Raw genomic sequence first — 72,089 nt, 5'->3', positions numbered from 1 at the left:
AGGAAATAAAGAGGGGTCTTCACTGTTGATTCCATAGACATTGCAAGGATAATATAGAACTACTACAAACAATTCTTCATCCATAAATTCCACAACTTAAGTAAAGTTGTTGAATTTCTTGAATGACACTGCCTACAAAAATCACTGAAAGAGAAACAGATAATCTAAAAAGCTTTAGACCTAATAAGCAATTGAAATAGTAGTGTAAAACTTTCCCAAAAGAAAACATTAGGCCAGTATAGTTTTATCGGTGACTTCTACAATACATTGACGAAATAATTAACAGCAATTATATATGACCTCTCAGAAAATAATGGATGTTTTGTTAGTAGCCAAACTAGACAAATATATTACAAAATCCTAAAGATCATTACCTCTCATGAGCATAGATGCAGAAATACTTAATACTTAGTATTAGCGAATTCAATCTGGCAATATTTAAAATGAATTTTAAAGACTATGACCAAGTGGGGTTCATTTTGGGAGTGCAAGGATATTTCATCATTTGTAAATACAGAAGTATAATTTATTACATTAATATAACTCTAAATGTTATAAAGTTAAAATACAAATAGTATAAAAATATAATTTATTATATTAACACTTAGAAAAACATGTGATCGTCTCAATAGTTGCAAAATAAGCAATGAAGAATATGCAATGCTTATGATAAAACACCACAAGAACCTGCACATCTTGCACATGTACCCCTGAACTTAAAGTTATAAAACAAACTAAAAAGCTAGAAATAGAATGGAAGTGCCTAACATCATAAAGGGCATAGGTAAACAAAGAAACTCTACAGCTAGCTTCATACTTAGTATCTGGAGATGAAATATTTTCTAAGATTAGAAACAATGCAAGGATATAATCTCACCATTGTTATTTAACACTGTACCAGAATTCCCAGCTATTGTGATAAAGGGAGAAAAAAAGGAAAAACCATACATATAAAAAAGGAAAAGAAGGAATAATTTATATTTATTTGCAGATGACACAGATGCCTACGTAGACAATTCCAAAAAAACTGCAAACAAGCACAGCAAACCATTTCTGGAACTAGTGAATGAGTTTAGCAAGATTACAGGATACAGTGCCAATGTCCAAAGTCAATTTTTTTCATATATATATTGTTCATTCTTGCCATGAAAAACTGGAATTTGAAAACAAAATCAACACAAAAACCCTATATAGCAGCAACAAAAATGGAAGTAGTTAGATATAAATTTAAGAAGTAAAATATGTACAGGATATATGTAGAGAGAAAACCAGGAAACACTGATTGAAGATATCATAGAAGATCTAACAAAATGGGGAGTTGAAGCAACTTTATGGATTGGATGACTCAATATTTTTTAAAAATGTCAGTTCTTTCCAATTTTATCTAAAAATTCAATGCAATCCTATTCTAAATAATAGTAAGACTTTTTTTGGAGATACCCAAAAATTGATTCTAAAATTATATGAAAAGGCACAGTTACTAAAACAGCCAAAACAATTCTGAAAATGAACAAACTGAGAAGACTCATCCTACTCAATTTACAGAGTGATAAAAGTAGAGTTAATAAGATAGTTTGAAAGGATATACACATGGCTCAATGTAACTGAGTTAGAGTTATCTTACGGTGGTGGTTAGTTTAGAATAATAGTTCAACTTATGCTAGAACCTTAATGAAGGCTTCTTTACAGGCCAACAGTGCTTAGTTAGGAATATATGGAAATGAAGAAAAGTAAGCAAACTCTGTTAGGCATGAAAAATAGTATTTTCTCTCTAAATCCTAATTGAAATTCACACAAAGTAGTAACAGTTTATAAAATATATATCATGAATCAAGTTGGACATTATGTTTGTAAATTCAGATACAAACAAAAATTATGAGAGGATAAACATGTAAATTGGTTAATTGGTTCAGAATAAAAATCACATAAATTACTAGGAGCTGGGATAGCAATATGCAGAATAATTCTTTCAATCCAAAAAAAATTTTGGTTAGTGAAATGAAGAAATAAATCACTCTATATTAAAGATTATAGAATATTTTTTCTCTGCTTTCAAGGAAAAAATAACAAGAATATATATCACATCCATGATAATAAAGATTCCCTCACATGGGATCATTTTTCAGAGACTGAAACTGTAATTGATTTTAAAAATTCCACCAGGCACACTAAGAGTGAAAACATAGGAAGAAGCAATTATGATGGATGGCTATGGATGTGCCTCCCATTAGATCTGTGTTTGAAATAACTGAGATAAAGGTGGACATTTCTCTCCCTTATTTGTTTAGTTTTATATGTTCATTTCACCTCTTGCTTGCACAGCATACACCAATTTGTATTCTCAAGTGGTAGCTTTGTGTCTAGGATTCAGTGTGAAAAGAATATACATTTTCTATTTTTTACAAATTGAAAGTGGCAGCATGTCATCTACCACACAAAGAAAAATTAAGGGTGAGTGATAGGGGCATGGTTGTGCCAATGACTTCGAACCAAACATCACTGGGAACACATCTGCAACTGAACAGGTTGGTTTAAGACACAGTGAAGTGAGGAGAAACACACAGCATGGGGAACTGTGGGATGTCTCAGTAAGATGTCAGGAAGTACTTATGTGGGCCTGAGTTAGGTGATCTTGGGAAGGGTTTAAGGAAGCAGGACTTTGCTATGGATTGGATGCTGTCAGGGAATTGAGGGTACTACTAGGACTGGATATTTCAATATACCTTTCCTAGAAGAAAAAAATATGACTAGACATAATACATGAACAACAGCTAGCATAGTCAGCATGGCCACTTTTGTGGTTTGGGCAACACAATAACAGAAAATTTTATCTTAATCCTCATTGTTCATAAGTCCAGATCCTTAGCATGGCTTTTGAACTATATTCACTTTGACATCTTTATTTGTTCAGCCTTTAATCTTTAGTGCCTGTCAAAATGGTCTTCTTACTACTTTTTTCCCAATTTTAAAATGTCATATTTCTTTTTTAAAATGTGAACTGCTTAACCCTTTCTCCCTCCATCCCTTCCTCCCTTCATTCTTTCCTTCTTTCCTTTTTACTCTTTTGTTTCTTCCTTCATAACCTTGATCCCTTCTTCTAGGTAGCTTTAGCATCTCAATGAGATCTCTCCCTGCATTGTATGCACAGCTAGTGTTATAAATTCTATTTTGAAAATTAATAAGATTTTGTGTAGTAACAGTTTCATAGCCTTGTTGATAAGGTATACATTTCTGGCATTGCCACTTACATTTTTGTGTTTGGTCTTTATATCCCCAACTAAATTTGCATTAGTGATTTTGAAAAAAAATCAAACATCGCAAGTATTTATGACCTTTGTCACATCATTTTTTTATTCCTTACAACACTAGCACTATATTTTATAGACTATAATACTTTGATAAATATTCATTAATTTGATTTGCTGGTATGTATGCTACAGTGAAACAACCTTATATCACTGTTCATAAAACCTCCTTATAATTGTTTTAAATGGTCTATTCCCAGGAATATTAGTGTTTTTATCAAATATTTCTGGCAAATTGGGCTGATGAATTTATTGAGCTAAGGTTGTAAATATTATACATTATTAGAAAATTAATAATTTTTTTTTTGAGACGGAGTCTTGCCCTGTCACCCAGGCTGGAGTGCAGTGGTGCGATCTCAGCTCACTGCAAGCTCCACCTCCCGAGTTCACACCATTCTCCTGCCTCAGCCTCCTGAGTAGCTGGGACTACAGGCACCTGCCACCATGCCCAGCTAATTTTTTGTATTTTTAGTAGAGATGGGGTTTCACCATGTTAGCCAGGATGGTCTCGATCTCTTGACCTTGTGATCCAGCCGCCTCGGCCTCCCAAAGTGCTGGGATTGCAGGTGTGAGCCACCACGCCTGGCCAATAATCTTAATTAATTATTTTGCATCGATTATACCTACCACAGCCAAGAAGAAAGCAATGAATTAGAAATATGTTATTCAGGCCGGGTGCTGTGGCTCACACCTGTAATCCCAGCAGTTTGAGAGGCCAAGGTGGGTAGTTCACGAGGTAAAGAGATCGAGACCATCCTGGCCAATATGGTGAAACCCATCTCTACTAAAAACACAAAAATTAGCTGGGTGTGGTGGTGCACTTCTATAGTCCCAGCTAATTGGGAGGCCTAGGCAGGAGAATCACTTGAACCTGGGAGGTGGAGGTGGCAGTGAGCTGAGATCACACCACTGCACTCCAGCCTGGCGACAGGGCAAGACTCCATCCAAAAAAAAAAAAAAAAGAGAGAGAGAGAAAGAAAAGAAAGAAAGAAAGAAGTCATTCATTTAGGAAATATATAGGGCCCTTAATATCAAGTAAGAGAGGTACAACTTGAACCAGCATTGAGGGTGAAGGCTTTGTCTCCTCTTGTAACGTTTCCTTGCAACTGGTAGGTTTTCAGACAGGACAGCTAGCATGGCATTCCTCTAGTCAGGGAGGACAGCTCACACGGCGTTGTAGTCTCCTGTTCACTTCCCAAGTCATGGCTCCCTGGGGAATGAGGAAGGTCGTAATCTGATGAGGCGTGTGCAAGAAGAAACTGAGCCTAGAGAACTCAGGTCCCACCCTCATAAATACTACTCATAGAGCATGTGTCCATCTCTATCCTTTTTTACTTTAAATTTAGTGTCAGCCCCAGGAGGCCCAGTGATGCTTGAGTAACTCTCTCTATTCTAGGTTCTTTTGATGCCTGTTTATCATTAATAAAAGAGGTACTCTGGTTTTTCAACTCCATTTCCCTTTTGAGTTATTCAAGATGCTTCAGATCTCAGATGCAGACAAGTAGTTGTTCTTTGACTCTCCTCATTCCCTAACAGAGAGCTTAAGCTAAAAGATAGCTCTAAGCTAAGAGCAATGAAATGTAGAGAAAAAAAGACTACTGGATTATCTTAAACATCTATATTTAGCATATTTTAAAACTGTGTATGTTTTGGAAACCTTCCTTGACAAGCTCAAGCTAATCCTCCAGGGTCCTGAGAAAAGGGGAAGAATGATATCGGGGCAGAGAGGGAAAGATGGTTTAATGTCATCAGAAGAGCCATAGGAACAGAGCGAAAAGAAAAAAATATGAAACTGATGACAAGGCTAAAGTATTAGAGAAATTTTAACTATTCATCTCTTTTTGTAGGAGCCCAACGATTGATTCTGAATATTCTAATTCAAATGTGTGTTTTATTTAAATGTGCAATTCTATTATCTTACATTGTATGTCATCAGAGAAAAATTAAGACTCAGTGTGCTACTGTTGCCTTTGGTTTAATGCTTGCTAAGTTTTAGTGTTGTATGTATTCATTCTTATGAGCCTTAAAATAACTGAATAATAACTGTCATAAGATGCATTTTTAATTTATTTTTAAGAAAATGCATTTTAAATACAGGAAACTAAAGCACAGAGCGATAAACGAATTCATTCGAGGTTGCACAAATATTAAGTAATGGAACAGGGAATTAAAGCCAGGCTGTTCGAACTCAGACACTATTCCCTTTATAGTGTTGATACATTATGCATCTATTTTCTATCAGACTATTTGTCTGTCTATCCATCTATTTATCATTTATCAGTCTGTATATTTTGTACAAGAGTAAAAAACAAGAAAATTCAGCAGTGTAATTCAAAGATTCACTTAAGCAACATGTATTTGAAATAAAGAAAAAAGAAAATGCTACAATAAGCAATAATGGCTTATGCAAATGTAACATGTATGTTTCTTATATAAGAAGTCCACCAGAAGGAAATTGTTTGCTTTGATTCAGTGGCTTAATGATGTAATAGCCAATATTTCTGTAATTCCTATATATATATATTTTTGACACAGAGTCTCTCCCCTGCTCTGTCGCCCAGGCTAGAGTGCAGTGGTGCGATCTTGGCTCACTGCAACCTCCACCTCCTGAGTTCAAGCGATTCTTGTGCCTCAGCCTCCTGAGTAGCTAATATAAAAATTAGCCAGGCGTGGAGGCACACACCACCACACCCAGCTAATTTTTGTATTTTTAGTAGAGATGGGGTTTCACCATGTTGGCCAGGCTGGTCTCAAACTCCTGACCTAAGGTAATCCACCCACTCCAGCCTCCCAAAGTGCTGGGATTACAGGCATGAGCCACCACGCCTGGCCTTATCTCTGTAATTTCAATAATCATCTCTGTATTTAAGCAGGAAGAAGGGTTCAGGAGGAAGTACCTTGACGGCTTCTTTTCCCCTTTCCTATCAAAAGCATTATCTCACATCAAATATCATGAGTAAAAACTGGATTACGTGGCCACCTTTAGCTGCAAAGGAGGCTGGGAAAAACAATACTTGACTTTTTCACTTTAGCATTGGGAGCTAAGTAGCATGAAATGTGTTGTTTAAGGCTTTAGAACAAGATCGTCTACACACTGAGTTTCTCCAGCTTTTGTTATCTGCCTAATAATTCATTCCATGCTTCACAAAACATTCAGACTTCTAGTTTTAGTTACATAAAATTTACCTGAATTTCACATGATTTTAAATAATAAGAATACTAATTTAAAAAATCATGTTTTGGGCCAGGCATGGTGGCTCACACCTGTAATCCCACCACTTTGGGAGGCCGAGGTGGGTGGATCATGAGGTCAGGAGTTCGAGACCAGCCTGGCCAAAATGGTGAAAACCCATCTCTACTAAAAATGTAAAAATTAGTCTGGAGTGGTGGTGGGTGCCTGCAGTCCCAGCTACTCAGGAGGCTGAGGCAGGAGAATCGCTTGAAACCGGAAGGCAGAGGTTGCAGTGAGCCGAGATTGTGCCACTGCACTCCAGCCTGGGCAACAAGAGCAAAACTCTGTCTCAAAAAAAAAAAACAACAAAAAAATCATGTTCTGACACATTCTTTTATGTTTTTCATGAGGATGTATGTATGTGTATATATATACACACACACACATAGTCAAATTATAGTCAAATTACATAGATTATGTTGCACCTTAATTTGATTTCTTTCATTTTCTTTTCTTGTTATTTCTACTACTGGATGTTCTTAGCTTATGATATTTAGTCTTCATCTTCAGACAGCTAGATTTTAGATAGCATGGGCTTGAGATAATGAAAACTTTGCTTGGTGAAGACTACTTTCAAATTTCTGTTAGACATTACTATGGCAAGGAGTAATCAGGATTTAAGGTTAGTTTGTTAAAGATTTCATGGAGGTATTGACGAATGAATATTTAGTAAATTCTTGCCTAACATTGGTTAACAATGAGCTAAGGTTTTGTAGAGACAATGATTCAAAGAAAAAGCTACCAAGTTACTGGAAGTGGTAGAAACTGTGAGTAGAACTGAGAATTCATAGAAGGCAGTAGAAGTTACAGAGGGCCACTGAACTTGACCATTCCTGGCCTAGCCCTACCTACTAGTAGCCCACTCTTGCATCCACCATAACTACATGCTCCATGAGTGAAAGACTTATGATATAAAGGGAAGACCTGCTGTATCCTTAGGCAACTGTCATCTCAGTTGTAGAAAACTTCTGGAAGAGAACTTATTATGAAAGAAATAGGGACATCAGTGTTTTCTGGAAAACAGTCGATTCCCCACCCTCCACACTCCCAGAATTCAACCAAGTATCATCATAGAACAAGGCTAACTCTCACTTACTCAAGTAGACAGGGCTTAAAAGCTTTAAGCTTTGTAATTTTGCTATAAATGTAGGATGGAAGGGTAAATTTAAAAATTTAATTAAAATTAATGAGACATTCACAAAAGTGCTGCTTTGTTTTTCTTTAGTTGTCTCTTGAATTATAATTAAATTTTAACGTCATAATTAGTATAAAATGTATGTAGCATTCAACTTAGAACTGAGGAAAGTATTTGAGATTTGCTGATTGTAATCAGGACATTCAAGCAAGAGAAGGCAATATAGATTCAAATTTTGGATTTGTTTGAGAAGCCTGGCTAATTTGGAGAATTTTGTGAATAGTTATATTATGAAAGTTATAATCATGATACGTAATCTAAAGTCAAGGATAATCATCCTTTATTACAGAAATATCAAACATGAGCTGAGTGATTTTAATGCTAACTGCTTTTCTTCCTTAGCATTTAACCTCGCATAAACACCTTTACAAATACATTTACAAATTTTCTCCAGAATTGAGGTACTCCCAGTGAAGAGTACAATTTGCACCCTGTTGTATTTTACATCTAGGCTAGCTGCTCAGATATTTCTTCTCAAGGTTGAAAGTATGATAGAATCTCTGGATGCTTCAATAAATTAGAAGAGAAAAATGTAACTAGAAAACTTTGGATATGGGTATACTTGGTCAGAAGACAAAAGTAATAGTAGACTCAGTTCAACTCATGTTTCTTTGTTGCTTTTAAACTTACTCATTTGAATTATGTTTTCCAATATTTTTACATCAGAAAAGAGTGTGTATGTGTATATATATATATATATAGTGTTTACAATGTAACAATACATATTGTATATAAACATATTTATAGTGTATGTTTATAATTAATATATATGTTGGTTTAAATATAAGTATAATTAATATATATGTTGGTTTTTTTTATTTCTTCCAAAAAAAAGGGATACATATGGAGAATGTGCAGGTTTGTTACATAGGTATACATGTGACATGGTGGTTTGCTGCACCTATTGACCCATTCTCTAAGTTTCCTCCCCTCACTGCTCACCCCCCAACAGGACCTGGTGTGTGTTGTTCCCCTTTCTGTGTCCATGTGTTCTCAATGTTCAGCTCTCACTTAAAAGTGAGAACACGTGGTGTTTGGTATTTTGTTCCTGTGTTAGTTTGCTGAGGATGATGGCTTCCAGCTTCATCCATGTGCCTGCAAAGGACATGATCTCATTCCTTCTTAGGACTGCATAGTATTCCGTAGTGTATATTTACTATATTTTCTTTATCCAGTCTATCACTGATGGGCATTTAGGTTGATTCCATGTCTTTGATCTTGTAAACAGTGCTTCAGTAAAATAGGTGTGCATGTGTCTTTATAGTAGAATACTTTATATTCGTTTGAGTATATATCCAGTAATGAGATTGCTGGGTCAAATGGTATTTCTGGTTCTAGATCTGTGAGGAATCACCATCCTGTATTCCACAATGGCTGAACTAATTTACATTTCCACCAACAGTGTAAAAGTGTTCCTATTTCTCCACAGCCTCACCAGCATCTATTGTTTCCTGACTTTTTGATAATCGCCTTTCTGACTGGCGTGAGATGATACCTCATTGTGGTTTTGATTTGCATTTCTCTGATGATTAGTGATGGTGAGCTTTTTTTCTTATGTTTGTTGGCTGCATAAATGACTTCTTTTTGGAGTGTCTGTTTATATCCTCTGCCCGCTTTTTGATGGGGCTGCTTTTTTCTTCTTGTAAATTTGTTTAAGTTCCTCGTAAATTCTGGACATTAGTAGACCTTTGTCAGATGGGTAGATTGCAAAAATTATCTCTTATTCTGAAGGTTGCCTGTTCACTCTGATGGTAGTTTCTTTTGCTGTGCAGAAGCTCTTTAGTTTGATTAGATCTCATTAGTCAATTTTGGCTTTTGTTGCAATTGCTTTTGGTGTTTTTGTCATGAAGTCTTTGCCCATTCCTATGTCCTGAATGGTATTGCCTAGGTTTTCTTTTGCAGTTTTTATGGTTTTTCATTTTACATTTAAGCCTTTAGTCCATCTTGATTTAATTTTTGTATAAGGTTTAAGGAAGATGTCCAGTTTTAATTCATTTTATGAAGCCAGTATCATCGTGATACAAAACCAGGAAGAGACACAACAAAAAAAGAAAAATTCAGGCCAATATCCCTGATGAACATCAATGCGGAAATCCTTAATAAAATACTGGGAAATTGAGAACAGCAGCACATCAAAAAACTTATCCAGCACGATCAAGTTGGCTTCAACCCTTGGGTGCAAGGCTGGTTCAACATATACAAATCAGTAAACGTAATTCATCACATAAACAGAAACAAAGACAAAAACTCATAATTATCTCAATAGATTCAGAAAAGGCCTTTGATAAAATTAAACATCCTTTCATGTTAAAAACTCTCAATAAACTAGGTATTGATGAAACATATCTCAAAATAATAAGAGCTATTTATGACAAATGCACAGCCAATATCATATTGAATGGGAAAAAGCTGAAAGCATTCCCTTTGAAAACCAGTACAAGACAAGGACCACCACTCCTATTCAACATAGTATTGGAAGTTCTGGCCAGGGCAATCAGGCAAGAGAAGGAAATAAAGCGTATTCAAATAGGAAGAGAGGAAGTAAAGTTGTCTCTGTTTGCAGATGACTTGATTTTATATTTAGAAAATGCCATCATCTCAGCCCCAAAACGTCAACTGATAAGCAACTTCAGCAAAGTCTCAGGATACGAAATCAGTGTGCAAAAATCACAAGCATTCCTTTATACCAATAATAGGCAAGCAGAGAGCCAAATCATGAATGAACTCCCATTCACAATCTCTACAAAGAGAATAAAATACCTGGAAATACAGGTAACAAGGCATGTGAAGGACTTCTTCAAGGAGAATTACAAACCACTGCTCAAGGAAATAAGAGAGGACACAAACAAATGGAAAAACATTCCATCCTCATGGATAGGAAGAATCAATATGAAAATGGCCATACTGTCCAAAGTAATTTATAGATTCGTTGCTACTCTCATCCAACTACCATTGACATTCTTCATAGAATTAGAAAAAACCTATTTTAAATTTCATATGGAATCAAATAAGACCCTGTATAGACAAGACAATCCTAAGCAAAAAGAACAAACCTGGAGGCATCATGCTACCTGGCTTCAAACTATACTACAAGGGAACAATAACCAAAACAGCATGGTACTGGTACCAAAACAGACATATAGACCAATGGAGCAGAACACAGACCTCAGAAATAACACTGTGCATCTACAACCATCTGATTTCAACAAACCTGACAAAAACAAGCAATGAGGAAAGGATCTCCTATTCTTTGTAAATGGTAATGGTGCTGGGAAAACTGGCTAGCCACATATATTAGTTTTAATTATAAACATATGGTGGATACTCATGAACTCTTCATTTATCCCAAGAACTAAAATATGATCAATGTTTGAATCAAGTATTGATTATTCTGTCCAGACAAGACCAAATCTATTAAATAAAAGAAATTCCAATAAGATTCAATAAAACAAACAAAAGAACACTGACTTTAAAAAGAATACAATAACATTAACAGAAAATAAAATCACATGCTTATCATTACCATTTTAAGGGCTAAATGCACCATTTTAGGTATATAATAAAGATGCATATTTTCTATAGAAATATTGATTTTTGTCCTTGACAATTCACACTTCATTGTTTGAAACATATATAATCTGCACTCTACTGCACTAATAACTACCTGTGAAGATGGAGTATAACAACTAGGCAAAAAGCAAATAAAATACAGAACAATTCATTATTATCAGTCCCTGGACAAGAATATCTCAGACTTAAACTTGCAAGAGATTCTTTTAGTAATAGTTTTTGTGTGTGTGGTTTCAGAGTTTATATATTTTCATCTGTGGGGTAAAGTGTAAGATTCATTTTCTATTTACTTTTGGTTGAGTTGTATTCTTTCCTTTTAAACAAATCAATTCTTCCTTAGATGTAGTATATTGATTTTCTGGCTCACCTATTGTCAGTGACCTATATTTCAGATGGTTGGTATCTTAAACCATTTGAAAACTGCGAAACATTTATCAATAGAGACAAAGCAAACAAATATATATATACACACACACACACACACACACACACACACACACACACATATATATAAATATTTAAAAAATCATTTCTTTTTGCTTAGGAGGCATTATTTTCTGATTGCCCCCATCGTGTTCTTTTCTAAGCCTGTTTACTTCAAGTTCTGGTATTGATTTCAGTCTTCATGAGCTGCTTACCCATATGCCTATGTGATCATCTTTGTTGGTTATTGCATCCCATAGCTCTCTGTGAATTTATTTCTAGAAATGTTTCTGATGGGTACCGATAACAGATGTGAAGTATGACACAAATGGCTTCAAAGTTGAAATGAATTCCTCTCAACATTTTTTTGGTATATTTTCTGTACTACCCATTTCTGTGTCTCATTTAATATAATTCATTTTATATCTTCCTCACTATCCCAATTAATCATAAACTTAGAGGTCATGTGCTTAGTTCTGTGTCACCTAAATTGTCTATACAGTCACAGATGTTTGAACACAAGTCAACACAAATTGATTGAATAAATTAATGTATTCTTTCCATATAATGAGGCTTGTTAAAGCGAAGATTTAGTGTTCTGCACTTTGGTGCCTGTCTATACACAATATTCTATTCATTGTGGTCAGTAAGTAGATAGCTATTGACTAAAATTGGGAAATTTTACTGTGATATGGTTTTATAAATAAGCAGTCATGTATGTCTTCATATGTCTTACAATTTTGAGAAGATCTTTCCTCCAATATTTTTTCCTTGCTTACTGTGATGGTTAATACTGAGTGTCAGCTTGATTGCTTTGAAGGATGCAAAGTATTAATCCTGGGTGTGTCTGTGAGGGTGTTGCCAAACGAGATTAACATTTGAGTCAGTGGGCTGGGGAAGGCAGACACACCCTTGATCTGGTGGGCACAATCAAATCAGCTGCTAGTGAATATAAAACAGGCAGAAAACCATGAAAAGGTGAGATTGGCCCACCCTCCCAGCCTACATCTTTCTCCTATGCTGGATGCTTCCTGCTCTAGAACATCAGACTCCACGTTCTTCAGTTTTGAGACTCAGGCTGGCTCTCCTTGCAGACAGCCTATTGTGGGACCTCATGATCATATAAATTAATGCTTAATAAACTCCCCTTTATAGATAGATAGAAATCTATCTATCTATCTATCTATCTATCTATCTATCTATCTATCTATCTCCTATTAGTTCTGTACCTCTAGGGAACCCTGACTAATACAGATTTTGGTATCAGGAGTGGTTCTAGAGGAACAGAATATGAAAAATGGAGTTCTTTCATTGATTTTAGGGTTTCTGGAGTTGGCTGCTTAATATGATTAGAGCCAAAAATGCTAAGAATTCTATTTCTAATAATATGGAGAACACTGATAGTCCTTGGCATGAAGATTTTAGAGACTTATACAAAATAAATGCAGTTGATACTCCTGATTCACCCCTCATGAGGGGCAAGCAGTTTAGTGACTCTATACATAATACCTTTGATCATATGTGGAGAACCAAGGAACATAATGAAGCTGGTTGGTTGCTCCCAAGTTCACTGGAGAGAGTGATGAAAGAAAATAATGAACTCAGGGATTCTGTCTCCCAGCTTCAAAAGCAGATACTAAGCCTCAAATCTGCTATTATTGCCCTAAGTCTTATCTCCTGTCGAGAAAGAGCAGAAATCATGGAAAAACAGACTCAAGCTCTTATGTGAGTGGCTGACCTGCAATGACAGGTGCATGCACAACCTCACCAGGTGTCTACTGTTAAAGTGAGGACATTGATTGGAAAAGAATGGGACCATGCAACTTGAAATGGGGACATCTGGGAGGACCCTGATGAAGCTGGGGACACTGAGTTTGTAAGCCCTGATGAATCTTTTTTGCCAGAAGGAACAGCTTCCCCATCCTCTGTAGTGGCAACATCCCCTCCTCCACCCATGCTGCCATTAACTATTCTGCATTTGTCTGAAGAGATAAACCCTGTGCTGCCTGAGGCAACAGTGATGACCTCTTCTGAAGCAGCTGCCAGGCAAAATAATGTTGATTCTCCTCAGGAGCCACCCCCAACACCCCTGTTGGCTTCTAGACCTAAAACTAGACTAACGTTCCGGCAGGTCCCTAGAGGTGAAGTTGAGAGTGTGACCCATGAGGAGGTGGGCTACGCTAGAAAAGAACTGCTTGACTTCTCTAATATATATAAACAGAAATCTGGAGAACAGGCATGGGAATGGATATTAAGGGTATGGGATAATGGTGGAAGGAACATAGAGTTGGATCAGGTCGAATTTATTGATTTGGGCCCACTAAGTATGGACTCTGCATTTAATGTTGCAGCTCGGGAAGTTAGAAAAAGTTCCAATAGCTTATTTGCTTGGTTATCTGAAATACGGATTAAAAGGTGGCCCACTGTGAGTGAGCTGGAAATGCCTGATTTCCCTTGATTTAATGTAGAGGAAGAGATCTAAAGGCTGAGGGAGATTGGGACGGTGAAGTGGATTAGTCACTTTAGACCTGCTCATCCCAGCTGGGAGGGTCCAGAAGAGATATCTTTGACCAATGCCTTGTGAAATAGATTTGTGAGGGCAGCACCTGCATCTTTGAAGAGCCCTGTAATTGCTCTTCTTTGTATGTCAGATCTAACAGTGGGAATCTCAGTCACAAAACTACAAAATTTAAATACAATGGGAATAATTGGATCCCCAGGTGGCAGGGGCCAAGTGGCAGCACTTAACCGTCAAAGGCAAGGTGGGCACAGCTACTACTGTAATGGCCAGCAGAGGGAAAGCTGCAATCAGAATAGTCTGACTCATGTAGAGCTCTGCCATTGGCTAATTAATAACGGTGTTCCTAGAAGTGAAATTGACAGGAAGCCTGCTGCATTCCTACTTAATTTATATAAGGAGAAAACTTCTAGGTCAAATGGACAAAAGACTAATTTGAATTATAAAAACAGAGAATCACAGCCCCTTAATTAATTTTCGGACTAGAGCCAGTTTACAGACCCAGAACCCCTTGAACCCTGTTGTGTGCCAACCACATTTTGCTTTGGGAATTAGGCAGTCAGTCTCACAACTGCTTTTCTTGTCTATCTTGTTTTGTCAGCTGACTGCCTATGGTTTAAGTTTCTTTAGGAACTATTCTCAGCTGAAGGAAAGTGCTTTGCCTGATTTTATGCCTCCTTCCTGGGGGCAGCCTATAATCAATAACTTGATGTAGGAGTAAAAAGACATGGCTTCCTTGCCTCAGTTGAAGCAAGCCAAGGAATTTCCAGCTCCAGAGCTCTCCATAATATCAAGTTGAGGACCCCACTGAAATTTCATCACGTGCACCTGGAGAAGGACAAGGTGGACAGGAAAGCATTGCCCTTGGAAATAAGGGTCTGGTTCACAACATCAGATATGTTCCCAAAGCCCTTCAAGTCCTTAGACAAAGATCTGGGAAATATAGCATGGGTAGTAGCAGAGAGATGATGAGTACCCATTGTGACCCTAAGACCAGCTGCAGTGGGAGTGGATGTGATTGGCCAGCTAACCTTCCTTTATTTAAGTTTTTGTAGGAAAAGAGATGAACCAGAAGCTTTTTCAAGATGGATGGAAATCACGATGAGGGGCTAAGGTCAATAGTGGTGTGTATTGTCTAGAACCCACTTTAGAATGGATCAACCATTGCCCCAACTACAGGGAGTATTGCCTCAGTTGGTTAAAGGTTAAGTCCTTGTCCAGGAATTAACCTTGACTGAGGAAGCTGCCTTACCTAATGGGGTAGCCTGTGTCCAATGACAAGCCAGTGGAATGGGCATACAAATCTCCTGCTCTCTTGTCTCAACTGGGAGAATTCTAAAGGGCCTTCTAGATCCAGGTTCACAACTAGGTAATCTGAAGACATGTGCATCAGAACTCAATTTCTGCATTGCCGAGTTTCGCTTCCCTCACCCGTCATTTCCTCACCCACGATTATGACATGGTAAAAGGATTTAGGTTTTTTTCCAAAGGTGACTTCCCAATAAGCTCTCCATGCACCAATCCAAGCATTTCAGGGTCAATTTCCTGGGAATGTGGCCTGCATCTAGTACACTTAAGGTAAATACTGGTGTTGTGAGGAGTGTATATGCCTCAGGGACTGAGAAAGAACCAGTGTGGAGACAGAGATATCTGAATCTGGTTCTGAGCCTCTATTACAGGTCAGCTTTGATTTTACCCCACATACCCTTGTTCCCAGAGCTAGGCTGATGAAGCTCTCTTTCTCTGAGACATTGACTGTCTTGCTACAGGGACTACAGCAGGCAAGACAAGACAGAACCTATGTAAGAAAATGTGAGCACAATGTGAGGACAAGATCTCAAAGAAAAGGCAGACACTGGGAACAATGTGAGGGCTTTTGACTCCAGGTCAGAGGCTGATTTTCAAATTATGTCATATGCAGTGTATGTGTTGACTAGGAGCGAGGAACAGAAATTCGGTAGCCTTGGGCATCTTCTTTTATATCTCTCAGCCTCAGGAAATGGTAACAGAACTTACCAGGTACTGCTTTTGGAAAGATTGGATGAGACGAGGCTTATGAAATGATTAGAAATATGCCTGCCATCTAGCATATGCTCAAGGGATGTTTGCTATTATTAGATGTGGGTGGTAAAGGTGATTTTTGCTAAGCTTCAGAGTATTGGGTAAAAGTTGGTTCAATAATTTTTATTTGAAATCATATTTGTTTCTGAAGACTGGAAGTAGGACTGAATTAATGGAGGGTCAGAGTCAATTAATAGAAGAAAAAGGATACAGCAGCAAAGAATTTATAGGACTGACATGACCCCCATAGCACTCCTGTCCTTCCTTAAGAAGTTAATCCTCTCTACTTTATAGTATGAGGATATTTATTCATTATTTTATGTTGTATACATGTAGACTTTTTTCTTCCTGAAGGCAAATATGATGCCTTACTAATCTTTATTTTCCATGCAGTATTCTGCCTAGTGTAAATGATTATCACATGATAATAGGATTTAATATTGCCATTCCCGTTTCCATTGTTCTAAGTCAATTCTCTGCTTGGAAATCATCAGTGGTTTGAGATTTGGTTTCCTTAGCCTGGTAATCAATGCCATCTATAATCTGGTTCTGATCTAAATTTCTGGATTTAATTCCCATTCATCATTTCATGCAACATCTAACAGAGTCAAACTAAACTATTTGTTATTTTTTTGCCCGTTTGTTGATTTCTTTGAGTCCTTATTTTAACAAAGCTCTTGGTTTTCCTCCCTTCCCATGGTTGTCAGCCAGTTCTTCTCTCCCCTCTTCCTGCTGGCCATTCATGAAACTATTCTGCTCTATTTAAATGAGTCTGGATACTCAGATGGGTTGGGTCCCACCAGGGAGAGATTGACCTATGAATATGTATAGGCTCCCTGCCTGCCTGTGTGCATCTGAGGACAAGGGTGGATGGTCCCCTGTACCAGGATGAATGCCAGCATGCTGTGAAATAGGCCACTATGCTACATTGAGGCATGAACTCAGGGTCAGAATGAGGATTCTGCCATCTTTCTAACATGAGTTTTCCTGGAGGAACATATGATGTAATCATATTGTAGATAACTACATCAACAAAACTAATATTTAGGACTTGGACCAAGTTATAAGAGAATTTTGGATATATATATATATATATATATATATATACACACACACACACACACACACATATATAGGCACAGATATGTATATACATTTTTTAGTTTAAGCAGACGGTGTTGCTATGTAACAAATATAGTTTTATACATACTATTTAATTAGGGCTAGCAAACACATTTTGCAGCTGCTTAAGACAAAGAATAGAAAAAGTTATGAGTTCAAAATGTGTTTTTTTCTCAGTCTTTAACAACTATAAGTCCATCTTACAAACTAGCATTCAACTACATAGAAGTAATTATATAAAAGTTCATTGAAATATTAAAGTTGGATGTGATATAAATATCTTTTGTTTGTTTGTTTGTTTTGCTATGCACCATTCTTTCTGTCCCTTGGGTCTGTATTAATTTCTATCAAGGCCTGTACCATGTTTTTTACACTTACATATTCCCAGAAAATCTTGTAAATGTTGTTAAGAAAGCTGCTTTAATATGTTCAGAAGAAAAAAATTGTAAAATCACAACACTAAATTGTTAATGAGAGAGCCTTCTACAGATGTAAAAAAGACAGGTGTTCCATGCACATGGATTAGAAAAGCCTATTTAAACATACTTTTGATTTCATTTTCTTTGGAAAGATCCCAGAATAAAGGAAATAAAATCTGGTGATATATGAATGTAAAGAGCTACAAATGGATTTGAAAAGAAACTGCACCAATTTAATTTAAACTAAGTGCAAACTAAAAAATGCTATAAATGCCTAGATATATCCTCACATGTGATGAAATGTCTGGATATTTGGTGAATTGAATGTAAATAGTTTGGGGAATTGAATGTAATAATTTTGGTGAACTGGTGAATGTAAATATTTGATGAATTGAATATAATCATTTTCATTGGAATGACTGGTACCTGGCAGATGACAGAAATTGAGAGGTAGAAGCATCCATGAATGTAATCTGGTTCAGCATTCTTAACTCGCACTCAGTCACAACCTATGGTGCAACTGACAGCAGGGTTCAAGTCCTCTGTCTATTACTTAGAAGCACCTTTATGGTCCTCTCAATTCAATCTCTATTACACATATTTATTGAATATTTTGAGTCCATAAAATATGTTTGGTGACATAATAATAGGAAACCCTGAGAGATTGCTTGTGACTGCCCAGCAGTGATTCATGGAAACTAAGGGCAGGGGATGAGTCAAACTCCTGAGGTATCAGAGGCAGGACCAGACAAGAGCCCTGGGGCAAAGCTTGTCTATTCTTGCCCTATGAGTCTCTTCCCCTTGATTTGCTCCTTCACCTTTCTCCACAGATCAGCTTTGTCTTCTCCTTCTGGTACCTGAGAGCTATGCTGTTGGTATCTATGGCAGCATGTGGTTATTCCAGCCCTGCAATTCACCTCTACTGTCAGCTTTCATCCCTATTATGTACTCCAGTGCCCCCAGTTAATAGTTCAACAAGAATAAGGGGGAATCTGACTGACTGGTTTAGGTCAAGCATGTATTACAATTCTAATCAGTTATCACAAAAATAAAAGGGGCTTTCTCTGCTTATGGGGCTCACCTTTGGTGAGGGAAGTAGTGTTCTGTCCTAACTGGCTTTGTGTTGCTATAGCAGAATACCCAAGACTGCATAATTTATTTAAAAGAGGTTTATGGAACTCATGGTTATGCAGGCTGAGAAGTTTGTAGGCATGGCCCTGGCTTCTGGCATGGGCTTTTTTGCTGTGTCACAACATGACACAGAAGGCCAAAGGGGAGGTGGATGCATGTGAAAAGAGGAAAACTTGAGGGGTATCCCAGCTTTATAACAACCCCTTCTGGCAAGTACTAATCCAGTCCCATGAACTCATCTAGTCTTGCAAGAGTAAGAACAGCAGCAAGCCACTGATGCAAGATCTACTCCATAACCCAAACGCCTCCATGTAGGCTGAACCTCCCAACACTACCAATTTGGGAGCAAGATTTTAACATGAGTTTTTTAGGGACCAACAAACCACATAGCATGTTTTCAAAAAGAGAAATGTGGGCTAGGAAAACATCCCAGAAATTATTTGATACAACTCACTTTTTTTCATTCAACATGCACTTGTCTAGGACCCAAATTGTGTGCCATCTTGTAGGGGTGAACAGGAGGGTCAACATCCCTGGCTTCACTGAGATTGCATTCTAACTAATAAGGCACCGAGATGGATGCTGAGTGAGTCTGTCAACAGGTTACATTTTCTCTGATTTCCAGGAGTTTAGTTTAGAAAGAACCCAACTCTTGAAATCTAACAATTGAAGAGATAAAATATTCTTTATAATTTCCCATTTATGACATTACAAAGTCAAATCTTTCAACACTTTTGACCCCTACAGAGTAGTATTCTAGGCACTTCTTGGGATACAGAGGAAGGATAATATAGATCCTACTGACAAGGAGATTAAGCACTGCTGAGGCAATAATTTACACAGAGAACAACTATAGAGTTTAAATATGTGTGATTAAGTTTATGCTGGGAGCCATAAATGCAAAAGACACTTGGAGAAAACACAAATTTCTGTAGGCTGAGGTCACCAAGGAAAATCATAACAGGACATGTGAAGCTTTATCTGGGATTTGTATTTGGACAGAATTTCAATATGAACATAACTTTAAGTTAGAAGGTTTATAATCTTCTCTAGTGAACCATGAAGAAATGGAATTTTTTTCTACTAGTACTAACTGGAAACACATTAATCATGAATAAATTTTGGTGGCATTAGGTAGCATTAGGGTAAGATCCAATAAGGACAGTAGTATTTGGAGACCTCCAGAGAAAATGTGCTGAGATCAAAGGTATAAATAAAAGAGAACTGGGCCCTAGGAATGCAGAATTTTTATTTGCAAACAAGTCACATGTGATGATGCATTGGAAACAAAGTTTATAAGGACTTATTTGGTCTTTGTAAAGCTTTGTTTAATGAAAAGGTCAATTTTCAAACAAAGTAAGCATAAATCTCATCAAGTTGGAAGCCGACTTTCTGATAATCAATCTGACCAGAACAGAACTGAGATTTTTTTTTTTAAGAACTGGCTTTATGCCAAAATCTACTTGAAAATGTTTTATTTTTTATTCTTCTTTAAGTGAAGTTTAGAAGAAAAATGAAAAGTGATTTTAGTGTGGTTGTGAAAGGTAGTTCTCTCTGTGCCTCACCTCCTCCACTTTCTGGATATTCACTACCATATGCAAGTCCTGAATTACATTATTTTTGGATTGTATTATATAACTGTAATTTTTGCATTTATATTACTTAAAGACCTAACCTCAGAGCCTGAAATTTTCTGCTGTCATTGCACTGAGGAATGTTTTTCAACGATGATTTGGGCTGAAGAATTCTCAATCAACTACCTTTTTCTTTTTGCTGGAAGAATTACTGGCCTCTTCCCAAAAGGAATTGAAGAGTCTGCTCTGTAGCCTCCCCAAGCAGTGAGACGCATAACATTTTTTCTTCTTTTCCTTGTGTGCCTAAACTATGTTTAGGGTAAAATTGTACACAATTTTACATATTGTACATAATACAATTTTACATATTGTACATAATAACTCTTATATGTAATAAGAGTTATTACATATATGTGTACAATTTTACCCTAAACATAGTTTAGGCAAACAAGGAAAAGAAGAAAAAATGTTATGAGTCTCACTGCTTGGGGAGGCTACAGAGCAGACTCTTCAATTCCTTTTGGGAAGAGGCCAGTAATTCTTCCAGCAAAAAGAAAAAGGTAGTTGATTGAGAATTCTTCAACCCAAATCAATGTCCAACAATGATAGACTGGATTCAGAAAATGTGGCACATATACACCATGGAATACTATGCAGCCATAAAAAATGATGAGTTCATGTCCTTTGTAGGGACATGGATGAAATTGGAAATCATCATTCTCAGTAAACTATCGCAAGAACAAAAAAACCAAACACCGCATATTCTCACTCATAGGTGGGAATTGAACAGTGAGAACACATGGGCACAGGAAGGGGAACATCACACTCTGGGGACTGTTGTGGGGTGGGGGGAGGGGGGAGGGATAGCATTGGGAGATATACCTAATGCTAAATGACGAGTTAGTGGGTGCAGCACACCAGCATGGCACGTGTATACATATGTAACCTGCACATTGTGCACATGTACCCTAAAACTTAAAGTATAATAATAATAAAATAAGAGGATACTGCTGTGGGAGTACTTATACTCAGATACAAATGTATACAAATACACAGAAATTTTACAAAAGAACCACAAGATCACTGATATATGTGAATTCTAGCTGCGAGTTTTGAGACAGCCTCCAATGGGCTGTGTCTTTGAAAGGTTTTTGCTGAGAACCAATCTGGAGATACTAAAGTGCAGAATCCATTGGCAGAATAAGGGACCTTTCCCTTGCCTTCCTTACAAAGCCTATAGATACCTGTTAGCGTATTGCAAAACACACAAATCGTGTATCAAATTTTAATGAGAAAAGTGCTAAACACAGAAGGCATGGCCATCTTTGAGTCAGGCGGAAACCGACTCAATTGTCCCATAGACTCATAGACTGTTCTTTTCGGTAAACATAGAGATTTTACCCTTCTAGTCTGAAAAACTTGAAACTTATGTTCATTTTTATTTTTAGTTATTTATTTATTTTGAGACAGATTCTTGGTCTTTTGCCCAGGCTGAATTGCAGTGGCACAATCTCGGCTCACTGCAAACTCTGCCTCCTGGGTTCAAGCAATTCTCCTGCCTCAGCCTCCTAGGTAGCTAGGATTACAGGCATGCACCACCACGCCCAGCTAATTTTTGTATTTTTAGTAGAGACAGAGTTCATCATGTTGGCCAGGCTGGTCTTGAACTCCCAGCCTCACGTGATCCTCCCATCTCGGCCTCCCAAAGTGCTGGGATTACAGGTGTGATTATATTTGTTTTATCTGAATTCTTTCCTCAAGAAATGACCTCCAGGCCTCTCACAAAAAGTATCAAAAAACTGAAACCAGATCATCTCATCAGATGCTGGAGACCTCATTCAACATGATTGCTTCCTTGCCACTCCCTAGTTCCTGTTTTCTTATACATTGTTACATTTCTCACCTGCCATATAAATCCCTGGTTTAGTCAGGGAGATGGATTTGAGACTGAGCTCCCATCTCCTCAGCTGCAGCATCTGATTAAAGCCTTCTTCCTTGGTAATACTTGGGACCTCAGTGATTGGCTTACTATGTGGCAAGCAGCAGCACTGAAACTGAACCCCTAATGTTTCAGTAACCAAGTCACGATTTTATTAGTTTGATTTCCCACCTAGAAACCTAGTGAAATCTCTTTACTAAAGGTTTCACAGGTAGGTTTCCAACTGGATGGTCTATCATTACCTTCCCAAAGATACACAAACACACAAACACCATGTGCACACACACATACACATAAACAGGCATATATATATACCATGTATATATGCACATATAAAGGTCCACACACACCCACACGTGTACACAAGAACATATATTCTGTAATTATACTGATTTATATTTCAAAACTGAAATATTACTATTATGAAAGTCAGCATTTTTATGCATTAGGAAACCAGGTAAAGCTCAAATTTTACAGTATCCCATAACAACTATCACAAAATATTACTGAAAATTCTAGGGAAGATACATTTCAGATCCAAGCCCAGTGTATCTCTCTTAGCCCTCCACACACAGCAATGCAAATTCACTACTTTCCATAGGCTTGTTTTCCATATGGAGCAGTGGTTTTGACCTCCTTCATGATTTCTTTCAGCAGAAGTTCTCTCAATGGCTTTAATTGCCAATTACAATATGTCATTCTCTTCCTTAAAAGACTTTTATTTCTCCTTTTGTCTAGAGAAAACAGTCCCCCAAACTAAAATATCTTTAGTAATCTGGCCCATTTCATCTCTCTAGTTTCATTTCACACTTCTCTTTCTCTGCTGGCCACCTTACCATTTCCTGTTTCAGGTGAAGGGTAGAGTCAATGGCCACTGAAGAATAAAGAAGTTTATTATATATTGAAAATACATAATATATTTTATTGAATTTACTGAAATAACTTGTGGAAAAATAACAAACTCATGCTGGACCTTCAACTTCTGGTTCTTGGAATTCCTTAGCTGTACATTGGGCATGGACAAATAGGGTTAATTTGTTACCAAAACACCAGGGGTTTGGTCTGGGTCCTGCTGCTTGCTGCACAGAAAGCCAGTCACTGAGAAGATGTGTATTGCCAGGGAAGAAGGTTTTAATTAGGTGCTGCAGCTGAGGAGATGGGAGTTCAGGTGAAACCATCTCCCAGACTAACTAAAACTAGGGGTTTATATAGCAGGGAAGAAATGTAACAATGTGTAAGAAAACAGAAACTAGTGAGGGGCCATGAAGCAGTTGTGATGAATGAGGAGTCTGGCATCTCATTATATGGATATTATTATTCGGTTAGTTTCAGTTCTTTTATAATTTTTCTGAGAGGTCTGAAAGTTCTTTCCTGAGGAAAGAGCTCAGAAAAAACAAATATATGTTTCATGCTTTAAGACCAGAAGGGTCAATTTCTGTGTTTATCAAAACAAAATAAGAAAACTGTTGATGGGACAATTGGGTTGGTTTCAATTTTGCTTCTTTTCCCGCAGTCTCTATTCTTGATTCCAATCCACTGGAGAAATAGAATCATTAAAAAAAAAAAACCTCAAAATTAAAATATATCCTATTTTGATATCACACTCATAAGTTGCAGAAATTACTTTTGAGAAACCTTGCAACCTGTTTTCCTTGGAACATTATCGACTGGAAGCCACTGCACAGGCCCGTTTGTTACCCGTGGAAGAGATCCAAGTTACCAGCAACAAATCTGTACATAGCTGAAGCAACTTCAGCCGTTGCTTTCTCAGAAGAAATAATTCGACTGAGAGGCAGCATGTAGAAAAAGAGGCCCAGGTGAGTTCCAGAGCAGGAGTGGAAGTGTATTAAAAAGGCTAGTTCTAGATCCCTCAGGAGTCGCCACACTGACTTCCACAATGGTTGAACTAGTTTACAGTCCCACCAACAGTGTAAAAGTGTTCCTATTTCTCCACATCCTCTCCAGCACCTATTGTTTCCTGACTTTTTAATGATTGCCATTCTAACTGGTGTGAGATGGTATCTCATTGTGGTTTTGATTTGCATTTCTCTGATGGCCAGTGATGGTGAGCATTTTTTCATGTGTTTTTTGGCTGCATATATGTCTTCTTTTGAGAAGTGTCTGTTCATGTCCTTCGCCCACTTTTTGATGGGGTTGTTTGTTTTTTTCTTGTAAATTTGTTTGAGTTCATTGTAGATTCTGGATATTAGCCCTTTGTCAGATGAGTAGGTTGTGAAAATTTTCTCCCATTTTGTAGGTTGCCTGTTCACTCTGATGGTAGTTTCTTTTGCTGTGCAGAAGCTCTTTAGTTTAATTAGATCCCATTTGTCAATTTTGGCTTTTGTTGCCATTGCTTTTGGTGTTTTAGACATGAAGTCCTTGCCCATGCCTATGTCCTGAATGGTAATGCCTAGGTTTTCTTCTAGGATTTTTATGGTTTTAGGTCTAACGTTTAAGTCTTTAATTCATCTTGAATTGATTTTTGTATAAGGTGTAAGGAAGGGATCCAGTTTCAGCTTTCTACATATGGCTAGCCAGTTTTCCCAGCACCATTTATTAAATAGGGAATCCTTTCCCCATTGCTTGTTTTTCTCAGGTTTGTCAAAGATCAGATAGTTGTAGATATGCGGCGTTATTTCTACTGGGTATATACCCAAAGGACTGTAAATCATGCTGCTATAAAGACACATGCACACGTACGTTTATTGCGGCATTATTCACATAGCAAAGACTTGGAACCAACCCAAATGTCCAACAATGATAGACTGGATTCAGAAAATGTGGCACATATACACCATGGAATACTATGCAGCCATAAAAAATGATGAGTTCATGTCCTTTGTAGGGACATGGATGAAATTGGAAATCATCATTCTCAGTAAACTATCGCCAAGAACAAAAAACCAAACACCGCATATTCTCACTCATAGGTGGGAATTGAACAATGAGAACACATGGACACAGGAAGGGGAACATCACACTCTGGGGACTGTTGTGGGATGGGGGGAGGGGGGAGGGATAGCATTGGGAGATATACCTAACGCTAGATGACGAGTTAGTGGGTGCAGCACACCAGCATGGCACATGTATACATATGTAATTGAACTGCACATTGTGCACATGTACCCTAAAACTTAGAGTATAATTAAAAAAAAATAGAAGGCTAATTAAGACAAGAAAAAATAAATAAATAAATAAATAAATAAATAAATAAATAAAAAGGCTTTAGAACAGAAAAGAACTTTTTGGAAGAGATTCAGTTGGGCACATGAAAGTCCAAGTGAGAGAAGAGAAGATCAAGTGCCCTGTGTAACCGTGTCCCTAGGACTTTTATAGGCGCCTCTTTCCCGTGATTCTTCCCCTAGGGTGGGCTGTGTTGGGAGCAAGCCCCCCAAAATCCGGCCATAAACTGGCCCGAAAACTGGCCATAAACAAAATCTCTGCAGCACTGTAACATGTCCATAATGGCCATAACGCCCAAGATGGAAGGTTGTGGGTTTATGGGAATGAGGGCAAGGAACACCAGGCCCGCCCAGGGCGGAAAACTGCTTAAAGGCATTCTTAAGCCACAAACAATTAGCATGAGGGATCTGTGTCTTAAGGGCGTGTTCCTGCTGCAATTAATTCAGTCCATCCCTTCGTTCCCCATAAGGGATACTTTTAGTTAATTTAATATCTACAGAAAGAATGCTAATGACTGGCTTGCTCTTAATAAATATGTGGGTAAATCTGTTCAGGGCTCTCAGCTCCGAAGGCTGTGAGACCCCCGATTTCCCACTTCACACCTCTATGTTTCTGTGTGTGTGTGTCTTTAATTCCTCTAGCGCCGCTGGGTTAGGGTCTCCCCTATGGAGCTGGTCTGGACAGGCTGCCCGCATGCGCAGAGCACTCCTTACCCTCAGGAAGTGAGCATGCAGTGTGTTTAGGGAGTTGTACGCATGCCCACCTGAGGCTTTCTTCCTTTTTCCAGTGGAGTGTACCTGAAAGATCATACTTCACCATTTTTGTCTCTCAATGTGCATGCCTAGGAAGTTTCTTCTCCCTGGGCCTGCCTTTAACACTTTAATGTTAACAGGTGTGGACCATCAGGAAATGGCCTCTCCCTGGAGCTGGCTGCCAACTTAACACTTTCAGAGAGGCAATGCGACAATTGCCAAATCATCACCCGATATTTCTAGTGGGTGGAGCGGAGAGCCCACTTCTGTCCTGTTCATGCTGAACTACCTGTAATACCTTGATCACTGGGCATTGATAGTACAGGTAGGACATGGGAAGATAAGGAAGTCAAAGAGAAAGCCGTAATAGGAGAGGAAACTTTGGGGATTTGTTGAAACCGAGAGTTGACAGAGCACAAAGTAACAGGAAATGTGAGGTGAACAGAGGAAGGCCATCGGATACATGAAGATAAAATTAACTGTTAGAGCATCAGCTCTGAAGTAGAGACAGAAATTTGTAGGAGATGAGACGCATGTTAAATAAAATTATAACGGATCAAAAGGCCCGGGGAATTAATTGCATTTCTTTTCCTTGTCATTTTCTTCTTTTCATCTATTTCTTTTTGTTTTATTTATCTTATTGAATTCATTCTGATCACATAATTGATAGTACTGCAACTTGGATGTGTGAAGCTTTGCTTTTTTTTTCCCTCACAGACATGCCATTGATTGGTGTTAGAGGAAAAATATATGAAATGTAGTCCAATCCAGCAAACTTAGAAACTTAAAAGAAGATTTTAATCAGCACAGTCAAGTAAATCATTAGTTTCTATAGGTTTAATACCTCAGTCTTTTAGATTCCTGTTCTCTGCTTTTTCTTCAAAATGGTATCTGGGCTTTTGGGGAAAGGAAGTGATTTCAAGGACCTTGGGGCAGTGGAGGATGGTGAGTCCTTGAATCATCAGGGAACTTTTTTAGATTTTTTGCTCGTACTTGAAGGATAATTGATCTAATTTTTGGATTCTTCTAGATTCCAGGGCTAATGTCTACTCTTGGTAAAAGAGTTGGTGTAAGATACTTAGCTTACCCATATGGAAACATAAGTTTTGAAATTTTAAAAATATATTGAAAATATATTTTTCACACACATACACATTTGTAATTATTACCTATGCATAAAAGGCTGTAGGATAGTTATGCTTCTTGATGTTCTTACTGGTCATTTATTATCTTAAGCAGTACAAAGTTAGATTGTGTGGGATAGAATTTATGTATTAAAACAAAAACTCTACTTACTTTACAAAACCTATGACATCAGGTGTGCATATTTCTCCTTTGTTATAGTATTATTGTTGTTGTTTGTATTTTTTATCCTGAGTTCATGCCCTTTCCATTTAATAAAGTTAGTGCCTTGCTAAATATAATTCTGGTTTTCTTATAAGAATTTGAAATAGTTTTTTCTTCACGTCTTTAGTCTGTTAATGGTTTTATTAAATATACTTTGTGAGAGGATTTGCTTGCAGGTATCTTTCTGAAATCAGAGTTCCTAGGAGCCTATCTTGGGGACAAAGGAGGAAGAAAGGCATTATCATGACAGTGGGAACTCATGAGGACTACAGGATGCTGAAGGGCTCATAGGCTTAGAAGTCTTTCTGGCAAACACGGCCTGTGTATTGGCTGACAACCACTTGGCAAAGAGATCTTAAATCCAGAACCTTAGCCTGATTATTTACTCATTTCCAAATGATGCAGCCTGTAAGTAACAATTTCTGATCATTAATTACTTTGATTCCAGTGTGAATTTTATGACTAATTAGCACCTCAAAAGAAAAGCCCATCATCCTGTGCACAGTTATTTTGCTTCATGGTAAGCTCTGTGCTATGCTTAAGCTGCTGGAGGTGTTCTGACTGGCTGAAGAGCAAATAAAGTCATTTGCTTCCCAGTGAGATGCTGTTCCATTACATTCAGCCACAGGTTCTTGCCAATAGTACAAATACAATTATTCTAAATTAACTCCCCAGCCAAAGATTCAGTAAAATAATATATGATTTAAACCATTAGCTTAAAATAATCTTTGCAACTATTTGCTCTTGGTACTATGCCTTGTAAAAAACGTATTCTATATTTTATTGTCATGTGATTTAGGTCACTTAAGGAAAAATATCAAAAAATAATTTTAATTCCAATTTTCTTATACTTTCTACCTATTTTGTCTTTATTAACCCTAATATGTAACAGGTATTTTTTAAAACACACAGTCAGAATTATAAATATCTCATCTTTTTTGCATTTGTACTTCTTATTTGGGAAAATTTATCCCTAAACTTTTCTCCAACTGGTTATCAGACCTCAACTCTTTATCTCAAGAATATAATTTAACAATTTCTCACAAACTCTCCTAGAACTGAAATAGCGTACATTATATGAAATAAATCCAGATACTTTTTATCAGCTAGCAAAGTGACAATAAATACTTCTGTTGCCCTGTGGTCCACATAATGAATCCGGTGGACTGAGATCTCTACTTCATTTGTATTTATTTTATTCAGCTTTTTTCAGCATAAATCCAAGCACTTCTGTGCACTTTATAAAAAAGTGTTCTAATTACAGAACAAATCTAGTGGCTTTATTATGAAGAGATAGAATTAGAAAGTGAGGCCGGGCGCAGTGGCTCATGACCCTAATCCCAGCACTTTCGGAGGCCAAGGCTGGTGGATCACTTGAGGTCAGGAGTTTGAGACCAGCCTGGCCGCCAACATGGTGAAACCTCGTCTCTACTGAAAATACAAAATTATCCGGGCTTGGTGGTGTATGCCTGTTATCCCAGTTACTCAGGAGGCTGAGGTAGAAGAATCACTTGAACCTGGGAGACAGAGGTTGCAGTGAGCCAAGATGGTGCCAGTCCACTCCAGTCTGAGTGACAGAGCGAGACTGTATCTCAAAAAAAAAAAAGGTGAATGAATTGTGAAGATACCCACACAATAATTTTTGGAATACTGATTATATTCTTTAGTGAATTTTATCTGTGGTTGAAGCTAATTTGAAAACTAAGGCTAATAAGAAACTTTTGCTTATTCTCAACATTTAATGGTATCCATGCACATCTTAAAAATGTTTAGAAATCATATAAATTCTATGTATAATATAACCCAGAGAGCTAAATGATAACATATATGATAAGTTACTAATATCACATTTAGATCTGCATTCTATGGTCCATGTAAAGAACAGTAAAATCACCTAAGAGATGGAGTGAGTGAGTATTCATACCATCAACATGATAGAATATTTATTGAGCAATTCTGATCCAAAAATTAAACTTTACGTTTTCCTGTATGGAACTAGGCTTGGGAAACACTTTTTTGACCAAAATGGAAGGAATGGTGTCATACAAAGGAGAGGAATAAGATGTAAAGAAAACTTCACCTTATAAAATAATAATTCATCAGTTTATGACTCTGCTTTGATTAGTGGCCTCCCTTTATTCTCTTTACTATTTAGGAGAGTAACACTTGAGTGACCCTTAAATCCCTGTATTTTAAAAATTAGCTGTGGTGAAATGGGAAGTACACACCACACACATTTGTTACTAAAGGAAAGACGATGCTTTACTTGAGTAGATGCAATTGTTTCATATGCAGTTGTTTGAGTTGTGAGCTATACTACGTGGTTTTCCATGGGACACAATTTTCTTGTAAAGAATGACCGACACCAATTATTTGGATTTCAGTATTTGAAAGGTATTTTCTAGAAATTATCAGTGATGTGAGACTGTCACTTCAAGGATAACTGACAGTATTTGTTGTCAATGATTGTACTGGAAATTTCGAGTGAAAGCTAGACTTTTGGAAAACTTGTGTCCCTTGTCATGAGCTTGAGAGATTCAGGATTCTGAAAGACTTTTCTGATGAGATTATTGGTGATATTAACGAATGTGATGTCTTGATGTCATAAAACAAAATGTGTCCACATTTCCATGAGCTCCATAATTCAGTGAGACAGTATATACCAAATGACCAGCACATGATGCTACAAAATTATGCGTGGGTAAATGATCTATTTAATTCAAATTTAATTCAAAAAATAAATTTTAATGTAACAGAGTACGAAAAGGACATTGATACTAATTCACATTCCACATTGCAGCTAACCTTTAATAAATCACCACTTGTGCACTTGTTAAACTTTGTGGTAGAAGCAAAGAAGAATATCTACAATCATGGAAAAACTATTTTTAAACATTTCTCCGTTATCCAACTACATATATGTGGGAGGCAACAGATGGAATCCACAATCACATGTGGTAATCCTGCTGTGTGCTATTCAACCAGACATGAAAGAAATATGCAAAACTGTGGTATAATTTCACTCTTCTTTCTTTTTTGTATTTTGAGGGAGATATAGAACATAGTAATTTTTCACAAAGATTTTGATACATGTAACCAACAAAAAACAAAAGCCCTTTTAGCTTCTCAAATCATTTTAATAACATAAAATGTTCCTTTATTTGAAACACGAATTAGAAATTAGAACTGTTGATCTAAATAGATGGAATATCTACACTGTTGGATTATTTTTAAGAATGTTTTATTTATTTTTTTTTTTACTTTAAGTTCTGGGATACATGTGCTGAATGTGCAGGTTTGTTACATAGGTTATACATGTGTCATGGTTTCGCTGCACCTATCAACACGTCGTCTAGGTTTTAAGACCCACATGCATTAGGTATTTGTCCTAATGCTCTCCTTCTCCTTTCCCCCCAGCAACAGGCCCTGATATGTTGTTCCCCTCCCTGCGTCCATGTGTTCTCGTTGTTCAACTCCCAAGTATGACAACATGCCATGTTTGGTTTTCTGTTCCTGTGTTAGTTTGCTGAGAATGATGGCTTCCAGCTTCATCCATGCCCCTGAAACGAACACGATCTCATTCTTTTTTATGGCTGCATAGTATTCCATGGTATATATATGCCACATTTTCTTTATCCAGTCTATCATTGCTGGGCATTTGGGTTGGTTCCAAGTCTTTGCTATTGTAAATAGTGCTGCAATAAACATAGATGTGTATGTATCTTTATAGTAGAATGATTTATAATCCTTTGGGTACATACCCAGTAATGGGATTGCTGGGTCAAATGGTATTTCTGGTTCTAGTTCCTTGAGGAATCGCCACACTGTCTTCCACAGTGGTTGAACTAATTTACACTCCCACCAACAGTGTAAAGGCATTCCTATTTCTCCACAGCCTCACCAGCATCTGTTGTTTCCTGATTTTTTAATAATCGTCAAGGAATGATGTTTTATTAAAGTCCATATAAAAGTTTTGTTTTCTGAAAAATCTATTTTTAACAGCAGAATGAAAATTCTTCCTAATCAAAATCTAATTTTAAATGTGATTTCTTTTTTTTTCAAAGGGAGGATGTCCCACAAATGAATAAATGTGTAGGTATCAATATAAATTGAATTTATTTGTTTCAAAGAACATTCAACTGTGAGAAAAAATGTTGACTCTCTCATCTTTATAAAATTTTTTTGAATGTAAAAAAAACCCACGTTTAAGTCTTTTTTCCTAGGTACAAGAATTGCTAAATGTATGCGCAATATCTATAAAGGTGCACACATGTGAATTTATGAGATCAGATGTAATTGAAAGTATATTAAATCATGCTAGCTACAGATTTGCTAGTAAATCAAACTAAGTAAAAAATTTTTCTCAGGAGAAAGCACTATATAATATCTTGAAAAGGCAGTTAATCAAATAACATCAATAAGGTTTTCAAGAAAATGTTGAATTCTTCACATAAGATATAAAATCTCTCGGTGCTTCCATCTAATTTTTAAATTCACATTGTGGCTTGTAATGGAACCCCTTTGCACTCAAATTCCAGGTTCCTGGATTAAAAGTAGAACCAGGAGACTACCATCTCAGGATGTGTGTTTCTAGGTAACAGACAGATATCATGACTGCTGGCTATGTATTGGTAGATATTTAGAAAAACGGTAAGTCGTTAATGTTAAGCAGAGAGAAAGTATTTTTATCATAATTAAAAGGTAAAACTATTGACGGTGTTTGAGAATAGTGGGAGAAAGCCTGGGGATAATCCTGGTACGTGAAAATATTGCTTAATAAAAAGGGGTATGGAAAGCCCAAAGATAAGTTTGAGAAGAATTGGTATTAGTCATTGGTAATGTTATTGCATTTATCTTTAAATGCATTTATAGTTAAAGTTGCTCATTTGGGGCCAGGCATGGTGGCTTATGCCTGTAATTCCAGCACTTTGAGAGGCCAAGGCGGGTGGATCGCCTGACGTCAAGAGTTCGCGACTAGCCTGACCAACATGGTGAAACCCCGTCTCTACTAAAAATACAAAATTAGCCAGCTGTGGTGGTGCATGCCTGTAATCCCAGCTACTCTGGAGGCTGAGGCAGGAGAATAGCTTGAACCCGGGAGGTGGAGATTGCAGTGAGCCAAGATCATGCCATTGCACTCCAACCTGGGCAAAAAAGACTAAAACTTCATCTCAAACAAACCAAAAAGTTGCTCATTTGGGTACTGTGGACCTTTTAATAATTTTAATGCTTCCAACTCATGAACATAGTGTATCTTCCCATTGATTTGTGTCTCCTTCAATTTTTTTCAAATGTTCTATAGTTTTCAGCATATAGTTTTCAGGTATTTTACCTCCTCAGTTAAATTTATTCCTGAAAATTTTATTCTTTTTAATGCTATTGTAAATGAGATTGTTTTTCTAAATTTCTTTTTCAGGTGCTTTGAAGTTAGTTTCTAGAAACTTAATTGATGTTTGTGTCTTGATTTTTGTAATCTACATCCTTACTGAATCTGTTTATCAGTTCTAACAGTTTTTTGGTGGGGTCTTTAAAGTTTTCTCTTTATATATATGTCATCTACAAAAAGAGACAACTTTTTCTTCCTTTCCAATTTGGATGTTTTCTTTTTTCTTTTTTTTTTTTTAGATGGAGTCTCACTCTGTCGCCCAGGCTGCAGTGCAGTGGTACGATCTCTGCTCACTGCAAGCTCTGCCTCCTGGGTTCACACCATTCTCCTGCCTCAGCCTGCCAAGTAGCTGGGACTACAGGCACCCGCCACCACGCCCGGCTAATTTTTTTGTATTTTTAGTAGAGACGGAGTTTCATCATGTTAGCCAGGATGGTCTTGATCTCCTGACCTCGTGATCCTCCCGCCTCGGCCTCCCAAAGTGCTGGGATTACAGGTGTGAGCCACCACGCCTGGCCCAATTTGGATGCTTTTAATTATTTTTTATTGCTTAATTTTTCTGGCTAGGACTTCTAGTACTATATTGAGTAGAAGTGGCAGGACTGGATGTTCGTGTGTTTTTCCTGATCTTAGAGGAAAATATTTCAGCTTTTCATTGTTGAACATAATGTTAGCTGTGGGCCTGTGATATATGACCTTTATTGTGTTCAGATACATACTTTCTATATCTAATGTGTTGAGAGATTTTATTATGAAAGGCTGTTGAATATTGTCAAAAGTTTTTCTGCATCTATTGAGTTGTTCATGTGATTTTTGTCATTTATTCTCTTAATGTGGTATATCACAGTAATTTATTTGCATAAGTTTAATTATTCATGCATCCTATGGATAAATCCCATGGTATGGTGTATGATCTTTGTAATGTCCTCTTGAATTGGTTTGCTAGTATTTTATTGAGGATTTTTGTATCTGTGCTCATCAGAGATATTGGCCAATAGTTTTCTTTTCTTGTAGCGTCCTTGTCTGGCTTTGGTATCTTGGTTGTTGACCTCATAGAACAAATATGGAAGTATTGCTGCCTCTATTTTCAGACAGAGTTTGAGAAGAATTGGTATTAGTTATTCTTTAAATGTTTGGTAGTTTCACAAGTAAAACCATCAGATCCTAGGCTTTTCTTTGATGGGAGACTTTTCATTATTGATTCAATTTCCTTATTTATTATTTGTCTGTTTAGATTTGTCACAATTTATATCTTTTTATATTGTTTAGTTATGAAATTATTGTAACTTAGTTATTTTTAAAAGTTTTGTCTTTTGACCTTTATACTTGGGATGTAAGCAATTTATATACCAGCAATACAGTATTAGGGCATTCTAATTTTCACTATTTGCTTATTTTACCATTGAGTGTTATGCTTTCATAGAATTTTTGTATTACTCAAAGCAATCTACAGACTCAATGCAATCCCTATCAAAATTCCAATGTCATTTTTTCAAAGAAATACAAAAACAAATTTAAATGAATATGAAACAAAAAAAATCCTTCAAATAAGTAGCTAAAGTATTATTGAAGAAAAAGAACAAAGCTGGAGGTATCATGTTTTATGATATCAGATTATATTACAAAGCCCCAGTAATCAAAACAGTATGATACTGTTAAAAACAGACATACAGCGCAATTAAGCAGAATAGAAAGCCCAAAAATAAACCTATGTGTATATGACTAAGTGATCTTCAACAAAGGTGCTAACAATACACAATGGGGAAATGGTAGTCTGTTAAATAAAATATGTTTGAAAACCTGAATATACACATGCAAAAGAAATGAAATTGAATCCCTATTTCAGAGCATAATTAAAAATCGCTCACAATTGATTAAAAATTTAAACATAGGATCTGTAACCAAAAACTCTTAGAAGAAAATAGGGGTAAAGCCCAATGATATTGCTCTTGGCAATTTTTTTTTATATCAATTGTTGCTAAAACACAGGCAACCAAAGTAAAAATAAACAAGTGGGATTGCATTAAACTAAAACCTTTCTGTACAGAAACAAAATGAAAAGGCAACCCATGGAATAGTAGGAAATATTTGCAAACATATCTGACAAGGTGTTGATATCCAAAATAATAAGGAACTCCAACCACTCAATGGCAAATCATACTAATAACCTGACTAAAAATTTGGCAAAGAACTTTAATAGACATTTTCCCAATTAAGACATACAAATAACCAACAGTTTTATGAAAATATTGAAAAAGGTATGGAGGTTCCTCAAAAAGTTAAAAATAGAACTACCATATGATCCAGCAACTCCACTACTGGGTATATTATATATTGAAAGGAAATAAAATCACTAATCTTGAAGAGGTATCTGCATTCCCATGTTCATTGCAGAATTACTCACAATAGCCAAGAAACGGAAATAACCTAGTTGTCCATCAACAGATGAATCGATAAAGAAATATATAATGGATATTACTCAGCCTTAAAAGTTATAATTAAAATTAAGAAATCTAAAATAAAAAAAGGAAATTTTGTCATTTGCAGCAACATAGATAAACATGGAGGACATATGCTAAGTAAAATAAATCAGGCACAGAAAGACAAATACTGTGTGATTTTGCTTTACGTGTAATGTTAAAACACTGAGCTCATATAAACAGATAGTAGAAGAGTGGGTATCAGGGCTCAGAGATCAGGGGAGATCAATATCTCCCCATCAGAGGTACAAATGTACAGTTATAAGCTAAGTAAGTTCTAGAGACCTAATGTGTAGCATAGTGACTGTAGCTAATAATGATGTACTGCATACTTGAAATTTGCTAAGACAGTAGATCTTAAGTACATGGATATATTAATTAGCTTGATTGTGGAAATCACTTTACAGTGTATATATTTATTAATAACTTGGGCATATACAACTTTCATCAGTTATATCTCAATGAAAATTTTTTTAACAATTAAAAAGCCAACAAAACTCAATGGTATTCCTCTTAAAAATATACCAAATTTAATCAAACTTAATGTATCCTACTTAATAATTTCATTGTGAAATGCATTTGTTTTTTGTTTTATTTTAATTTTACTTTAAGTTTCTAGATACATGTGCAGAATGTGCAGGTTTGTAATATAGGTAAACATGTACCATGGTGGTTTGCTGTATCTGTCAACCCGTCATCTAGGTTTTAAGCCCTGCATGCATTAGGTATTTGTCCTATTGCTCTCCCTCCTCTTGTCCCCCACTCCCTGACAGGCCCCAGTGTGTGATGTTCCCCTCCATGTGTCCATGTGTTCTCATTGTTCAACTCCCACGTATGAGTGAGAACATGCAGTGTTTGGTTTTCTGTTCCCATGTTAGTTTGCTGAGGATGATGGCTTCCAGCTTCATCCATGTCCCTGAAAAGAACATGATCTCATTTTTTATGGCTGCATAGTATTCCATGGTGTATATGTGCCACATTTTCTTTATCCAGTCTATCATTGCTGGGCATTTGGGTTGGTTCCAAGTCTTTCTATTGTAAATAGTGGTACAATAAACGTATGTGTGCATGTGTCTTTCTAGCAGAATGATTTATAATCCTTTGGGTATATACCCAGTAATGGGATTGCTGGGTCAAATGGTATTTCTGGTTCTAGATCCTTGAGGAATCACCACACTGTCTTCCATAATGGTTGAACTAATTTACACTCCTACCGACAGTGTAAAGGCAATCCTGTTTCTCCACAGCCTCTTCACCATCTATTGTTTCCTGACTTTTTAATCATTGCCATTCTGACTGGCGTGAGATGGTATCTCATTGTGGTTTTCATTTGAATTTCTCTAATGACCAGTAATGATGAGCTTTTTTTCATGTTCATTGGCTGCATAAAGGTTTTCTTTTGAGAAGTGTCTGTTCATATCCTTTGCCCACTTTTTGATGGGATGTTTTTTCTTGTAAATGTGTTTAAGTTCCTTTTAGATTCTGGATATTAGATCTTTGTCAGATAGGTAGATTGTATAAATTTTCTCCCATTCTGTATGTTGCCTGTTCACTCTGATCATAGCTTCTTTTGCTGTGCATAAGCTCTTCAGTTTAATTAGATTCCATTTGTCAATTTTGGCTTTTGTTGCCGTTGCTTTTGGTCTTTGCCCATGCCTATGTCCTGAATGGTATTCCCTGTGTTTCATTTTATTCTAGGGTTTTTATGGCTTTGGGTTTTACATTTACGTCTCTAATCCATCTTGAGTTAATTTTTGCCTAAGGTGTAAGGAAGGGGTCCAGTTTCTGTTTTCTGAATATGGCTAGCCAGTTTTCCCAGGACCATTTATTCAATAGGGAATCCTTTCCCTGTTGCTTGTTTTTGTCAGCTTTGTTAAAGATCAGATGTATTTGAATAGATATTTAATTTATAAAGTTCAAATATGGATAATTTAAATGGTGTGTAGAAGAATAACTTCCTGTCATCTGTGTGTTTCCATAGAGAGCATACCTCCCTCTCAGTCAGCACATATGGGTAACACTTTAACTGTTTTTGTAAAATTACAAGTGCAAATTAAATTTTAAAGAAATTAAAATGTAAAAATTATTAGATCTAATTCTAGAATTTTTATGAATAAATATCAAATATGGGTATATGCTTTCCGCTCAGTTTCTCTATTAATACAATGGTAGCATAATATACATAGGATTCTTCACCTTGATTGTTTTTTCAAACATATCTTGGAGATTGTTCCCCACAGTAAGTGGAGAACTTTCTCACTCTTATGTTGCATTGTATCCCACTTATGGTTTACGTTTGTCCTCTTTATGGAAACTGGGCTGTTTCTTAGCTTTAACTGTTACAAATTATGTCATCATAAATTACTATATGCACATGTCACTTTACTTCTATGCAGCTGAATTTCTAGGACAGACTCCTAGACATGGGGTTGCCGCATCAAAGTGTGTAAGCAAGAGTAATTTTGTGGGTTTACTTTCAAATCTTGTTTTCCTCCTCACCATCCTAGGCAATGTTTTGCTCTTCATTTCAGCATTATACATTTGAGAGAGCATTTGCAGACCTCCCCTGGGTGCTCCCCTTTGTGTACTTGCTCTCACTGTAGCTCAGCCTTATTTCCTTTGGCAAGCTGGCTCTATAACACCTACTGAAAGAAAAAGCACTGACAGAATTTAGAAGAAAAAGTAAGTAAATGGCTCCTAATATAGGAAATTATTCACATGAAGAGGATAATATGGAAGATAGTCTTGTAGGGATAGAAAATAAAATTTGGCACTTTGGTGAAACAGAACATTTGATCTTGAAGGAGCACATAAGAATGTTCTAACCCATCGTTCCTCTGCAAGGAAAACTAGGGAATGGAGGACATGGGCTTTTGTTCCTCAATCTCTCCAAAATTCTGTGTAAAATCTGACAAAAACCAAGAAAATTGTCTTCGAGTTCTGAAATATTTTGTTCTACTTTGCTTTCTGACAGTTGAACAACTCCATGGTTTCATAGCACAATTTAACACATTATTTCATATTTCAAAATTTAAAAATGAAACTTCATATAAATTTTTTCTACAGTGCTTCCCAAGGACCTGAATCCATATTTTATAATCTTATTATTTCCTTAGTCGACATCTTAGTAAAAGCTGTGCATGTAGTAAGAGGACAAGCCAAAGAAACCCTCTAGTCAAAGATACTGATATAGTTAACTGAGGAGCAAGACCACCCCTTCCTCCAACCCATCCCACAATCACTTGCAATTTTTGCTTTAAGCAGATCTTGTTTAATTTTTAAAAACCAAATAGAAAGCCTTAAAAAGTATAAAGTTTAATCCTTTAAGGCAATAATTATTAAGGGCCACAACATGACAGGTTGTAAGCAGCCAGTACAAAGGGCTTAAAAGTCTGCCTGTGCCTGGCACTTTTAAGGAACAGGAAGATGGTCCATGTTCTTGGATCTAACAGAATGATAGTGAATTTGTAAGAAGTGAGGATAGGAAGTCAAAGGGGTGACTCAATGTTGTACTGTGTCTAGTGGCTGGCTATCCTTTGGAAAGAAATAGGAGCAAATTAAAAAAAAATAGAAAAAAATATGGAGGGTTTTTTGAGGACAGAGTAGTAATAAGCATATATCTTCGAAGCATTGAAGGCTGCTGAACTGAAATCAGGCTTTTATTGGAAGCACTTGTTTTAAGCACCATGCTTGCAGATTATTCTGCATCAAGAGAACCTCTGTAGACCTTTTTAACAATTGATGCATTTATTTATCAAATATTCATCATTTTTCCAGCATTATGTCAAGCATTGGTAATACACCCAGGAACCAGAGACTCCCGTCTCCTAATGGAAGAGCCGGAGTTATGGGTATTATCAGTAGAGACTGCTAAAAGTTGGACAAATTATATATTGTTTTTATTATAAGAAAACAGATACGAGTGGAATAGAAATTTCATTGTGTATGTAGAATATTCTTCAAAGCTTTCCAATCTGCTAATTTGAATGGTTTTGTTTTATAAATTTATTTTATAAACTTTAACGTTTATTTTTTAAATATTTTGTAAATAGGGCTCTTATTTATATCAAAATGATCATAAAATGTGCATGTGTGTATATATATTTATATTTATATATATACACACACACAAACACACACATACATATGTATATACATATGTATATATCTGTAGCTATATTTGCCTGAGATGTGATATTCTGTGAGAAAATGAAGTAAATCATTTCAGGAATATATGTCAGCTCTAAAACAAAATATTCTTTAGTCATCAGAAAGAGGTAAGATGTCAAACAGATATATCAACTATAATTTGATCCTTGCCAGGATGTAACTGGTGTTGCTGAAAAAAATTAACATTGTATTTTTATTCACTTAACTCATAATGGGAGAATATTTAGGGTTAACATTTTGATAGAATTTTCATGGCTTTTGTTTTCTTTCCTATATCCATAACACTTAAAATAATGAAATATAATTGGGTGACATTTTCTTTGCACATAAGGTTTACATTGATTCTCTCTTTTTAAAAAGAGCACAGTGTCTGAGGGAGTAAAGAGGTCATTTTTCTAGGAGCAGAGCAAGGTAATTGGTTGATTTGTCCTTTTCCTGGGCATTTTCAACAGTGGAAAGAAGCCTATTGTTATGAGTGTTATAAGGCAAAATTATTATACACTTGGGATTAAAAACTAAAAGGTCTCATAATCCCTAGTGTTGGTGTGACCAGTGCTGATGAAGAATTTGTGTTATAATCTCACTGCAGGTGTTCACTTGCTCTATATATTTATATGCAATTTGGCTTCTTGAGGTCAAGTTTTCTCATCTCTCTAATGAAAATCCTGGGTTTCTTGATGTCTAAGGTCTCTTACAGTGCACATCTAAATTATAATCACTTCCTATTCTGTTATCTTAAAGAACATAGCCTTTCTATAATGTTTGGAAGTAATTTGTGCCAATAGTTAAAGTCATATGGCACTTTCAATCCAGCAAATATTCCTTAAGCTTGGAATTTTGCATAAATAATACAAAAGTGAGTAAAACACAGACCTTGCTTTATTCAAGTCTAATATGTCAGACCAGTTAAGCAATATGTGCTTCAGTAAATGTGTGCATAACATTTGTTGGGAAGTTAAATTCAGTTTCATAAAGCACTTCCTCTGGGTGGCCTTTTGTGATTGTTTCATTAGTCTTGGGGACTTGCTATATTGTGATAAGAATAAGAATAATTACTGAATACCGGGGATCATTCTTAGCACTTTACATCTAATTCATTTACTTCTCAAAAAATGTTATGATATTTTTCTCTTGTTGTCATTAATATGAGATAAAACAGTGAGGTTCAGAGAATGTAAGCATTTTCACAAATTCACAGAACTAAGTGTCAGTCAGTATTTAAATTTTAGTGGCCTGATTCTCAAGCATTTGTCTCCAAAATACATTTTACTGTGATTTGAAAAAATATATGCACTTTTCAGTTTCATAATTCAAGGAGACAATGACATAGATGGATTAGAGTAATTATTTTTTTGCATGACTATTGCCCAAGTGACCAGGCACAGTGGCTCACTCCTGTAATTCCAACACTTTGGGAGGCTGCGGCTGGCAGATCACTTGAGGTCAGGAATTTGAAATCAGACTGGGAAACATGGCGAAACACCATCTCTAAAAAAATACAAAAATTAACCAGCTGTGGTGGCACAGGCCTGTAACCCCAGCTAGTCAGGAGGCTGAGGCACAAGAGTCACTTTAACCTGGGAGGGGAAGGTTGCAGTGAGCTGAGATTGTGCCACTACCCTCCAGCCTGGGCGAGAGAGTGAGACTATCTCAAAAAACAAAACAAAACAAGACTATTTCCTAAGAACTGGAAGTTCAAGAATCCTATTTGTAAAACTGTTAAGGACATGAACATGTACGATGTAGTATAGAATACATTTTACCTTTAAGAAGATCATCAGTTATAATTTTGCTACTCAAATTCCGGAGTAATTTTGATTTAGTGTCTACCATTTACATATTTTTTAATGAAAATAAAACCTTTTTGGACAGGAGACCAAATATCCTATTTTAGAGTGCTTTATTTCTTGGGTAATTCATTTTTACTGTGCTGTTATTTCAAACAGAGGATGAGTTATTGAACATGTTAGATGTTTTGTTTTCCTGAGACTTGGAATTTAATTATAATGGAAACAAAATGTCTATTTACTTATCTCTGTCCCCTCTGCCTCCCTGCACACAATGGAGGCATTCTCTTCCTTAGGGGGTCCTTTAAAAGTAGCACAAAAAAAGGCTTGAGAATTTTCTTTCAATCTGTAAGAAAGAACTTTTGCAATCTGATAAAAATAAATACTAATTTTTGTTTCTATGGGTAACAGAAAATGCATTGATTTGATAATTTATAAGAGCCTCCAAATGGAGGCCATGGATTGAGTAGATTAGCTTTGCTATTTGGGTATTTTATCTATGCTCCTCTAGGCCAGAAATCCCTCCACACACAATATGAAGTGTTAGATCCGCCTGTGAATATTTCACAGTAGATGATGTGATAATCCACTTTGCTCAACAATATGTTCCTCTTATTTACAAGTCTCTGATGTCCTTCCCTCTGTAGACATGGGAGTGTTCCTCCAAAACCTGGAAGTCTTTGGCTCAAATTCTTTTTCCTTTATTTGATGAATTTCGGGCTTTATCTGTTCCTACCATACATAGGCTTATTTTCCTTTTTCCCCCTCCAACCTTAGTTTTCTTCTTTTTATTCTGTCATACTTAACACATTCCCTATGTGTAAATATGCTTAGAAGTATTTGCGGCTTTAATTCATTTTTAAAATTTTGAGACATTTACTTAACAAGTATACACTTACAATGGAAGAGGAGAAAAAACGATGTTTGAATTAATTTTGTTACCTGAGGCCAGGACAGGCTACAATGCAAAATAAATACGCAGGGTGCTTGTTCTAAAATTATTAGAAATTTCAAGACAATGACAGCAGAATATTCAACTAAGCACAGGGATCTTCTGAACACAGGGTATCTTGTGATTGTACAGGTCAAATATGCATAAAGCCAGTTCTGCCTGAGTATTCCTGGGCGGAAGTCAGGGGGAAAAAATGCTTTGAAGACATTGTGTCCTTAGATGTGAGTTTTTCTTTTCTTTTTTCCCTGTCCTTCTCCTTCTCTGCCTCTTTCTTCCCCATCCTCCCCTCCTTCCCTCTTTCTCCTCTTCCCTACCTCCTCCTCCTCCTTCTCTCTCTCTATCTCTCTCTCTGTCTCCTTTCATAAAACAATGGCAACTAGCAAGTGCTTTAGAGTTCTCTGACGACAGATTCTGGTTAAAGATGAAACAAGTTAATCATCATGATCATATAATAGTAAACATCATAAAGGCCAACTTCTAAAAATCCCTAATTTTAGGTATTTTTGAAAGATTATAAGTTTGATATGTTTTAAATCAAAATGGTTTGGATAATCTAAAATTTCATAGATCTGCTATTCCTCATAAACATAAAAGAATCTCACATACAAAAAATAAATCTACCTATCTAATGAAATAACACTCCAGGTAACTTAAGAGAAACCTAAATTTCTCTAGTGTTTTCCAATATCAAACTAGGTCAGATTCCCTGTCTACCATAAATTACTCTTGGCATAGAATTTCAGGAATTGATACTGCAGTTCTAGGTTAACTTTTAATTTTAAAATTACTTGCTTTAAATAAAGTGTGAAGATAAACTTATAATTGTTTTGACCCGAGTTTGTAGCCTGGATTGAAACATTAGCATCACCTGCAATTTTTCAGAAATGTACATTCTCAGACCCACTCCGGATCTACTGACTCAGAAACTCTGGCAGTAGGGCTCAGCAATGAGAGTTTTAACATACACATTATGTTACTTTAACACACTCTAAAGTTTTAGAATATGGCATTAATCTACACTACCCCTATTATAAGAACTTTAAAGATCATTATCTGTTTATGGAATAGTAAAACTATCATATGAATCAATTAACCTTTTACATATCATAAATGTTGGGGACTTTTAAAATTGAAAGGTAAATAGGAGTAGACATTGTATGAATACAATTGTAATTTAATATATGTTATATTAATAATGATAGTCAACAAAATCAGTTATTCCACAAATGAATATTTTTCCTGTAAGGAATTAGAAAACACATAGTTTTATTAGTAGCCTGAATAATTTTATATTTTTTTGTGTAGTCTTCTTGAGAGAAAACACCACTGTTTACTTAGGAAATTGCTCTACCACCTCAGAATTCTCTCTTGCAAATATGTCTGCTCTATTTTTTTTCTTTGTGTTTGCCTGCAAGTATTTTTTTAACTTTGCAAGAAAATACTACTGCAGGTTGTTTGCCTGAAGTAGAATCTAAATTACAGTAAAAGTTTATTCCAAAAATAGAAGGCAATGTTCTGAGAAGCTTGCAGCCAATGAATAGGTTATTAGAGAAGCATTTTCCACTTAGGTTTGGAAATGAAACATAGTACATTTTCATTAATCTAGTGCGTATAATATTAAGTATTTAATATTACTTGTCAATGAGACTATCATTTTACATACATAGGCAAATAAATCAAACAACATATATGTCAGAGTTAAACTGAATTGACCCTTTTGAATTCAGAGGCGACATTTTAGCTTACAAAGACAATATTAGGAAAACATTCCTTTGAAGAGCTGAGGAACATGTATATGTTCACCTATATATATATATGGTTTTATATATATATGGTTTTATATATATATGGTTATATATATATACACACACACACACATAATTTCAGTAGTTTTTTTAGTGTCTGGATTTTTTAATCTTTATCTGAAAACTAATACATCTGGAAGAAAATACTTTTTATCCCTCAGAAAATAATTCAAACATCTGTAGCTAATTGAAAATCAGGGCTGTAGGTACAGATGAAAAATGGTTAGGATGTCATTTCCTTTTCTTCATGGATGAATTAAAAAATCACATGATAGATGCACTGATAATACTTGAGGAATCATGAAGCAGGGCTTTATTCTAAGTCTTCAGATAATGTAATAAGAGTATCTATAGTCTTGAGACTTAAGCAGATAGAAAAATTTTCATGGACTTAATTCCTTTATAATAGCTGTACAACAGTGCCATATATGTTCCACTGTTTTTCCATACATATTTGTCTTTGAAATGTAATAGGTTTGTGTTTCAAAATGTTTTCTGTCCTGCAAATAATAGTTATTATTAATTAACTACATGAATTCAATACTTGCATTCTCAGTTCTTACAGTGTGAACAGAAACCACTAATTAAAATGGCAGGGAAAATTTTGAGGGCTATGTGCAAATTATGTCCTTGAATAACAATGATTGCCAAGGACACAGATTGATGGAAAGATGTCAAGCAAAATAAAAGAGCTGAGATGGATTCTTTGTTGAAAGAGAAAAGATGTCGTAATATTTGATATTTAAAATATTGCCTTAGATGGTAATATCTACATATAATTCAACTTCAGATAAAAAATTTAAATGTGTTAAACTGATCTATACTAGCAAAAATTAAATTGTGTAGCCTCTAAACAAATCTTACCATTTCTCTGCTTTCAACAATTTATATCTTTCCATTTCACTATTATTAAAATGTTATTTTTATTTATTGTTTTGATATACCTTACTAACATAATCTGATGAAATTATTTGCATGTAATATTTATTTCAATATTCAGATACTAAAATAATGAAGTACCTCAATTTCCATACTACTTCCGGTTATAAATATAGATTTTGTATAGCCATGTCTGAATATATATTTCACATATACATAAAATACATATTCAATTATGGCCTAGAAGAAATTCAATTTGTGTGTTATCTGTACATGGAAACTGAAATGGAAAATTGAAGCTGCTGTCTACGTAATTTAATATTCACCATAACTTCACTAAAACTATATAGATATTTGACTTCAAAGTAAAAATTTATGTGTATGCCTTAAGTTTTCCTTAATATTATCATTAGTTGGGAAAATGCTACATATTTGGAATGTACTGTTATACATAATCTACTTCCAATTAATATTCTGAAATCTGTGGTATTTTAAAATTTTCTGTGTTATAATAAAATATAACACATGAACCATAATGCATGCGTATGTTCTTGCTCTGAAAACATAAGTAACATTTATCAAGTAGTTTAGCTATGGTTCCAAATTTAATTTAACACATATTTACAGAACAAGTAGATGGCAGTCTGTAAGTATATTAGTCCATTGTCACACTACTAATAAAGACATACCTGAGACTGGGTAATTTATAAAGGAAAGAGGTTTAACTGACTCACAGTTCTACATGGCTGAGGAGCCCACAGGAAACTTACAATCATGGCAGAAGAGGAAGCAAATACATCTTTCTTCACATAGTGGCAGCAAGGAGAAGTGAAGAAAGAAGTGGGGGAAAGCTCCTTATAAAACAATCAGATCTTGTGAGAATTCACTCACTATCATGAGAACAGCATGGAGGTAACCGCCCCCATGATTCAATTGTCTCCCACGGGGCCCCTCCCACAACAGGTGAGGATTATGGGAACTACAATTCAAGATGAGATTTGGGTGGAGACACAGCCAAAACATCAAAAGTTATTTAAGTAGCTAGAAACATCATTTCTTATTCTTACTAAAAAATTAGATTAGAAAAATTCAATTCTTTTCCCTTTTGAGATGTGAATTCTTTGTGACCCATCTGAGTTGTGGAGAAAAGAAATTGGTCCTAAGAAGCTGCTGACTTACTTATTCAGGTGACTCAGCCTCTTAAATACATTTCAAAATACATCGATAACTGAGGCCAGAAAACTTATCAGAGCCTCTATGATTGCCTCATTTTCACTTCACTTTAATAACATCTGTAGATTACTCACTTCCTTATATTCCCCGGTACTTCATATAAACTAAAGCATATTAAATAAAATAAACCACTGGCTAAAGCAAAAGGCCTGAGTTCCATTTTTATAGGAATAATGACATTTGAAAAAATACTGTACTGAAAGATTCCCCCAAGGCTTATCATGTCTTCCTTGTTATCATGGTGCTGAGGGTCAGGATGATGCCCATTTTCATTGTTTTGTGGAAGGTTTGTAAATCTGTGAGTAAAGAGAGGTTTGCCCTGTGGCTCATCAGGGAGTGACCTCAAGTGGAAAACCTCATGTTCAGCATAACTTCTTTAACCCCTGGGATGTGTTGCCTTACCTATTGGTTGGGCAACTTTTTCCTTCTCTTTGACATAAAGCGTTATCTTTATAAACAAATACCACAACATATATATCCCTATTATAAAAGCTTTAGTTAGGTTAATTGGATACATTCTTTTTTTATCCTGTCCTGCTGCTGCCAAAAATTTCAGCTTCAGCATGATCCAATGAGGATCATGCTCAAATGATTATATTGGAATTATTTGGATTAACATATCTGAATACCTCAGTGACCTCTCTCAAAACTGAAACACACACACACACACACACACACGCAAATCCCCTAATTACCTTTGAGCATTGTATTCTAATTTAACCTAGGTTCCTAGAACCTTACCTGAACTTATATCCACAATCAGCACCAAATGAAATGAGAAGCCATCCCATAATTTTTTTCATGATCATTATTAACAGCAGGAACAGCAACAGGGCATCTCTTAATCAGCTCAGGCAGCTACAACACAATCACGTAGACTAGGTGGCTTAAGCAACCGCAATTACAAAGTGATTCCAAACAGAAAGAAATATAGCCTACAATTCTCACCTCTCAACACTTCAGTGATATTTGAAGAGCTGGGTGGTAGGGGCCTTAGAGATCATTGTCATATTATAACTTTGCAGTTGCTGTTATTGCACTACCGTTAAAGCTATCAGTGAGGGTTATATTGATGATGATTCAACGATGTGCAGGCCTGGTCCTGGTGATTGTCATCTAAGTTGAAATCACAATCTCATTTCTTAAAAGAAATGCTAAACATAGGTTAATGTGTTTTACTCATTAACCATTCTCACCCCAGAGTTATTGCTAGGCTTCTGAGAAAACCAATCATGAAAATAATTGTACTTCACAGTTTTGCACAAGATTAAGGTCAATTGGCTGATTTTGGGAAAGAAAAAGTAAGTTTTTCACTTTTTTTTTTTTAATACTTTAAGTTCTGGGATACATGTCTAGAACGTGCAGGTTTGTTACATAGGTATACACGTGCCATGGTGGTTTGCTGCACACATCAACCCGTCATCTACATTAGGTAGTTCACCGAAGGCTATCCCTCCTATAACCCCCCAAACCCGACAGGCCCCAATGTGTAATGTTCCTCTTCCTGTGCCCATATGTTTTCATTGTTCAACTCCCACTTATGAGTGAGAACATGCGGTGTTTGGTTTTCTGTTCCTGTGTCAGTTTGCTGAGAATGATGGTTTCCAGCTTCATCCATGTCCCTGCAAAGGACATGAACTCATCTTTTTTTGTGGCTGCATAGTATTCCATGGTGTATATGTGCCATATTTTCTTTATCCAGTGTATCATTGATGGACATTTGGGTTGGTTCCAAGTCTTAATTATTGTGAATAGTGCTGCAATAAACATATGTGTGCATGTGTCTTTATAGCAGCATGATTTATAAAACTTTGGGTATATACCCAGTAATGGGATTGCTGGGTCAAATGGTATTTCTGGTTCTAGATCCTTGAGGAATCGCCACACTGTCTTCCACAATGGTTGAACTAATTTACACTCCCACCAACAGTGTAAAAGCATTCCTATTTCTCCATATCCTCTCCAGCACAGATGCTGGAGAAGTTTTTCACTTTTAAGAACAGCAACAGGATTACATGTAGAGACTTGAAGCCTCCAGTATAAAACTATAAAAAATTAAATAGTGTTTGTTTTATATATAATTTTTAAAAAACTAAATAAAGCCTACATTGAAAGAGCTAGACTATTTCTCCCCCAGCAAATAGCAAAAACATAATTCAGATAGAACAATACATATTCTAAGTTTAGTTGACGGATTTCATTTAAAAACAAAATGTACAAAGAACCAGTCAGAGTGTGTAGACAGCTGAAGCATTGAACATACTGTGTACACGATGTCCTTCCTCCTCCCAGGCCCCCTTCTCATGTGCAGAGGCAGCATCAATGGCGGTAGACATGAGCCACTTCTGGGTTCACTGGGTAACTGCATGAAGTCAGGCAAGTTACTTTAACTTTGTAAGCTTGAATTTCCTATTTTGTAACTTAGGATACTGTCTATGTATCCTGAGAGGTGTTCTGAACATCATGGGAAATGAAAATACAAAACGATTTTTATAGAAATATTTGAAATAAATGATGTCTATTGCTATTATTCACTTCATAGAATGCCTTTGAATTTCTCAGTTCCCCATTTAAGGCCTTCATTAATTAATCAGCCAACAAATATTTATTTTACATAACCTATATATCTAGCACTGGCTCCATTGACTTTGATTTTCAGTCTTATATCCAATTATCCTGGTTCCCATAATCAGGACATTCACTGTATTTAAGTCTTCAAAAATTGAAAGAAAATACTCTTTCTATAAATGCTGTGTTATTTTTATATGAAACGAATCATTTTCTGTCTTCACCTTAAATGCTGCCTGTGTAATACTCTTTGACTTCTTCCCCATGATGGTCTCTTATTGATATGCATTATATATCTTACATCTTTGTTAGTACATTTTATGCTGGTTGTTAATTCATAGTGCACATAAGAATCAGCTAGAGAGTTTCTTTACAATGCAAAATATATATCTCCATCTTCAGGGACTGTATGATTAAGAGGGGTTGAGGGGGCAGTCCAAAATACTAGGTCCTTAGTAAGCTCAACAGGTGATCCCACGGAGGTGATCTGAAGGCTAGACTTTGAAAAATATTACTATGCTGTGTTTCCTTGGTATTTAAATAATTTCGCGACCTATACATTCCCAAGGAAAACATGTAACTTCCTCTGAGAAGAGGACCCGTATGACAATCTTTCCATACTCAAAATGTATCGAAGAGCGCTGAGTAGTATTCTGTTACTGGATGAATTTTGCAGCCCTTTAAAAAAAGTTCTTTGTATCTTAGAGAAATGTGTATATCTTAATCAAAATAATGTAAATAGTGGTTATAGAAATGTAGCATAGTCTGTTTCATTTCTACATATTTATTAGGTCAAGCTCAGGGAGGTTTTACTCAGGAGGAAGGCAAAGCAAGAGCAGGCACATCACATGGAGAAGGCGAGAGAGAGAGAGAGGGAGGGAGGGAGGGAAGGAGAGACACAGAGAGAGACAGAGAGTAGAGTTGGCAGGTGCAAATGACCAGATCTCGTGAGAACTCACCATCATGAAGATAGTACCAAGTCATGAGGGATCCACCCCTGTAATCCAAACACCTCCCACCAGACCGCACATCCAGCACGAGAAATTACAATTCAATATGAGATTTGGATGGGCATAAATATCCAAACCATATCATTCCCTCTCTAGCCCCTCCCACATCTCATTTCCTTCTCGCACTGCAAAATACAATCAAACCTTCCCAATAGTCCCTCGAAGACTTAACTCATTCCAGCATTAACTCAGAAGTCCAAAATCCAAAGCCTCATCTGAAACATAGCAAGTCCCTTCCACCTATGGGCCCATAAAATCAAAGGCAAGTTATTTACTTCCAAGATACAATGGGGGTATAGGTGTTTGGTAAACATTCCATTCCCAAAAGGGAGAAATCCACTGAAAGCAAGGGACTACAGGCCCTATGCAATTTTGAAACCCGGAATAGCAGTCATTAAATCTTAAAGCTTCAAAATAATCTCCTTTGACTCCATGTCCTACCTCCAGGGCACACTAGTGCAAGAGACGGGCTCCCAAGGCCTTGGGCAGAGTTTTCGTGTGTTTTGGGGAAATACAGTTCACAAATTTTAAATGGTTTAAAAGGACATGAGCAGTATTTCTATGATCACACAATCTGTGTTGCAACTGCACTATCTAATGTAGATTAAGAATTTGTAGTCAAGCTTATCCATTAGCTCTACAACTTGCCTTGCACATAAATTTGCATAAACTGGAATAGCAGTATTACTATATAGTTTCACACAAGCTCATTATAAATTTCAGAAAGCTGTAGAGCAATGGAGAAAGTAAATAATTAAATTGACATAACAATATAATGTGTGTAATGGCCTTATGTATTGAATAAGTTGGCTCTTTAGAATTTCCACACTCCTCATTGGGTTTGTCAAGATTAGGTGTACTTATGCCATTGTTGCAGATTCAGCTTATATACAATATAAATGTTGTGCTGCATGTAGATGCCCAATACTTATGCTGTTATACTCGAAAAAGGCCTTAACCAAGGGTCATAGGCAAATTGTGAAAAGATTAACATAGCAGGTGACAGAGAAGGCTTGAGGAGCAGCAAAATGTCAGTGATGACTGGCTTAGAGTATGCATTCCCTGAGCACACAAGTTCTGATTTCCTTAGATGTTTTTAAGGTGACCTATGTTACATCCTTTATATCTCATAAGACAGAGTTCAGACCTACAGGGGAGGCCTGGCAATCTTAAGTGAACCGTTAGTTTGTTCTACAATTTAACTATTGGAAATATAGTAAATGTCCCGTGCTTGAGACTTTACACTAAATTTGGCCCAAAGTTATATCTTTAGAAAGAAAGAATGAGATTTACTTTATGTACGATTTCAGCAGATTTTATTCTACATTGCCTTATATCTTTACACATAGTTTTTCTCTCTCAGATAATATTTTTATATAAAATGATTGAGGTATAACGTACAATATAACCAGAATCTTTCAGAATTGGGCACTTTTTATAATTTAATATATTGTCCAAGGCAGTGTAATCAGAAAGTTGTCACTTTCGCTGCTTGTTCAGAGAAATACAATTTGTAAACTCCCATCCTATTGAAGTCCTACCATCTTGATCTTCAAAAGCGAAAACAAAATGACCTAATGACTTTTCCCATCGGAAAGGGAATGACAAAGAGTTGACAGCTAAAAGCCTTTTTCTTTGGTCTGTAACATGAAGTTGTTTTGATACGATATTGCAGCCACTATTCTCCAGACTTCATGAAACCATTCAAACAACACTTAGAATGGGAGCCCCTAATCGGGTGGTAGGTGGTGCCAGTGACCGTGCTGGAGTGTAAAGAGATAAGGATAATCTTGGGAGCAGAAATACAATTGTCTTGTCATGATCATCATATTTTAAGCCATAGTTGCCATATATTAAACTGTGCAATAGCCTGGACTCCTCTTATTAGACTTTGGGTAAAAAAATAAAAAAACAAAAAATGATTTTTCCCCAAAGTTTTTGGTTGAAAGTCTTTCTTAAATCAGTTGGTTGCTTTTCCTGGTATGGTAGTTAATTCTGCTAAAAGTAATTGCTAAGTCTTTCTTTGATGACTTGGGTTTTACATTGTCTTTTATTGTATAAGACTATAAATGGATTATAAAAATGGAAAGTGAGTGGGCCAGATAGGTACTGTCCCCAAGGTATACTGTGAAATTGTATATAGAAACAAATCTTTGATCCTTGATTTCTTATGAATTGTCTTTTGCTCCTTAAATTAAATGTAAAAATAAATTTTGCTTAGAAGCTTTATTCTAGAAATTTTGCTTTTAAGATATTTAATTGAAAGAAATGTTAATATGATCATTAACTATAATATTAATATGGCAAATTTTGTTTTTGATTGACTTTACTAGTATAAAGTTATTTTTCTGTAATTTTATTTCCCTTTGCTTATAAAATTGTAACTTCAAAAACTGAAGTTAATGAATTTATGCTCATGTATCCCTATTTTGCAAATCTGTAACTACTGAAACTTCCTGAAATTTTGAGAGTTTCACTATAAGGGCAATAGAATTCCCAGATCTACCTTGCACCATGCCTACTAAGAGAGCAGCAGATCTGTGATTTAGAAATTTAAACATTAGCAACTATTATTGCATTTATCAAAATTAAAAAAAATTTAAAATGTTGTGTAATAATTAAATTATTGGGCTAACACACACAACCAGAGGCGTAGATTTTGAAAAATGCCCAAATTTAGCAGTGCACATTTTTAAATTAATAATAAAACATAAATATTTTAAAGAAATACATTCCACAGAAGGAAATAAAACTGATTAATATAAATTTGTATTCTCTGAAAAAAAATTGCCATTAGCTTTGTTTAAAGCTTATTAATATTTCAGCCATAGAAAAATAATACTTTTTGTTTAGTTTTATTCTTACATTTTCCCAAACTTCAATGTGGCCTTATTTTTTTTCCATTTCTCAAGCAAAAAAATAAAAGATACTTAATGCAAAATGTTGCATTTAAATGCAAATGTTGGAATTGATTATAATAGAAGGGAATAAATTGCAATGGTATCCTATGAATGGGGCCATTAAAACTGAAGAAGTGCTGGTCCTATTATTTATGAACTCCTCTTAATACATTACAACAAATGGGAATATTCAGGTAGTTCATTAAATTGATTTCATATATCTCCATTTATGGTCAAAGTATAGGCAAAATGCCTTTATAAAAATAACATCAGCCTTCAAGTTTATATTTCAAGAGTACAATTAAAGGATTAAAACGTTGAAAATAAAAATTTTAAAAATGTGCATAATTTTCCAATTCTGGAAGCCAATATTTAATTTTATTAAGATCTTTCCAAAAAATGGGCTTGTAAATGTTATTCTGTCATATTCCTAGCGAATTCTGCTGAGCCTCAATTGGTGCTTTCTTTGCTTTTAGGACTAATACTGTTTTCTTTATGAGTAAACACTGAAGTTAATGATTCTACTCTCATGGATTCATGTTTCTCAAATCTGTAACTACTCGAACTCCCTGGAATTTTTAAAGTTTTACTCTAAGAACAACGGAATCCCCAAATTCTCTCCATGACAGCATGCCTACTGAGACAGCAGCAGGTCTATGATTCAGAAATTTATCTACAGAGACCACAGTGATGAATGTTCACTCTAAGGTTCGTAAATTTTAAGGAAGAATTCCTTCATTTGTTTTACCGAAAGCCTCCCTGTATCCTTTGGAATTCTCACAATTATTCCAGTACCCAATAGCTCATAAATCAAATACAGAGAGTAGTCCAAGATCTACTATTTAATTTGACATTTAATCCCCCCAGGACAATGAGATGGGGTAGCTTTGTTGTAACTACTTAGAACAAGGTTTCTCATCATCACTTTAGAAGTATGATGACAAATCATCCTAATGTTTTGCTTTTATGGTTACTTCTTAAAAGTCAGACTCAGTAACCTTGGGATTCTTTCTCTTTTGCTTGGCTTCCTTCTAGCCCAAGGGACCATAAGTAGCCCATTTTCTTCTATTTGGCTCTGCTCAGTCCTTTATTCACCTGTTAAAGTAAGAGTTGTTAGTAGGTAACTCATCACTGAGGTTGTCAAGGACAGGTAGGAAATCTGTGTCCAGATTATATCACATGAATAATTACATCGGCTAAAACTCTGCAGTTTCAATTGTAACCAAACTCCGCAAGATTACAGAGTCCTGAAACTTTCATTAATCAGATATCAAGGAGTGATGTGCATAAAACAGATCACTCCTGTGAGGTTACTTATTAAGGTCTTGTTTAATTACTCAGAGATGTTTTTATGGTGTTATTTTCTTCTCTAACAATTATACTCAAGTCATAGATACAAACATGAAGAACATGTCATAATGAATCATGACTGCGTGTACTGTAATCACCAGCTTACTGGAAGAAAATTTAGTATCTAGGGAAATGACACTTTACTTCCTATACTCTGACTGTGTTAGGAAGCACTCTCTAAACTGAAGCATTTTTCTCAGAAAGTGATGCACCTGGTATCTCCTACTCCATATCCCTATATAGTAACAGAATTGTATTTGCACTCTCTAAATGAACTTTTCCTTTTCATGGGTCACAACACATGACGTATGAAATGAACAAGAAGAAATACCACAGTGATGTGGTGTAAAGGATGAATATTATAATGAAATTTCAGCTGTTTGTGTCAAAGGTGTAGGAAACAATTGGCATGAAATGAAATACTCTAAAAATAAAGTGATGTAACTCTCTCCTCTCTCTTTGACCAAATATTAATAGCAAACAAGAAAATACAATCATTTGCTCCTGGAGAGATAAAACTAAGAGTGGAGTAAAGATTTGTATGAAACTTCATTTAATTGAATGAGGAGTAATTGTCCTGATGGGTCGTACTGAAGATACTGCGTATAAGTACTAGATCCTAAATGATGATTTTAAACATCACAATATTTAATTTCCATACTTTTCTGGGCTCCTCTTGGATTTCAGAGATCATCTTTAAAGTGTTATTTTCTCTTAAAAATCCTTAGAATAGAAACAAAATCTTCCTGGTGAATCATAGTAATATATTATTTTAAGTTAGTTAATGGAAATATAAAATCACTGTTTTTCTATAGTTATCTTTGAAAATTACACATTTCATCTTACTTGGCTTGTCACTGAGCAAATATATTAATTTCAAAAAAGAAAAAATATACATATACTGGTGTAGAAATAGAGATTTAAAATCAAAACATATGCTTGTGAACATCTAGTATAATTTCTTTATTTTAATGTAAGAAACAGAACTCCAAGAATTGTCTTATCCCACTTACCTGTGACAGCCGACTTGAAGTTAAAGGACTTTGGATTTTAATTATATGGACCCTGGAAGTCCAAGATTTAATGTCAGAAGTGCTACAGTTTAATCCTTCTAGTGATGCTATTAATTATATAACTTTTTTCAATAATGAGGTAATGGACATATAAATTTAAAGCATTGTAGAATGTTGGTTATTATTACTTCTATATCACAGTGCTCTTACACATAGAAGTCTAACTACTAGAAACATTATTACTGTTTGTATTATTATTATTGTCACTGATGTAGATGCTTTTATTTATGCGTTAATTAAAGTTTGCATTTTTATCTACAAGCATGTGTTAAAACTTTAAGTTACATTCCAGAGTATCTTTCACATGACCTGTTTGAATTCTACAGAAACCGCTTCCTTGTTTTTCCTTGTACTTTGCAATAGGGTTTCATTTGACATTTTATGGAGAATAGAACCACATAGTTGTTAATTTTTTATTGAAAGTTAGGCTTTTATGATTTAAGTTGTTGCCTGTGGCTTGGATCCATTTATTATTGTGGCCAGATAGTGTTTCATGCTTTGTATGGGTATGCCACAATCATGTATTTGATTTTTGTGAAGTTCTTGGTTAATTCTTGATGCTGTGATTAAAATGCTCCTCTTAACTTGTTACTTAATGTCCGCTTGTGCACATGTTCATACTTGGCAACCATAGAGTATGATTTCTGAGTCATAAGTTTATGCATTCTATATAATAATTCGTGATAAATTATTTTCTAATGTAGTCATAACAATTCTAATTCTTCCCAGCAGTACTTTCCAATTCCTTATGTGCTTATTCTTGCCAGTGCTTGATAATATCAGCTTAAAAATGAAAAATTAAAGCATGACATACAACTTAGGTGGAGTGAAAATAGCAATTATACATCTTTGTGGATTTCCACACAGTGAAAATTCCCACTTATTCTGTACCCTGATCAAGAACTAGAACGCACCAACACCCTAGAAGCTTCCTCTTACTCCCTTCCAGTTTCTACTTCTCTGCAAAGATAACCATTATTCTAAGTTCTAGGACTGTTTTTGTTTTGTTTTGTTTTGTTTTGTTTTGTTTTTTACTTTTGCCACTTTTCCAAAATCTTATAAATGAATTGCACAGAGTATACTTCTTTGTTTGTAGGTTTTGTTTTTCAACATGTTTGTGAGATTTATCCATATTGCTGCATGCAGTAAGAGTTTATTCATTCTCATTACAAATTCATGTTCTATTGAATAAATATTTCAAAATATAGCCATTCTACTGGTTATAAACTATTGAGTTGTTTCTATGGCTGTTACAATTAGTGCTGCTTGAACATTCTTGTATATGTCTCTTGTAGAACATATGTATGCATTTTGTTGCATTTATACAAAGGAGTGCTGAGACATAGGATATGCATATTTTTGGCTTTACTAGATACTGCCTATAGTTATTTTTAGATACCAATTGTCTCTATTTATCCTCCCATCTGCAGAGTATATAAGTTACTGTGCAACATCCACATCGACAGTGATGTCTATTTTAATTTTTTCCATTCCAGTGTGGTTTTAATTTGCTTTTCCTTGATTATTTATTTATTTATTTTGAGACAGAGTCTTGCTCTGTCACCCAGGCTGAAGTGCGGTGGCAAGATCTCGACTCACTGCAACCTCCGCTTCCCAATTCGAGCAATTCTCCTGCCTCAGCCTCCTGAGCAGCTGGGACTACAGGCTTCTGCCACCATGCCCAGCTACTTTTTGTATTTTTAGTAGAAATGGGGTTTCACCGTGTTAGCCAGGATGATCTCGATCTCCTGACCTCATGATCTGCCCTCCTTGGCCTCCCAAAGTGCTGGGATTACAGGCTTGAGCCACCGTGCCCAGCTCCTTGATTATTAATGAGAGGAATTACTTTTGGATAGAAGTACTGGTCATTTTGGATTATCTATATTTTAAAGGTTCTGTTTACTCCTCTTGCCCACTGTTATATTGTTGCCTTTCTTTTACTTATTGGTATGTATACATTTCAACTATATTTTATATATAAACTATTTACTTATCTGTTAAGTTGAAATGTTTAAAATTTAAAAGACTATATCAATATAGTCTTTTATTTTAGACAAAAATGTAGTCTAGTGTTTTGTGGCTAACGCTCTGCCTACTCCCAATGTCAAAAACATGTTCTATTTTATTTTCTAGAAGATTTAAGATTTTGCCTTTCATATTAAAAGTCATTACATTTTACACTAAACATTTCCTGTATATCGTGTGTTTGAGGTCAAGGTTCATTTTTTTCTGCTACAATATCCAATTGACTTAGAACCATTTATTTATAATAATATCTTTCTGTGGCTCTTTGCATTCTTTTGTCCTAAATCAAGTGTCTGTGTATCTGTGTGTATCTATATTTTACCATTTGCTCATTCAGCTATCCACTAGCACACTGTATTAATTTCTATAGCTTTATAATCAATATTGATGTATGGTAGAACAACTTCTCACACCTTGGCATTCTTCTTCAGTAAAGTAGCTTGGCCATTCTTAGTGCCCTGTGTTTCCATTAGAGTTAGCTTTCTGTGTCACCCATGTGTGTGCACTCTCTTCTTTTCTCTGTCCACTTTCACACACACAAACACATACACACACACTGAGCACATTGAGATTTTGATTGCAATTGCATTGATTCCATAGATTTATTAAGTTAATGCTAATAAATTTCATATTCTCATACTTCTCTTTGGAATATTTGACTATGGATTTTTTTACATAATTATTTTTTAATTTATCAAACTTGCTAATTTCTCTTAATACTAACACTTTTTCTGTAGATAATTTTAGATATGTTAATACTCTTGACATTTGTTTCTAATGAGAATTGTTTCCCCAGTCTATATCTGTGTGTGTGTGTGTGTGTGTGTCTGTGTTTATGTGTGTTTCTTGCCTTACTTTATTAGGTCTCCTATTCAATATTAAATAACAAGATAGGGAACAACATTGTATTATTCTAAATCTTTAAGGAAAAGTTTTCAATGTTTTACCATTTGACTTCATGTTTGCTCCAATATTTTGGAGAATATGCTTTATCAGATTAAATTTCCTTTTATTCTTAGTATTAAAAATAGTTATTTTTAAAATTGTTAATCAATGTTTGCTGCTGAATATTAACAAATGCTTTTCCTGCATCTCCTGAAGTTCTGTGATTTTTCTTCTGTGATTTGACCATGTGGTTTTATCAGTTAGTCTCAGAGAAAACATGTGGCACGTTTCCCCAGCATAATTGAAAAGAGTCTAAAGAGGAGATTATTTGCAATGAAATGGGCACAGTTTAGGGAACCATACAAGAGATGCGGAAGCACCGCAGACTACCAAGAGCCAAGTTTCATTACCACTCCTGGTCCTGAAGGGATGAGTAAAAGGGAAGCAAATTATAATAATTTGGAGAAATGCTGATGCCATAAGTGAGAGCCAACAACCTAATTGCTGAGCTTTAGTAGCAAAAAACAGCCCCTATCAAACCATGCCTGGGAAGGGAGGAGGCCAGCAGAGCAAATACTACAATATCATATATTTCTTTTCTTTTCCTTTCTTTTCTTTTTTTTGAGATGGAATCTCACTCTGTCACCCAGTCTAGAGTGCAGTGGCGTGATCTCAGCTCACTGCAACCTCTGCCTCCCAGGTTCAAGCTATTCTCCTGCCTCAGCCTCCCAAGGAGCTAGGACTACAGGCATGCACCACCATACCTGGCTAATTTTTGTATTTTTAGTAGAGATGGGGTTTCACTATGTTGGCCAGGCTGATCTCAAACTCCTGACCTCAAGTGATCCACCTGCCTCGGCCTCCCAAATTGCTGGGATTACAGGCGTGAACATTATATATTTCTAGTCTTACAATTGCCTGCACTTGTGCCTCCCTTGGCCATATCTAACCACAAGCCATGAAAGTTAGCCTCTCAGCATACTGCACTGGGTGGAGAAAAATGAGGAGTTCATATGGAGAAATACTAAAAGTGCGTCAGAAAGATTCCAAGATGTCTCTGATTATTCCTACCTCATGGTTTCCACACACTTCAGCATTCTCCTTTTGAGTGTGGGCAGGATCTTTGACTTGCTCTAAATAATAACTTACGGCAAAGGTGACTAGATGTCTCTTCTGTGATTATGTTTCATAAGGCTCTAACGTTATTCTCATTAGTGGACTCTCTCCTTTGTTGATTTAGATGAAACAAGTGGCCATGCTGAGAAAGGCCACGTGGGAAAGAACTGGTTCTCCAGACAAGAAGCAGCTAGGAACCCAGGGTGGCCAATACCTGAAAGCCAGCAAGAAAATGAACCCTCCAGTTTAGTAGGCAATAGAGAATTTAATCTATTGACAACCTGGTGGGCTGAAAAGCAGATACTTCCCCTGTTGAGATGAGACTGAAGTCTGAGCTGACACCTTCAGTGGAGACTGTGAGACCCTGAAACATTAGATCCAGCTAAGCTGTGTCAAGTCCACACCCACAGAAACTGTGGTATAATGATTGTGTGTTGTTTAACCACTGTTTGGGGTAACATTGGTATGTAGCCATAGATAGAACACAAGAAGACTGTGGGCACAGTGGTGAATTATAACATTGAGATGGATACTTAGCCACTGATTTTTAAACAAAATAAAATACTATTTTTTTCTGATATTTTCAGCTTGGGTTAAAGAGTTCCCTGAAAATAAGATACAATCCACCAGTTCCATCATTCATAAAAAAAATCAAATTTCTGTTTTAATTTTGTATTTAACCATGAGTTATTTACATATTATTTTTGATGTCTAGAATGGCTGCATTGTAGTAAGAAAACACATTTTTTTTTTGTTTTAGTTTAGTTTGTTTAATTTTCTAAAGGCTACTTTATGCCCAGAATTCCATCAATTTTTATAGCATTTCTTGTATATTTGAAACAAGGTGTATCCCACAATTGTGGGGTACATAAATACATAGTTAACCAAATTGTTTACCATGTTTTAAAAATCACCTATTTTCTTACAGATTTCATCCCATACAAAAATGCTTTTTTGTTGTTTGTAACATTTTTGTCCTAAATATTCCATTTTTAAGACTTTTCATACCTTTTCTGATAGTTCAAATATGTTTACTCGGCATTCTCATAATTTTCTGAAGATTCACTTACACATTTATCATAGTTTGTGATAATGTTTATCAGTTAATTCTAAAATCATAGTTTTCTATCATTCTTTTCCTATTGACTGATTTTTCTCTTCCCTCTTCACATTTTCATGTTTCTTTTTTTCCCACATCTTTATTATTTTTTAACAGCATACTGAAAATTGTAGATGATACATTTTAAACTGTTTTTTTAAAATCATCCTTTTAAGAGTTTTTGAGTTTTGTCCTAGAGGGCAATTAAGCTACTGGTGAGTGTTTATTTTGTGGAGTTTTAGGTTTTGGGTTTGTTAAAGCAGCAGTCTCCAACCTTTTTGGCACCAGGGTTCAGTTTCATAGAAGACTATTTTTCCATGGACCAGGGTCGGGGGATGGTTTCACGATGATTCAAGTGCATTACATTTATCATGCATTTTATTTCTATTATTGCTACATTGTAATACATAATGAAATAATTATACAAGTTTCCATAATGTATAATCAGTGAGAGCCCTGAGCTTGTTTTCCTGAGGCTAGATGGTTCCATTTGGGGGTGATGGGAGACAGTGACAGATCATCAGGCATTAGATTTTCATAAGGAGTGAACAACCTATATCCTTGTATGCACAGTTCGTAATAAGATTTGAATGCCTATGAGAATCTAATGTCACTGCTGATCTGACAGGAGGTGGAGCCCAGGCAGTAATGTGAGTAATGAGGAGTGGCTGTAAATACAGATGAAGTTTCACTCACTCACCTGCCACTCACCTCCTGCTGTGTTGCCTGGTTCCTAACAAGCCATGGACCAGTACTAGTTCATGGCTCAGGGGTTGAGGACCCCTGTGTTAAAATAAGTCAGTTTCCATTTTGATCTTATAGCTTAAGCAAATCTCTTAAGCAAGAATATTATCTTAAGGAAAAATACCGTCCTTACTCATGAGTCCTGACCCTTCTAGAGTTTCATCGAGCACAAAATATTTACAAAATCCCTCCTACTTAGCAGAATGAAACTCCAAAACATGTTGTGTTAGTTTCAGGAAGCTGCTGAAATTTTCCGGTCTTACAGCTATTGTTTTTCCCTGAGACTTTTGGAGAAATGAAGTTTAAACATCAGCCAAATTTTTCAGGTAGTAATCATGTCCAGATCTCCCTCTTTTCTTCGGTATTTCTTTTCGCATCTTTTAGTTAATCTGGCAGCTCAAGATGACAACGAATGCAATGCTGAAGGCTGAGTCCAGTAAGTTTGTTCTTTCTGCTTGTATAACGCAAATACATGATTTCCTGGATTTAGCCCATGACCTTCCTGCCTAACTTTATGACCATGTTCGGTTCCTTCAGGAGTTTTCAGTGGTTCTGGAACCTCTACTATCTCTTCCAAGGCCTACTTTTTATGCTCCTGTTTACATGCAGAAATCCTATTCATTAACTAGTTTGTTCCTCTACTCTTTAAGGAAGTTTAGCTTATTGACCTAGACTTAGAATAGGCTTTGTTAGGGATGAAAATAATAAAAGGATTACTCATTCTAAGTTTTAGAGTAGTCATATGTCCTTTCAAAGTCGTTACAACATGAGATCCCACATTTACATAAGGATCTCCTTAACATGTCGTTTTCTCCTAATTTCCAAAGCAGACACCTCCTTCAAATTATTTCAAACGGTACATAAATTTGGTTCTTTAGTAAAAGGTGAATAAAGAATACATACTTGCATTGGATATATATAATTTTATAGTTCTAGAAAATATCAGAGTAGGTTTAGCAAATATCTGATATTTTGACTTTCATAATGAGCACATTTGCTTCCTGGGACATTTTTTGTTAGCTTACAAATCTCCTAAATATTAAAGCCAGGAAGAAAATCTTCTATATTGATTTCCCCACAAAAATCTCCCTGATTTTTTTCCTATTTATGTGGAATTTTTGTGAAAATAAATAAACAGCATAAGTATATTCTAAATTTACAATCATACCAACAGAAAATATGACTGAGTTAAAACTGGAATATTGTCATGAAAGTTAATGCATAGATGCGATTCATGAGATAGAGAACAAAAGGAGATTGATGATGTGATAATAAAATATAAAGTGATCTTGATGCAAACTTGAGCCAAAGGGAATTCATTGTTTTGAAAGCAAGTGGATAATTAACTGTACATTTTAGAAAACCATCTTTTTATCAATTGAACATTGAAATAATTAATTTACCTTCCTTGGAGAAAGTTTATTCCCAGACTGGAGTATAACTGGTAAAATATCAAAGTACTATAGCTTTCTCTTTTCCTAAAAGACCATCATAACAAGTAAATGGGATACATTTAGTGATGTCTCATGCCTAACTAAAGGCTACATAGCAAAATCTGCAATATGGGGAATCTAATCTCTGGTGAACTATGGCTTTTTATTATCTTAGACTTGTGTCTTTTATCTTTTTTGTATTTTATCCTCACATTGAGCTATTAACAATTCTAATCACAATTGCCTATTTCATTGCAGCACTAGAAGATGAATTGCTAAATGTCTGCCCAGAGCTTAAGCGGGGAAAAAGTTAATTTAAAAAAGAGCTGCCAAAAATGTTGCACAGTCAATTTTTTAAATATTAGAATATCTAGTAAACTCTTCAACATACTCATCTGTCAAAAATTTGCTCATCCACTAAGGCTAACTTAAGTTTTTTCCTCTTTTGTCAAGTTTTTCCTCATGTTCAGTCAGAATAAATCCATATTTTCTTCTCACTGTTCCCCAAAACTTTGTTTTTACCTCTGTCACAAAACTGTTCATCATCATTTTGTACCACAGTTGCATGTTGTCTGCCCACAAACATGTTCTTTCTATTTAAACAATAGGAAATTTTAAAGTTTTCCTATTGAGCAAAGAAGAAATTCCAACACATTCTAGGTCAAATTTAGGAGCATTTTTAGTTTTATTTGGTTGTTTTATGAATCTCATAAACCAAATAAATAAAGGTGTCTCTGGTTATAAAATTATCAGAGATGTATCTCTCACTTAATTGTAAAACAAAGAACAAACCAGTGGAGTAAGTTCGGTTGAGGAAAAAATCTGTCAGAAATGGACAAACAAACAAAAACAAAGATGAAATAAGAGTAATGTTCATTGGTGACTGAAGTGACAAAGATGGCCTCTTGTAAATGTTACCTGGGAGTGAAAACACTGTACTAAATCCACTGTTTATTTTATTAGTTATCCTACATGAATTGAGTTTAGCAAAACTAACAAGTAGAGAAAATTAGATATGTAAAATATCAAAATAAGTACATATGAAAGATCCTTCAAGTCAAACACAGGGCCAGACGTGGTATTTCATGTCTGTAATCACAGCACTTTGGGAGGCTAAGGCAGGAGGATCTCTTGAGGCCAGGAGTTGGAGACCAGCCTGGGCAAAATAGTGAGATTCGTTTCTAAAAAAGCAAACAAACAAAAAACAACAACAAAAAAAACAAACAAAACAAAAAGTATACAAATTATCTGGGCTTGATGGCACATGCCTTCAGTCTTAGCTCCTCTGGTGGCTGAGATTGGAGGATCACTTGAGTCCAGGAATTCGAGGTTGCAGGCTGCAGTGAGCTATGATTGTGCCACTGCACTGCAGCCTGGGTGACAGAGCAAGACTCTGTCTCTAAAAAGAAAAAATATATATGCAGGATATATTCTGCTTCCTTATTATAAATATATTTTCTGAGAGAGATGGTATTTATCCTTCCTAATTTTAACTTTGCTGACCCACCAAATCTTCATATTAGACTGTGGACATTCTCTTTTTCCCCCAAATAAGTATTTTCTAAATCCATACGAGTATTTTACCCTTTTCAAGGATCTTTCTTGATACATTATTGATATACTAACAGATTAGTGAATGTTAGATGGTGACTGGGGATACTAATTTTATTAAAGTATAAGTTTCCTTTATTATTCCTTCAGAACAAGAAGAGTATAAATGAATAAATCAATAGCTTTGTAAAGTACACCTTTTAAATATACATATTTAGGCATCAGCTATTTCAATGGCAAATTTGTTTGCTCAACATCAATATTCTAACATTGCAAGTCAAATTAATAATCTTTTTCTGCATAAGAATAAAATAAATCCAAAGCTAGTAAGACACAGACATTACATTAAACACTCATGATGCCCTTACAGAAAATTAGGAATGTTAAAGATGAATTAAAGGGCAATATTTAGAAGGAAGACATGACATTAATATTTAAATACTTCAATATATTTAATAAAATTATTGGCACAGAATCTTCTCCTTTACTATGATGCATTAATCCTGTCAAACTTGCTTGAATTGATAAGCTAAGTTGATATGATCAACTCTATGTGTACGTGTGCATCACTTTATGTTTTTAGAGGAATTTTAGATTCACAGCAAAATTAATAGGAAACTTGAGAGATTTCCTGTGGATCTCCTGGCTCCACACCTGGAGAGGCTCCCTCATTTGCAACATCCCCCACCTGAGTGGTACATTAGTTACAATTACTGAACCTACACTGACACTTAATAATCACTCCAAGTCTGTAGTTTATATTAAGGTTTACCCTTGGCGTATACATTCTATCAGTTTGGAAAAATGTGTAATAATATGCATTCATCCCTATAGAATCATACAGAGTATATTCATTGACCTAAAAATCCTCTGTATTATGGCTGTTCATTCTTTCCCCTACCCCCCAACCCAGGGCAATCACTGAAATTTTTACTATCTCCGTAGTTTTGGAGATTGTTGTGTATTTGGAATCTTACAATATATCGTATTTTCAGGTTGGCTTATTTCACTTAGTAATATGCATTTAGATACTTCCATGTATTTTTATGGCTTGATAGCTCATGGTTTTCTTTTAGTGCTGAATGATAGACCGTGTTTGTCAAAGATCAGTTGACTGTATATATGTGGGTCTATTCATGGGCTCTCTGTTCTGTTCCACTGACCTATTTGTCTATTCTTTCACCAATACCACATTGTCTTGCTTACTGTAGCTTTATTGTAAGTCTTGAAGTTGAGTACTGTCAGTTCTTCTTCAATATGTTGTTTATTCTGGGTCTTTTGCCTCCCTAGATAAACTTTGGAATTAATTTCTCAATATGCACAAAATAACGTGCTGATATTTTGATTGGGATTGTATCAAATCTATAGATTAAGTGTGGAAGAACTGACATCTTAATATTATTGAGTTTTCTTATCTATAACCCTGGAATATCACTCTATTTATTTAGTTCTTTGATTTCATTGGACAGTTTTGTGGTTTTTCTCATATAGTTCTTGTACCGATTTTGTAAAATATATCCCTAATTATTTTATTTTTAGAGTGCTAATGTAAATTATCATCTGTTTTTAATTCAAAATTCCACTTGTCTATTGATTATATATAGGAAAGTGATTGATTTTTATTTATGAACCTTATATCCTGTAATTTTGCTGTAATCATTTATTTCTTTCAAAAGTTTTTTGGTGGTTATTTCAGATTTTCTACACAGATGGTCATGTCATCTCCTAACAAAGCCAGCTTGATTTCTTCCATCCCAATCTGTGTACCTTTTATTTATTTCTCTTGTTATATTGCATTAGTTAGGGCTTTCAGTATGATGTTGAAAAGGTATGGTAGGAGGGGACATGCTTGCCTTGTTTCCAGTCTTGGTGGGAAAGCTTTGATTTTCTCAAGATTAAGTACGATGTTAGGTAGAGGGGTTTTGTGTGAATATTCTTCATCAACTTGAGAAAATTTTCCTGTATTACTAGTTTACTGAGAGTTTTTATCATGTATGAGTGTTGTATTTTGTCAAATGCTTTTTCTGCATCTGTTGATATGATGGTGTGATTTTTATTTTTTTAGCCTGTCGAAATGATGATTACATTAATTGATTTTAAAATATTAAACCAACCTCGTCTATCAGTGATAAATCCCACTTTATTATGTTGTATAATCTACAAATTGTATGTTAAATATGTTAATATTTTGTTAAGGATTTTTGCATCTATGTTCATGAGATATATTTTCCTATACTATTCTTTTCTTATTTTCCTATACTATTCTTTTCTTGTGATGTTATTTTCCGGTTGTGGTAATAGGGTAATGCTTTCTTACAGAATAATTTAGGAAGTATTGTCAATGTGACTATACTCTGAAAAAGCTGTAGATAACTGGTACCGTTTTTTCTTAAAATTTTTGCTAGAATTCTCCAACAAACCCATCTGGGGCTGATGCTTTCTGTTTTGTAAGGTGATTAATTATTGATTCATTTTTCTTAATAGATATAGGCTTATTCAGATGATATGTTTCTTTTATGAGTTTTTACAATTTGTCTTTTTCAAAAAATTGGTACATTTTATCTAGGTTATCAACTTTGGGCCATACAGTTGTTCATAATGTTTCATTATTACTCTCTTAATGTCCATGACACCTGTATGATGTATCCTCTTTTATTTCTAATATTAGAAAGTCATGTCATCTCTCTGTTTCCCTAGTTAGCTGGATCAGAAAATTATAAATTCTATTGATCTTTTAAAATAATCAGTGTCTGGTTTTATTAGTTTTTTTAATTTTCTGTTGTCACTTTTATTAATTTCTTCTCTGATTCCTATTCTTTCATTTTTTTCTGATTACTTTGGCTTTAATTTGTTCTTATTATTTTTAAAAGTTCACTAAGAAACTCAGATTAATTTTAGATCTTTCTTATTTTCTAATGTAGGACTTCAGTGCTATGGATTTCCTCCTAAGCGTTGTTTTTGCTGCATCACAATCACATAACTGTTTCTAAGTTGTGTCTTCATTTTCGTTTAGTTCAAAATATTTTTAAATTTGTCTTGAGATTTATTCTTTGAACCATGTGTTATTTAACCGCCATATATTTTGGGATTTCGCTGACAGTCATTTAGGTTGATTTCATATCTTTACTATTATGAACAGTCCTTCAATAACAAGAGTGCCGATATCTCTTTGACAAACAGATGTCATTTCCCTTTAATATATACCTGGTAATGGGATTATCGTATTATGTAGTTCTATTTTTAATTTTCTGAGCAGCTTCCATACTGTTTTCTGTAATGGAAGCAGTTTCCATACTGTTATCTGTAATTTACATTTCCACTAACAGTGGTGAAGCATATTGATCTTGCTGCCTTAATGTAAACTGTATTTTTTGTAAATCATAGAAAAAGTTACTTTGATCTAGATATACATTTATGCATATTAACCGCATTGTCAATGTCATTCTTATTCAACTTAAATATTTGTTTTTCAGTTGAATGGCTCATTTCATACATCAACAGTGATAAAAGCAAGTAATAGAAAATAAGCCTTTAGAGAAAGGTGCTTTATGTGACTGTAAATGAACATGAATAAAGAAAAAGCAAACTATTTGATTTTCAGAAGTGCAATGGTTTGAAGTGACTATTGAGAATTAAAACCCAAATAATTTTGAAAAACATCAAAAAGAACAAATGGAATTGGAGTAAAAGCATATTTATAATAATTTGCTTTTTTTTCCATTATGTTATATTACACCGAAGGGATATTTTATGAATATTTAAAATCAAATTAATTTTAATGAATTTAATGTTTGCTTGACTTCTGTTTTTTGTAAAATTTATTATGTTTTTAATTGACACAATTGTACATATTAATGAGATATAGTGTGTTGTTTCAATACATTTATAGCTTATTTAATGATTAAATCAGAATAGTGAGCATATCTTTCACCTCTACAACTTGTCATTTCTTTGTAGTAAGAACATTCAAAATTATTTCTTTTAGCTATTTTGAGGTATACAATGTATTATCGTGAACTATAGTCACTCCACTGTACAATAGAATACCAAAACTGATTTCTTTTTTCTAGCCCTAACTTTGTGCGTATTGACCAACTGCTCCCCACAACCCATCTCCCTATTCTCCCCAGCCTCTGGAAACCACTACTCTGTTCTCTAGTTTCTATGAGATCAACTTTTGTAGACTCCACATATGAGTGAGATTATGCAGAATTTGTCCTTTTGTGCTTGTTTTATTTCACTTAACAAAATATCCTTTAAGTTCATCTGTATTGTCACACATGAGAGGTTTTCATTTTTACGGCTGAATAGTATTCTGCTGTTTATATATACCACATTGTTTGTATCCATTCATTTATTGATGGTCACTTAGGTTGATTCTATATCCTGGCCATTGTGAATTGTGCTGCAATAAACCTGGGACTGCAGATATCTGTCTGACATGCTGATTTCAATTCCTCTGGATAGATACCCAGTAGTGGGACAGCTAGTTTTAAGTTCTTGAGGAACCTCCATACTGTTGTCCAGAATGGCTATACTAATTTACATTCCCACCAACAGTTTATAAGAGCGTGTTTTTCTCCACATCCCAACCAGTGTTTGTTATATTTTATCTGTTTTGTAATAGCCATGCACACTGGGATAGTGGGAAGTGATTCTCATCGTGGTTTTGATTTGCATTTGCTTGATGATTAGTAATGTTGAGCATTTTTTTCATATACCTGGTGGCCATTTGCTGTTTTTTTTGGGAAATGTATATTGAGATTTTTACCCATTTTCGAATTGAAGAATTTTAATTTTAATTTTTTTTAGGTTTTGCTATTGAGTTGTTTGAGTTTCTTATTATATTTTATAAATTAACTCCTTATTAGATGCACAGTTGGTGGATATTTTCCCCCATTCTGTAGTTTGTCTTTTCATTGTGTTGATCATTCCCTTTGCTGTGCAGAAGCTTTTGAGTCCAATTTAATCCCATTTGTCTATTTTTGATTTCGTTGTCTGTGCTGTTAAGGTTTTATTCAAAAATTCATTGCACAGATGAATGTCATGAAGGCTTTCCCCTGTTTTCTTCTGGTAGTCTTGTATCTTACAATTATTTCATTTATTTTGGTTTGATTTTTGTAAGTGCTCAGAGATAGGTGTCTGTTTTAATTCTTCTGGATATGGATATCCAATTTTCTCAGCACCGTTTATTGAAGGCCCTGGTTTTTCTTCAATGTATGTTCTTGTTGGCTTTGTCAAAAATAAGTTGGTTGTAAATGCACAGATTTTGCAAGGGGTGGGGGCCATGTCTATTCTGTTCCATTGGTCTATGTGTCTATTTTTATGCCACTCCCATGTGTTTTGGTAACTATTGCTTTCTAGTATATTTTTAAGTCAGGTAGTGTGATGTCTCCAGCTTTGTTTATTTTGCTCAAAATTGCTTTTGCTAGTTGGAGTCTTGTTTGTCCATACAAATTTTATGATGTTTTTTCATTTTCTGTAAAAAAATCTATTGGTATTTTGTTAGGAATTGCATTAAATCTGTAGATCACTTTGGGTAGTATGAACATTTTAACAATATCAATTCTTTCAATGTAAAAACATGAGATGCCTTTCTATTTACTTGTGTCCTCTTTAATTTCTTCATCACTATTTTATAGCTTTCATTGTTTCACCTTATTGGTTACATTGACACCTATATATTTATTATTTTGGCAACAATTACAAATAGGATTTTTTTTATTTTTTTAGATCATCTGCTATTGGTTTATAGAAATGCTGCTAATTTCTCTATATTGATTTTGGATCCTGCAACTTTACTAAAATTGTTTATTAGTTCTAACAAATTTTAGGTAGGATCTGTAGGATTGAATACATCTAAGATAATGTCATCTACAAAAAAGAGCAATTTGACTTCCTCCCTTCCAATATGGATGAAATTTTTATATTTTTCTTAACTGAATTTATCGGGCAAGGACTTTCAGTACTATGTTGAATAAAATTGGTGAAACTGGGCATCCTTGTTTTGTTCCCAAGTTTTAGAGAAAAAGCTTTCAACTTTTTTTCCATTCATTTTATGATGCTAATTGATGGTTTCTCATTTATTGACTGTATTGTGTTGAGGTCTGTTTCTTCTATGCCTAAATTGTTTAGGGTTTTGTTATGAAGAGATTTTCAGTTGTATTAAATGCTTTTTTTGCATTTATTAAGATGACTGTATGATTATTGTCCTCCATTTCTGTTAATGTGGTGTATCATGTTTATTGATTTGCATATGTTGAACCATCCTAACATACCTGAGATGAATACCACTTTGTTATGGTGAATGACACTTTTGATATGTTATTGAATTCAGTTTACTCATATTTTGCTGAGGATTTTTTCATCCATGTTCACGGGGATTTTGGTCTCTAGTTTTATTTTTGTGTGTGTATATCTTTGGTTTTGGTATCAGGGTAATGCTGACTTCATAGGATGAGTTTGAAAGAATTCTATTTCATTTATTTGAAATAGTTTGAGAAGAATTACTATTAGTTCTTCATTAAGTGTTTGGTAAAACTCAGCAGCAAATCCATCAGGTCCTGGGCTTTTCTTTGCTAGGAGTCTTCTTATAACTGATTCAACAGCATCACCCCTTATTGGTCCCAAGTTTTCTATTTCTTTATTATTAAATTTTTGTAGTTTGTATGTGTCTAGGAATTTATCCATTTCTTCTAAGTTTTCTAATTTTTTGGCATATATTTCTACATAATAGTCTTTAGTGATCCTTTGTACTTCCTTGGTACCAGTTGTAATGTTTCCTTTTTCATCTCTGGCTGTATTTGAGTCGTATCTCTTTTTTTCTTAGTCTAGTAAATATTTGTTGATTTTGTTTATCTTGTCCAAAAACTAGTTCTTCATTTTATTGATCTTTTGTATTTTTAAGGTCCGTTGCACTGATTTATGGTCTGATCTTTATTATTTATTTCCTTATACTTCTTCTGGAATTATTTTTCTAGTTCCTAGAAGTGCAATGACATGTTGTTTATTTGAGATCTTTGGTACCAGTTACATTTTTGGGGTAGGCAATAATTGCTATAAGTGTTCCTCTTAGAATGCCTTTTCTGTATCTCTAGGTTTTGGCATATTGTTTTTCCACTTTCATTTGTTCCAAGAATTTTTTTATTTTTTAACATTTCTTCATTGGTCCATCAGTTGCTCGGGATCATGTTGTTTAATATCTATGGGGTTGTACAGTTTCTGACATTGATTACCTAGTTTTATTTTATTGTGGTTAGAAAATATACTTAATATAATTTAAATTTTAAAAAATTTTTAAGACTTTTTCATTGCCTAAAGTATAATATATCCTGGAGAATGTGCTAGGTATTATTGGGAATGATACACATTCTTTGACTCCTGGATGGGAACTCTGATGTTTCTTGATTTTATGTATGGATGATCATTTTATTGCTGAAGATGGGGTGGTTGAAATCTCTATTATTGTATTGTAGTGTATCTCTTTAGTTCTATTAATATTTGCTTTATAAATTTAAGTGTTCCTATTTTGATGCATGTATATTTATAGTTGTTATAACCTCTTGGTATATTGACCGCTTAATTATTAGATAATGGCCTTCTTTGTGTCTTCTTATGGCTTTTGGCTTAAGGTATCTGACATAAGTATAGCAACTCCTGCTCTTTTTTGGTTTACATTCCTACGGAATATCTTTTGTCCATCATTTTACTTTCAATCTATACATGTATTTACATGTGAAGTTTGTCTGTTTCAGGTAGCATATAGTTAGTTCTTGTTTTTTTATCCATTCAGCCATTCTATGTCTTTTAATTGGAGAACTTAATCCATTTATATTGAAAGTAATTATTCATAAGTAAAGACTTACTTCTGCC

This window comes from Pan troglodytes, chromosome 4, assembly GCF_028858775.2.
Source record: "Pan troglodytes isolate AG18354 chromosome 4, NHGRI_mPanTro3-v2.0_pri, whole genome shotgun sequence".
NCBI lineage: Eukaryota > Metazoa > Chordata > Mammalia > Primates > Hominidae > Pan > Pan troglodytes.
Note: the sequence above shows the minus strand (reverse complement) of the source record.